This window comes from Ambystoma mexicanum, chromosome 2q, assembly GCF_040938575.1.
Source record: "Ambystoma mexicanum isolate Mex_15411 chromosome 2q, UKY_AmexF1_1, whole genome shotgun sequence".
Classification (NCBI taxonomy): Eukaryota; Metazoa; Chordata; class Amphibia; order Caudata; family Ambystomatidae; genus Ambystoma; species Ambystoma mexicanum.
In genome coordinates this window covers 1,261,647,635-1,261,719,723 of record NC_090924.1, presented here as the reverse complement: position 1 = coordinate 1,261,719,723, position 72,089 = coordinate 1,261,647,635, and positions in this window count along the sequence as shown.

Below are 72,089 nucleotides of genomic sequence, written 5' to 3'. Positions count from 1 at the left end.
ATAAAACATTTATAGTGTATTCTAAAGTTGCCTGTGATCTGTGACAGGAAGGCATTTGAGACATGAATTACTATACTAAACAAGGATAGTTCTACATAACATTCCAGTAATAACCTACTCACCTAATCTAAAAACATTTAGTTTTATCAGTACTGCAGGGAAAAACCCCTTGGCACGCCTTTTTTTTTGTCTTTGCATAAATCCTCTCTGGGATGAAATAGCCGCACATGTGGTTCTGGCATAGCTTATTATGGAACAACGTACAACAGCAAAGTCAAATTTCATCACAACAGATCTTATGGAGCCAGATTGCTCCTCGGGGCATCTCTTTTCACCCATAGTTAGTCTTTAATGGTGGCCTTACCCATTCAATAGTTGTTCCTTTCAGGAAGGAATTCCTTTTCTCCATTTGCAGATCCGCTTCCAGCGTCCTGGATATTGTGATTCCTCTGTTGATCCAAAATTGTCTTTTGAAGAACAGCAATTATGCAAATGTCAAATTTTTCAACAGAAGGGATACCATTTTAGTACCGGACAGATCAGGCAATGGTGTGGGTAGAAGAAGCATAAATCTTGTTTTTAAGCATCAACACGTCGATCCAAAACTAGCAGCCACAATATTTTCGATGCTGTCTGAGTGGTGAGCAGTGTCTGCAATGCCTTTTTTCAACTGGACTTCAGTCCTGATGCTCACAAACACCCATTCACCAGCCTGGATGCCATATCCTGTCCCCTTCCAATGATATTTTAGAACCTGATTGCAGAGAATAAACAAGTGTTTAGCTAACTCTTACGGTAGTTGGTTAACAGCGGATAGAACACATGTTTTGGTAGCTTGGCGTCCCATGGCTACCTCATGAAGAGAACATCAAACAACTGAATGCCAGCATTGAACAATGTATACATTGCTATTGCTCCATATAGTGTAAGGCAGGCCAAATAGGGGTAAATACTCTATGTATTTGTTGTTTTGTTTTTTAACAATGCTCACTAAAGTACTGTTCTATCTGGCAAATGCTTATGGTTATTTGCTAAACATACAATCACTAACATACTATTATTAGAATATTTCCCTTTCATGGGAAGGCAACTTTAATAAACTCTGACTGTAATGCTTCAAATGAAATTCAGGTAGCTAAATAATGCCTTTGTTTTCTTTTGGGCTTCCTCACTCTCACCAATGTTACAGGAAACATACTAAACAGTTCTACAATACTCAACCATGGCTGATCTTACATTTTAGTGTTACGCCCCACTTGTAGTGAGCAGCCCTAAACATTCTTTCTGCCCCTACATAAGATGGGCCCTGAGAATAGAACAATATTAAAGGTAAATACATATGTGCTAATTTCCATTTTTTTCTCATCTTGCATTTCTTAGCCAATAATCATCTACATATTTCTCCATCTGTTTCCATTCCTGAAGATCTTGCTCTGCTGCCTCAGCCTAAATAGTTTGCTCTATCTCAAGAATATTTATAAACATATTTATTCTGGTGGCATCATGTGTGTAATATACATGTGTAATGCAAGGGACTGTATGATTGACCGTTGCAATTTGGTCAATAAAAACATTACTTTTAATTCAACTTATGGGAGGGGTAGCAAGGTAACAGGATTTAGAGTATCCCAATGCTACATAGTAATATTTAAAGCTCACAACGTCAGCTCATATCTTTTCAACCTGACATTTTTTTATGTGCTCTGTGTTGTTTTATTCGATAACCTTTCAATTGCATGTGGCACAAACAATGCATTTTGGTGTCTTAATATATGGCATCTGCCTGTTTCATAGAAAGGGCTGAAGCCGGTACACCCTGTAAACAATTCGGAAGTGCTGTTGCCACTATGACCAATATAGAAGAAAAATATGCACATGGGCAATTTTTCCCCCTTGCTGTTGAGTTAGTACAGATAAGGCACAGCCTAACTTTTCATCTACAAACAACATAAATCAAGCTTGCCTAAAAACAGGTAAATTACATAAGACATATATTAAAACTTCAAAACTTTCTTGCAGAGCAGCATTCCATGGCAAGGGAACTGGGATGAGTTGCATGCAAATGTTTTGGCAAATCCACCCCCAACAAATTTAAAGCACATTTATCAGTGACAACAAGCTGAGCCATGCACAATAAAGGACTTATACTGAATTGTACAGGATCATATATTTAGAGTTTGGACCAGCCCTACACTGTGCAGTCTATTGTGCTATAGGCATCTTCATAATGATTCCTAGCTGAATATTGCTGGCCTTGCCAAGGGTGAAAATACATATGCTGTTGCATTAGTGCTCTGGTTTTTAATTGCTCAATTTTCTTCTCCTTTCACCTTTATCATTAGCATGGTAATTGGCAATGTGAGTGGACACGTTTTAAGTATCCAGTCTGTCTGGATGTACCACTGTTCTGGATTTTGTCTAATATCTGGATAATCTTTAGTAAAAGAAAGTGATTCCATACGGTTCCAAGGCATATGAACCTGGTGAGTCGAGTTCTCAGTATCAACCCCAGGCACATCTCTAATTGGAAATGCTTGGGTTACCATATACTTTGATGGGGCATGTATGATCCATCCTAAAAAAACTGTTGCAGGGCAGAATTATGTCTCAAGTCTATGAATTATGGCTCATTCTTATTAAATCGTCATGGTCTTCCTCTTCGTAATCCATAATTATTATTTTTTCATTATCAAATGCACACACGTTATCTCTTTATCTCTTTTCAGATTGTGGTTTACGTTTTTTAATCTGTGCTTCCTTCATAGATTTATGTCTAGAAAAATCTTCCCATTGCTTGTAGACTTCCCATTGTAGGGGCCTGATAGCCTTATCACCCTTAGCAGTTAACACTTCCCTTAAATGTCTTATTTTTTCTGGGTCATAAGAACCATACACTGGGAATTGCAAATCAGGGTTGTTGGCAGTGTATTCATGCCATTTTTGCAAAAACAACACTAACCCCAATCCTTTTTTAAACATTAGCTCCCATCCTGGCATTCCTTCCAGTGGAGAAGACACGTGTTTTTCTATTTCCTGTTGACTCTCTTACAACATTTTAATCCCATCTCTTTATTGCTTACCTTGTTTCCTCTTTTCTTTTTTGATCACAAAAGTTGCTTTGATAATGTCCCACTTAGTGTGGCCACAATGAATGCAGTTTACGTACTCATTTCATGAGTCCTTTATTCCATGGTTTCAAATGTGTACACAGAGTGTATTTCCCTATGGCTCATTAGCAGTATGCTTTTCACAGGGAACACAGCATGACATTTCTAAGCGCATTCTCCTATGGCTCATTAACAGTATGCTTTCCACAGGGAACACAGCATTACATTTCTAAGCACATTCCCCTATGGCTCATTAACATTATGCTTGCCACAGGGAACAGAGCATTACATTTTCATAATAACAAACCTTTAAATATAATTCTGGAATGGTCTCACCTAATTATCTGCAGTATTCTGTACCAGTGCATCACAAGGAACATAAATTCCTTTTCCTCACACTGACGGAGCTCCTCAGTTGCAGAGATCAATCGTGTCAAAGAATTCAGATGGTAAATGAAGATGTGGCTGCAAGGAAAGCAGCAGTGCACCCCACACCCGGCACCCAACTTTGCCTGTTCTCCGACCATGGAGCGTTTAGTCCAACTGGATCTTAACTGCAATGAGGTCCCATCTGATGGTGCCAAATTGTAGAGAAATACTTATTTGTATTCCCGCCAGTGTTCAGAAAATAACTTTTAAGCACAAAATGAAACACCCAGAACAGAATTGGTCTTATTCTCAGAGATACAGGTTTTATTATATAGCTGCAGCTTTCTCCACATGGTCGTACAATTTACCATGGGAACCACCCGCCCTCTCATTATATATCTGTGTCTGCTCTCCCCTATTCAAAGGAGAGCCTTTATACATTTTACCACCAGTGTAGTCTTTCAAAAGGTCTTTGAACCTGGCTAAATTTGTATCTCCGGCCAGGGTGTCAACAGCTTTCGTAGGCTATACAATATACTAAAACTTGTTCTGTAAGCACAAGTGTGCAGCTGAATCCATACATAGGCATTCACTTAAATTACAAGTTCGGGATTTCTAAAGCAAGATATGTCCGCAGTTTTATGTTTCAGAGAACCTATGTCAAAACCGGCTTCCAAAGCCTACAGTATTTAATACATAGCTCGCAACCAGCTGCCTTTTTTCTACAACTCCTGACCCTTAGCATGAGAGCGCGAAGTGTGGGTTGCAAAGTGTTTTGGTTGAGTAAAGGCACCAGCAAGCTGTGTCTCGGAGGAGTGGAGTACGAGCTGGTGAAGAGCTGTGCCTTTAATTCTCAGCTGACTTCTTTCCTACAAAACCTGACCCGTAGCGCCAGAGCGCATGTGCAAAGCGTGGGTCTCAAAGTGTTTTGATCGCAGGTTGCGGTCTTCAGGAAGCTGCCGGCTGCAGTCAATTGTCTCATCGGAAGAAATGGAGCTGAGCAAACAGAAGCTTTAAGAGCCCCGCGATCACCAGCGAATCCCGTGAATATTGCGGGTACGTTTTTCAAAACCTGAACTTTACTCAACACGACAGTCGGGTGATCCCGTGTGAGGGTGCAATACCTGGCTGCAGTGGATATGTATCCTATCGAGCATGTCGCACATATATAACTTAAGAATCGGGCCTCGGGGGATGATTTAAAGGCAGCTGAATTTTACGAGTCAGTTAACACTGGAAATTCAACGAGGAATCAGGCGAAGTGTCTCTTCAAATCTCAATTGCGAGGTTCAGCTGGAAGGGATTTTGATTGTTGACAACGGTACAACGTCCTTTCATCGCAGGATGTTTTTTCATGGGGGTTTTTTACGCAAATGTTTTATCGAAAAAAAACATTGAATTTTTGTTTGGGGGTTACAAAATTATATATGTGGGATGTGGGTTTTTGGTAATATATATAAACTGAAAGGGAATGGGGGGTTGAGTCAAATCAATGGTTTTTTTCATTACAAAATTCACTGTAAAAAACCCTGCGAAAAAACATCCCGCGATGAAATGACATGGAATCGTTGACAAAACTCCTTCAACCTCTGGGCTAAATGGGCAGGGGAAGGATGAACGACCTGTGATTATAAATCACCTAAACTCAAAAGTGGCAGATGTGAAGAACCTTGAATACACATTGACAGCCACAACAATGAAAAGAACAATAAGGGACTTCTGCCCCAAGCGGAATTGCTGTAGTTTGGGAGACACTGATCAACAGGAGGAAAGGGGGGAATGACCTTCCGGAACAGTCTGTACTGGTAAGAAGCGGCGTCTTATCTACCAAACATTCAGTCACACAAGGGGACAATGGGTCAGATAAACCCCATACTTCTCTTGAGATGTCTTTCGAACTAAATGCCATTTCATCTTCAGTAATGGATTCACGAGAGGGAGGTTTAAATGATCAATTAGTCCAACAAAAAGGAAATAATCCAACACAGGGCCCGGCAGAGACAGAACGACCGGAGGGTCGGATGAACAAAATGGAAGGAAGCGATTCAACCCTCTCTGCTATAAATGTTGTGCTTAACTCCCTGGTAAACATCTTTGAAATGCTGAAAGGGGAAGTACAATCGCACACAGGAATACTTTTGGAACTAACAAAGGAAGTATAGGGGTGTCAAAGTTCAAGGGTAGGGCTAAAATCTGTCATAAATCAATCTCTGGAGACTGAATACAAAGATATTAAGATTAAAATAAATCAACAGTCACTATTAATGACAGATCTAGTTGCTAAATGGGTGGGGACCAGACTGCAACTAGAATTGATGTATACAAATGTAACACTGCTGGCAAAGGAGGTCCAACAACAGAATAAAGAGAGGTTGATATTACAGAGTATGACCAAAGAAAATGGGGATCAAATTGTGGAGGATACACCTTTGTCAGAATCTATGTTGGAAGAATTCATACGTCTAGCCCAAATTGCATGCACAAAGCTTAGCACCCTCAGGGATGATTCAACTGCATACAAATGAGGAGTCATTAGCTCCAAGAACCTGGTTCAATGGTAACACGAAGAAAAGACAGATTAAAAAGTCAGAGGGGGCTGACAAAGAAACAGTACTCAAAGTTCAAAACAAACCAAAAACAAAACATCAGAAAAAACAAAGGATCCGAAAGGTGGACACAAATCTATTTGTGAAAGCACTAACTCTGCCATTGGTGTGTGAAACCAGAAGGTATCGCACCCGCTAGCCCCCGTGGATCTCTCTCTCAGGTGGCCAGGGCACGGCCATCGTAGTTGAATCCAGACCCTGGCGGTAGGCCAGTTACTGGTAGATCACCTGGGTGAGGGGTCTTCGGGGAGTGGGACACCGGATGGTGAGATGCGGTATCCCTCTGCCTGTAACACCTTTACCTGTTCCTACCTACGCCATCCTACCAGGTAGGATACGTGGGAACTTTACCCCCTCCCCCTTTCCGTTCACAAACACTTCCACACAGACAGCCCGCTCTGGAAGAAAACAGACTTACATCCAAGCAGTGTACCTGACATGTCCCGCTACTATGGTCAGGCGAAGTCAGGCAATTACTGACAATCACTCACACTAACTCACTCCTGAGTGAGGCAAAGCAGCCGAAGAAACAGTAGTTTCGAGTTCCAGCTGAACAAGGGGAGAAAGACGGCCAACCAAGAATGGTTCGCAATGTGGGAAATACCCTTGACCTTTTTTTTGGCAAGAAACGGTTACTTTCAAGAAACCTTCTAGTGAGAAAGTGTAGGGCCAGGAAACCAGACTGAAGAAACCTGCATTGTGTCTCGGAGATACCAGAGGCCCTCCTGTGTAACCGACCAAGGCGGGGAGTAGCAGCAGCCACTGTGGTATCGTCCTTGGCTCCAAGAACAAAGAAGCGCCAGAGAGATCAACACAGCCGGTGAGTTGGGGAGACTGATGCAAGACCAGTCTGTGTTGAAGTCAAGGTTGCAAGCGGCAACATTGTATAACGAGCACTGGAACGAACATTGTTAAACGTGTGTGACGCGAGTAAAGCTAAACTACTGATGATTGTTTGAACTTGAGATGGATAGATACGGTACCGTTGACAGAGTGGTCCGGGACCGTGAATGTGCTCAATCGAAGGTCTCATTAAGGTATCCTGCCGAAGTGGCAGACACGCAAGTAGAAGATTGATCAGAACACTGTGAAGTTAATCGAAGTGGTCCTGCGGCGGTTTAAGAAAAAAAAACATTGCACATTCGAAGGTCTTTGATTTTGATATCAAGAGGGAACTGTAGAAAGTGAGATTACATGGTCCGAGCCCGAATGAGGGAGCCCAAATGTGGGCTCCCTCATTCGGTCCAAGGGTCCAAGCCTGAAGGAGGGAGACCCATGATGAACACTAGAAGCGAGAACTTGTGAATGTAAAGATCCTGATAAGAATGGAACTTTGATATTTGTTTGTTACCACAGGCCCTCTGCAGTAAGAGATGGGGTTTGGAAAAGAGGCTTTGCAGAAGGCCCTGGTACCTATGCTTTGAACTGTATCCTTGTGGCAGAGAAGCCAGAGTGTGTGTGAAACTCGAACGTGCCGCCTTGCCCCGTGCTGAAAATGTGGGGAAGGGAATCCAACTGCCCTGACATATTATTTCTTGAACACTTTTCTTTTTTGCATACACAGTTGCCCAACACCCTTTTGTATTTAGAAGTAAGAATTGACAATAGGTTTATTTGGTATAGGCCCTTTTATTTTGACAGAGACTCGATTAGGACTGCATTATTATTATTTGATAGTTGTAGCTTGCTCCCATCCTTAGATTTAGTTTAGATAGGTATTCATCCAACCCATTGAAGTTCAATAAACACCTTTGAACTGTGATCACTTGTGTCTGCCTTCACTGTTTGATACCATGCCTTCCTTACATTGGTGACAGGAACTGAGAAATCACAAAAAGGAAAGAGAAGACCGCCAAGACGGTCAGGGAGAATGGACTGGAAACAGACTGTTTAAAAAAAAAAGCAGGGACCAAAAAGAAACCGGAGAAGGAAACAATTTGAATGATCCAATAGTAGTGGCAATAACGGTAGGAGTTGAAACAGACAATCAACAACCACCAGTAAAGTTAGTACCTATATTTCTATGGGGGGGGCAGGGGGCGGAAGGCATTAAGATACTAGGGCAAATACATGGGCCTTTCTGCTGGAAATCCTGACGCAAGTCTCTCAGAAGCTGGTGCTTCCTGGGGAGTCCCTTTAGTAAAACAAGATATTAGACTCCTTGGTTGGAACACTAGGGGTTCCAGCTCGTTTAAAAACAGGTCGACCAGAGATGAGATTTTTAACCATCATGACATAATTATGTTCCAGAAAACCTAGCTTACATCAGGCTTTAAGATTGATGGATTTGAGCTTGTTGAGCAGGATGTTGTGAGTGGGGTAAGGGGTGGCCTTTGGGGAGTCTCCCGATTGCCTGTCGCAATTTAGTTTTCAAAAATATAGAATTATAGAGTAATGGACAACAGGGCCTTTTGGCAGTAAAAACTGAGGTAAGAAGTAATTTGACAACTCAAATTATAATAATGATTGATGCATATTGGAACCCTACTGTGGCCCCCCTCAAAGACTTCTTACAGAGTCTGGCAGACCTCTTAGTGAGAATTGAGATATAATTTGGCTCGGTTGGTATAGTTCTAATGGGCAACCTGAATTCCCAGTGTATCAAAACTGTAAATCAAAATGGGAGTCAATTGAGGGAGCCATCGGAAAATGATAAGTGATGGCTCTCATTTCTTATTGAATGGAACCTATCCGTGGTAAATGGGAACACAAGGGGGATGTTCCACCAATCCCTCCTGGAAGAGAGGGGTTTGGCCCTCAACCACAGATTATTTGTTTCTTTCAAGCGATTATGTTACTATTAATAAAGTGGGGAGTAGTGATCACAATATGCGTGTAGGGGTGGTGGCGTATGAGATCAAAGGCTGTATGAGTAGTCAATAGGAACAGTTAACAGTAAATAACGGGAAAAACAGAATACAAAAATGTGTAAGAGCTGGGACAGTTCTCAATGGGAAACTTCAAATTATACTTGATGGTTTTGGTGACAACGAGATAAGAACGGTGTGTAATCCCCTCAACTTTGTAGACTTCCTGGGGGATTTAGACAAGCCTGGTACCACAGGAGGTCAAACAATGATTTCGCATAAACACTCTTTTGATGATAATACATTTGGGGAAAAAAGAGAATTGAGGAGGGCAGTTTGATCACTGAAGGCCAAGAATCTAAGTGGGGATTAGTATGGAAGTAAATTGAAAAATCTGAAAAACGAATATAAGAACTGGTCAAAAACATGTAAGTCTCCATGTATTCAAAAAGACAGAGAAATGATGTTGAGATCTGTGAGCCACCCCAACTCAAGATATTTTGGTCTATTATAAATTTGTTGATGAATTGTCAGAGTAATGTGCAGAGCAATGTTATAGGAGAAGAGGGGTGGAACAAACACTTGACAGTAGGGATATAACGGTATTACGGTATACCGTTAAAGATACCGTGAACCACTTAATAATTGAACAATAACAACCGTCACATTGTTTACACCGGTATACCGTTCATACCGCTAAGTGTGCTTTTCAATCTGATTTGGAAAGGCTGCAGTAAGCAAGTGCTGCGCAGTCTTGGTCTTGCACTGTTGGATGTGCCGTCTGCCAAGTAGTTTCAGTTGGAGCAGTTTTTAATGCCATTCCATAAACCACACGTGCCTGACACAAAATCAATATGTTAGCAATAGGAAGAATAAATACAGTGCCAAGAAGGGAAAGGGTTTACTTTGGGTTGGCGGCTTTGGGGTTTATATATTTATAATGGATAATGTTAAACATATGACAATGCGGGATTTCCCTGGTTCCATCATTGAATTTACATATAATAAGTCACACTGAGAAATGTACTCATCTCTGTGGGAATTCCCTGCTGCCATACAAAAGGGTAACATGTCTGTGATTACTGAACACCTTTTGGCCCGCAAGTAAACTAAAGGCTGTAACGTAAAGAGAGAGTGCGTGTATAACGGTATTACGGTATACCGTTAAAGATACCGTGAACCACTTAATAATTGAACAATAACAACCGTCACATTGTTTACACCGGTATACCGTTCATACCGCTAAGTGTGCTTTTCAATCTGATTTGGAAAGGCTGCAGTAAGCAAGTGCTGCGCAGTCTTGGTCTTGCACTGTTGGATGTGCCGTCTGCCAAGTAGTTTCAGTTGGAGCAGTTTTTAATGCCATTCCATAAACCACACGTGCCTGACACAAAATCAATATGTTAGCAATAGGAAGAATAAATACAGTGCCAAGAAGGGAAAGGGTTTACTTTGGGTTGGCGGCTTTGGGGTTTATATATTTATAATGGATAATGTTAAACATATGACAATGCGGGATTTCCCTGGTTCCATCATTGAATTTACATATAATAAGTCACACTGAGAAATGTACTCATCTCTGTGGGAATTCCCTGCTGCCATACAAAAGGGTAACATGTCTGTGATTACTGAACACCTTTTGGCCCGCAAGTAAACTAAAGGCTGTAACGTAAAGAGAGAGTGCGTGTGCGTGTATGTGTCTATGCGCACAAGCGTATACTACCATCAGACTCTATTGATCTGTGGCATACAGGTTATCAAGATGGCCACATGTTCATCTTCACCAGCAGCCGGTGGGGGAGCTAAAAGCCTAAATGACCACTTAAGAAAAGCTATTAAGTTTGCTTTACCAGTCGCAGCAGGGCTCTCCCCCCCCCCCAGACCCCCTCCTCCTCTCCACACGTGTGTGTGTTGTTTGGTGGAAGCAAGGCGTGGCATTTCAGTGGAAAGTATGTTGAAAAGCCCAATTCTGGCCCTAGGTGCCTGGTTTTCTTTGTGATGATAAATCTGACAATTTAGTTCACACCACCTGCTATACCGCGATAACCATGATATACCGTCATTTGGCAAGAAGGTTATTGTACCGTCATAAAACTAATACCGTGACACCCCTACTTGACAGAGCTTCATAAGAAACCGATAAACTCAGAAAGGGATACTACGAAGGAATTACATGGGTTCTAAACATCACAATAGACCTAGTAGGAGATTTAATAAAGAAATCATGGTCCACAAGGGCTTCAGGGCCAAATGGCCTAACAAATCAGATTCTAAAATCAAACATTGCCTTGTGGTCGAGAATATGTGTGGCCCTCTACAGGGAGGTGGTGAGGACTGGACATCTCCCTGCTTCATGGAGAGGGTTTATGATAATAGCAATTTACAAGAAGGGAGATCGGGAGGATCCATAAAATGATCACCCAATCTCCCTTCTTTATGTGGACAGTAAAATCTTTGCAGGGATCATTTTGGGGGAGCTGGAGAGCTGAGCCGTGACAATAGGTGTTCTGTCGAGACAACAAATAGGTTTTCAGAGGGGTATCTCCACTTCCCTCAATGTTCTGGTGCTGAGTCTAGTTAGTAGTGGTTCCTTTGTGAAGGGCGTTTCAACGCTGTTTGAAGTGTGGATTGACATTTCACAAGCTTTTGATACTGTGAATAGAGATTGGTTGTCGAGTAAGTTAAAGGCTTGCGGGTTACCTTCTTCACTGTTGCCAATTATTGTTGAATTACACGCAGGTACACAATTGCAGGTGAGGTTGTATAGGATGGGCAGACTAACGGGCCCAATAAGGACTGAAAGGGGGGTGAGATAGGGATGCATGTTAGCACCCTGCCTCTTTAATCTATACCTTTCAGATTTGGCAGAGAGTTTGGAGGGGTCCGGGTTGGCGAGTCCTAAGATTGGGAAAGAAAGACTCAACTGGATTGCCTACCAGACGACATTGTATTGTTGGACTATACACCTAAAGGGCTCTGTTTGATGTTTATGCAGGACGGAACTATCTACAGATCAATCCAGCAAAATACAAGATCTTAAAGTTTCAACCGCCCTTGAAGCGAGATCAATCCTGTACATGGCACTTAGATGGCCAAGTAATAGAGGTGGCTCAGGAAGTAACCTACTCTGGTTTCAAGCTACGGTGTTTCCCGACCGTGGGATCATTTACCTCAATTTCGGAGAGGACATTGACCCAACTGGGTGCTCTGCTGAAGTTGATCTTGCACAATTACTGCAAATTCTCAATAATGCCATTATTGAAGTATTATAATAGTAAGGTAATTCCATCACATAATCTACGGTATGGCGACACTCATTAACTGGGAAAAGCTTGAAGCCAAATTGTGGAAATATGTGTTAGATCTACCACAATCGCTGCTGATAGTGGCCCTGACATATGAATTGGGTCTTCAGTCCCTGCGATCACAGATAAACTGGAGGTTATTATCACTGTTCAGGTTAATATTGGTTCCACCTTAGAACTCTATCTATGAAGAGACAATGTTGAGAAAGAATACTAATCTGTTTTTAAAGGGTTTAAGATCAAGTGTGTTGGAAACACTCACGCTGCGTGATCGTGATCAAGGGGAATTGACTCAAAATTCAATGAATGTAAAAGAAGTCCTGAAGAGGGCGGATTGGATAAATACGGTCTCAGTAATGCGTGAATTAAACATGTCTTCGCCATTATCCAGTCTTGATAAACCCATAGCATGGTGTCCAATGTCTTTTATAAGTGGGTGTTCAATTTTGTTGTTTAGATGTAATTGAAGATGTTTTTAATTTGTCTATTTTGTTCTAACATATTGTAATGTAAAAAGCTGTAATTCGGCTATAACACAATCAAAAATAAATTGAAAAAAAAAAGAAAAGTAAGCACGCAAAGTGAGTTGGCTCTCGGCAAAGGCCTATGCCTCAATGCCAAGTATTGGGTGGCCCGGGTCGAGGGAATCCACCACCAAATAGAGACAAACGCTCCTTGGCTTGGTGTCAACCTGGTAGGGTGGAGCCTTTTATTGTTACTGTAACAGCACGTTTGCAGACCCGGCGATGCTATGCTGAAAAAGAGATTTCCTCAAATATGCACATCATAATAAAACAACTTGACAAACACGTAGATCCTTTTAGAAATGGGTTATTTTAAAAAAGTATTAATGTATTTTTATTTTCTCCATATTTGTATTTGTTTTTTATTTGCATTTATAAAGCGCTATATGCCAAAGTGCTGTACATAATAAAAGTGGTACACATCAAATGAAAAAGACAACTGAGACCAATTCATGCAGAAAGAAGATGATTTTTGGGACAGTTAGGAAAGATAGGGTAAGAGGAAATGGATCGACAATGGCGCAGAAGCACATTGCAATGTATGTAAAGGAGTCAAGAGAGACAATGAGCGGAAGCGGGATTGGGCAGAGGGTGGGTGAGGAACGGTTAGAAGATAGTGGTCAATAATATTGAAAGCTGCTGATGGATCCAAGAGAAAAAGAGAGAAGAATGTTTAGCACAAAGCGCTGAAAGGGCCGAGTCACAAACATAGAGTAACATGGTCTCCATGGAATGACAGGAACAGAAGCCAGATTGAAAACAAGAAAGAGAGTTGGATGTAATATGAAGAGAGACTTAAGCATAAATGATATGCTCCAAGAGTTTAGAAAGAAAAGAGAGGAGATCTATAGGTTGAAATTTAGAGGGAAGAGAGGGATCCAGCATTGTTTTTTTTAAGAATGGGGAGACTTGTAGCATGTTTAAAAGACAATGGAAAGAATGAAGACAGGAGACAGATATTGAAAAATGAAGTAAGATAGGGAAGAAGACGAGGGTAGACTTTAGGAATGAGAGAGGAGGGAAGAAAAGAAGGAATCCATGTCAGCCACAGAGTCGAAGTAAGGGCAGGATGAGGAGATGAGGGGGAGGGAATACGAGACAAAGTTTGGAAAAGTTGACGAGGTTGAGAATTGTAAGAGTCAAAGAGGTCAAAGTAGTAATTTTGTTTAGCAGAAAAAAAGAAAAAAGAGCAGCATCAAACATAGAATGGTAGACTCCGAGGGGTATTCAGCATGGTGGAGAGTGCATTGCTAGAAACCTATGTGGGGGATCAGTAAAGCGAGAAAGACAACTTCTTGTTTTTGTTTCAGAAGTGTGCATTTTATTAAAAGAAAATGGTGAAAATAAATCCTTGCTAAACCTACTCTATCGGGGGGTTCCCTACCTAGTCTAATAACTAAGGGAATCACACCTAACAGAAACAAACTGTCCCTCACACTAAACAATAATAACATAAGAAGTAATTTATAACAGCATAAATAACCAGTAATTTGGATGACCTTCACCTGTCCTGGGTAAATCCCTTCCCCAGGATTATTCAAAGTTAGTTTCTCCAAATGTTCAAACAAAAGGATAATGTCAGGATTGCGGCTGGTGGGGGCTCTAGCAGTGTGGCAGGTACCCTAATGGGGCGTAGGATTCATCCTACATTATTCCCCAGGCGTGTCCTTCATCCCTATTTCAGGAAGCAGTCTCTGGGACGAAGGACAGCCCGGGAACTACGTTTCCCAGCAGGCCGAGCGTGGCACAGGCCTGCTGGGATGAAGTCAGCCACGCCCACGCGAATGCGCATGCGCGAGCCACGCCCGAAGTCCCACGCTTGCGATTCCGGCCAACAGAGAGGAAGGACGTGCAGAGCCTGAGCTCCTGACGGCACGCCTACGCGGGGCTCCCCGCCACCTGTTAGCCACCCCAGGCCCCGCGTGACTAATCAGATAAGTGCCAAGCAAGCGCGCACGTTCCGGCAGCATTCTAGAGAGACAGTTCATTAGCGGGAGTCACGCTTGAACTTCCGAACTGGAACCGCGCCCGAGGCGGTTAGGGAATGCATGGCGCTCCGTCCAATAACCCAGCATGAGACACCATTAACACGCGATTGTGTTCCTAGATGAAGCATGCTTCCTATATGTGTTTAGACTGAAAAGACACCCGAGCAGAAGTGCAATTCTGAACTATTAATCCCTAACAGCGACTCCGCTCATATGTACGCTTTCGTTCTGACTTATGTCTTGCCTCTTGCAGTGCTTGTGAGGTACAGAACGTCATAGGGGTCTAGCAGCCCGAAAAGACCAGAAGACTACACGGCAGTGCCGAAGCTAAGTGCAATTTCCATTGTTACTGAAGGGCATGTTTAGAAACTGGGCATTGTATAATTCTGTATGATGTAATGCCGACACAGCTTCCCTCCATGAAGTAATGGGTGGATAGCGGTAGAACTTAAGGTCCAGAAACTGGTAGAGGGCTCCAGTACAAAAGCCCAACAGCATCTGGCATCTGAGTGTATTGTTGAATGTGAATTGAACATAGTAACTGGTCTGGGGCTCCAGTACAAAGGCCCATTTCGTCTGGTATGAGCAAGAGAGTGCCAGTGAATGCAAAAGCACCAGGGCGGAGAACTACAGATACTGGAGCCGGAGCTGAGGAGCATGTTACCCTGATCTTCCCCATCCCCATCCATAACTCTTCCCTCTCCCTCTTTCCGGTGTTCCCAAACAACCTCTACCTATCCAACCATCGGACCCTAACCCTCTTTCCCCCAAGGGTCAAGGCGGCCTGCGTTACTTGCTCCCAGGTACCAAGACCCGACGGGGAGGGAGGTGTTCTAGCCGGGTTTGTGCTGCCTCTGCGGATAAGTAAGAAGTCTGACAGATAAACTCTTGAACCAGTTCTTGGAAGTTCAAAAGCAAATAAAAGTTCATCAAACAAAACTCCACTCGTAACAGTTCTTCAGCTTTCAGTTGAAAATATCTGTTTCCAATTCTAGCCAGGGAAATGGCACCAATGGTAATCCTGGATGTCTTCCTTCCAAGATTATTTGCCACAGTGCAGAAAATATTTGAGCCACGTCGTCTTCTTCAGTTCTACAAGTGTTCGTTACCTCTGCAGTGTCTTTAGTATAATTGTCAGCATGCTTCTTCTTGGGTTGTTGTTCTCCTCTTGACAACCTTGACAACCACCCTTCTACTACTTTTACAATTTCTTTTTAATTTTTTTAATTTAAGCATACAGTGTAAATACATACAAACTTTTGCTTTAAGATTTCCCAGCCAGCAGAACATAGCCAAGCCACGCTAGTTTTGGGAAAGTCTAAAGTTCCCAATTTCTCACATCCAGACTCTTATGTTCTTCGTTAGGTTTCATTAATGCACTGAAACCGAGTTGCTATAGTCTTGGCTGTGGCTATAGGCCTTTGTGGACCAGATTTTCCTTAGAAAATATCTTCTAAACCAGACAGTCTTTTTATCAGCACTTCCAAAAAGATACCTAGGGCTCTTGTTATCTTCTGGATTGGGTCGTCATACACAGCTTCCCACCAAAGCTTAGCATCCAGTGCACAAGGCGGACTTAGTACCGCCTGTAATAATTTTCCTCTTTCTGTCTTTAGTTTGTGACAGCACAATGTTAAATGCTGTAATGACTCTTCATCTTGGTGGCATAGGCAGCAAATGTTGTTTTTAGTCAGCCCATATTTCATTCAGTTTTGTTTCATTCGTAAAATGTTCAATCTAAAGCGCAATAGCAATTCCCTGTGCCGTGAATTAGCACTCTTTTGAGGTATGTTAGCAAGATTCCAGGACAGTTGATTAGTTTGGTTGATAGATTATGCGTTTTAGACGAAGCTCATACAGCTTCTGATTGTGACTAATCTATTGCGAGTAGTAACGCTTTTACCCTGATTGGGTTGTTGCAGAGGGCCTCTGTGCTTGCCCCTATGTTATGGAAGATCTCAATGCATTTCATTCTCCAATCATTTAAAGGCCAAAAGGGGATTTTTTTCGCTTTCTGCCTTCATGATTTTGTATTGTGGCGGGCAGTCTGGCAGCTCTACTTTTCTGTATGTAGCGAGAGCTTCCCAGACTACATATACGTGCAGTGAGTGGAGGCCCAGTTCATGTCGAATCACACTTATTGGCACTGCATTTGGTAGTCTCAGTACTCGCCTCCAAAACCTTGCCTCCAGTCTGTTCCAGGTTTCCCACAGTATTTTCAAGCTGGTATCTCCTGCTCATGTTATTGACGGCGTTACTTTTGCATTATAGAAATCCACTAGTGGTTTCATGGTGAATTTGCAACATTTAAAATTTTTCCTAACTTTTACTATGGAAAACAGACTCCTTGATTCCACAGTATGCTACTACTGCAATTCACTTCAGTTCGACGTCTACTGACAGTATTATTCAAAACCATAGTTCTGGTACTTCTGCTTCAGCTTTATGTATGAAAATGATTAGGCATTTTATAGACAAGACACATCGACCTCTACAGGTAGGCAAGGCACTCTTCTTTCCTATATTTCAAGAAAATGGCAGCCTTTTTGCCTCTTCCGTCCGCCTTAATGACACAAGGAAAACCCGCCTCTGCTTCCAGGCGGGCTTTCTCCCCACAACAACAGTCTCAGGCTTACATATTATAGGTTCAGTCTTTTAACAAGCACCTAGCTCCCTTCCCCATCTTTGTACACACCTTCTTGGTCCCAGTAGCTACCTTGAAGTTGTGTTGCCATACGTGCAACTTCAGATAACAATGTCTCACTTGTATCAGAGGACACTTGACCTTTAACAACTTTGCCTGTTAAGTCGATTGATTTTAATACGTTTCTCTTCACTATAGAAAGGGTTCGCCTCTTGGCTTGGGTAACGCGGGTTCTTCTTTTTTCCTACTACAACTACTTCTGCGCTCAAAGAATATTTGTTCTAGGCGTTACAAGGTTCAAACTTCAAAGGAAAACAATTTCTAGGTATACGCGACCATTCTTTAGGATGGATTATCAACTTTAAATGTCTGTAAGGGTTTGTATTCCCACTGAACCACTTGCTTCTCCGGTCGGGAATCGTAATCGGTCACACGTGACCTTCCGTTGATATAAAACCTTGCATCAATTGTGAAAGTTAACTGCAGGGTTTTCCGGAGACTTTCGAAAACGTACCCCTTCTTTATTGGAGACATGTAACCACTCAGATAATGATTAAAGTTGGAAAATGGAAAACGAAAAGCTTTTCTTATACACACAAGCACTACAGCTTTTACTAAGAGTGTGCGTGATACATTTCCATTGTTCACAACAGCTTTCACAATGATGAACAACTTAAAACTCGCTTCTATTCTTATGTGAGCCACTTTAGAGTTGGTAACAGTTACCGGCAATGATTTAAGAGTGAACCTGGACACCAAGCCTCACTCAAGCGACTGTGGGCTGCTTCAACTTCCAGTCTTCTGCTTCTACGAAATCGGGCACACTTGGGACCCACACCCTTCTGCAGCACGGGTGACTCCAATCCGGCCACGTCAAATGAGAAGAGTCTCCTGCACTCCTCTGTCCCTTGGCTTGCTTCTTGCTACGTGCCTCCGGTCTCAGCGCGGTCACGTATCTGCAGTCACCAACACTAGGTGCACCTGGGAAGATCTTCACTTCCAGCATGTCTCTCTCAGTTTACCCAATGCAAGGCAGGGTTTGTGACCACAGGACCCTCTCACAACTTTCCGCTGAAATCTGCTCTCTCCTTGTCCCGCCATTCCTGAAGTGATCACACTTCCTCATGAACTGCCAGCCTTGTGCTCTTCTCCTTTTACTACTACTGCCAGCTCCTGCTCATCTCACTGATTCTCTCCTGCTGCAGCCTTTTATGCTTCTCAGGTGGGGCAGTTGATTTCAGGTGCAGACCATTGCTGCTAATTGCCTGCCCCTGTTAGGTCTAATTGCCTGCCCTCTACTCCTACATGCCTCTGCAGCCCTCTTCTTCTTCTTCTCCTCAGTCTCTAAGGGGTTCTGGGAAATATAGTGCATTTTATTAAAGTAAGATTTTTCTACTTCTGGTAACTTTTTAGGGCAGATGTAATTCCCTTGATGTTTTTAACAGAGGGGCTGTGAGTTTTAACTTTATCAGGGAAAGATGTGGTAGAAAAGGCAACACTTTCATTGTTCTTTGCAGTGTAGCTTTGATATCGAGAAAGGCCTTTGCTCGTAGGGACCAAAAGGATTCCTTCTTTTGGTGCAATAGGGCTGGGTGTTACAACCTTAAGGATTACCACCTTAGTTTTAACAGGAGGTTGAGAGATATTAAACTCATAATAGGTCATAACCTCTTCTGGCATACTGGTTAACATATCCCCTCCAGAGGAAAAATACTGGTCTCATCCCGCGGAATCTCCTCACTGCCCTGGGACCTGTCTCCACCCAGGTGATCCTCACGCAGTAGACTGTTGTGCCAATAACCACACCAGCATAGTTTCTTAAGTGGTTTATTGGCAAGTTGCAAGACATAGGTAAAAGACCCCCAACCTGCAGAGCAGCCCACATCAACTGATTAACTTTGAGCAACAACAACAGGATGGAGGTTCCAACTCCAGAACGCTCTGACATAATATGCTCAGCCTGGCACCAAGCATTCTACAAGACATGGCTTACAATATGATGAATACAACAAGAATTCACATAACACACCCCCCTCCCTTAATAAAACAAAATAACTAAACAAGATTTACAGAAGTATTTTCTGATTGATTTGAAAAATATTATGATGAAAGCTTAATGTGGAACAATACAGTACACATATACATTTCCCTTACCTTTTCACTTTTGCAACTCTAGACATGTTCCATACTTGCCCGCTCTCCAATCTTACGGCATTATCGAATAACTGAGTGACCCTTACCGGATCTGAATACAGGGGATCACCTTTCTTAGGTATCACAGCTGTCCTTATCCCAATGAGATCCCTACTTTTTTTTAGGAAACTTCTCATTCACCCTTTTTACCCATCTGTCTTTTCGGGCATCCATACTTTTTCTCACATCATCCACAATAATATCAGACTCTCTTGCCCTACCCAGCCAAGCAGGCGATAATAATGTGTTACTTCTGCGACCTCTCATAAGTTCGAAAGGACTAACTCCAGTTTCTATACACGGCACCATCCGCAAAGCATACAATCGTTCCTTCACTGCCACCTTCTTATCGCAGCCACATGCACTTGCACCTCTGATGGCGTCCATTATGGATCGATTAACTCTTTCAATCATACCATTACCTTGTGGGTAGTATAGGGCAGATCTTTTGTGCTTTATCCCACACTTTAATAGATATTTTTCAAATAATCTCCCAGCAAATTGTGGACCGTTATCCGTAAGCACACTCCTCGGTAGTCCCTCCCTCTCAAAAACACTTCACAAAAAATCCACGACATGCTGACATGTTATTTCTCTTAGTATTTTAAATTCAGTCCATCTCGAAAATGTGTCTACCAAAGCAAGAATAAATCTTCCTCGCCCCATTCCTAGGTCAACCGGTCCCAAAATATCTATTGCTATATCTTGCCACACACCCCTGGGTGGCTGAACCTTCGTCATGGGCTGAGAGACAGCCGACAAATGTTTTCCCGACTTAATACAATCAGCACAATCTCCAACCATTTTCTCAATTTCGCGATCTAGGCCTGGCCACCAGTAATCCGCTTTAATCATTTCTTTAGTTTTATACACCCCTATATGACCTTGATGTGCAATCCTTACTAGCCTTTCCCTCAAACACCGCGGAACAACCAACTTGTCCCAATGATACACTAACCCATCCTTTACAGACTGTTCGAACCTCACTTCCCATAAAGCTCTTTCTTCACCAGACAGCAACCTCTTCTCCGGCCATTCCCCCTTAACAAAATTCACTACCCGTTTTCACATTTCATCAGACTCAAACACTCATGTCCACTCATCCTTCTGTAAAATACCTTCCACAGTTGCAAATACCATATTTCCCATCTCAACATGCATCTCTCCCTCTTCACCATTATCCTCTTCCATCCTCACTCTAGATGCATGATCAGCCTGTACATTTTCTTTACCTGGAACAACTTCTATAATGAATTTGTGACATTGTAACCTGGTCGCCCAACAAGCAACCCTTCTTGACACTTTATCCAAGACCTTGGTTTCAAATATAGCCATCAGAGGTTTATGGTCAGTTCTCAGCGTAAATTCTTGTCCCCACACAAAGTTTCTAAGCTTCTCTCTACCCCAATGACATGCCAGGGCTTCTTTCTCTAGGACCGAATAGTTGAGCTCCGCACCTTTTAACATGCGTGAAGCATGTAACACAATTACTTCACTTCCATCCGCTTCCAATTGTGACATAACGACCCCTATACCTGTATCACTAGCATCCACAGCAAGAATAGTTCTCCTTCTAGTGTCAAACATAGCTAAGGGCTTTGCCATGTCTATTTTCTGTTTAATACTACAAAACTCCCGCTCACACTCTTCACTCCACACAAATTCTGCTCCTTTCTTCAAGATTGCCCTTAATATTGGTCAGACCATCAGCGTAGTTTTCTACAAAACGGTGGTAAAATTCAATTGTTCCCAAGAACGATCTCAACTCCACTTTATTCTTCGGTGGTCGCATTTTCACAATACCGTCCACCAAATTTCTTTTAGGCCTCAAACCATCCTCCGAAATTTCATGACCCAAATATTCTACCACACTGGTTGAGAAAACACATTTTTCACCTCGCAAGGTTATACCTCTTGTCTTGAAGATATTTAACACAATCTCAACTCTTTCTTTCAATTCCTCCTCACTCTTCCCGCAGATCAGAACGTCATCCTGAAAACACCATATTCCACTTACATTTTTTAATAATTTATCCATGACCTTTTGGAAAACAGAGGACGCTGAAATCAGTCCAAAGGGCATGCAGCGAAACTGGTAAATTCCCTCATATGTAATGAAAGCGGTGAGTTTTCTAGATTCCACATCCAAATGTATCTGATGATAAGAGCTCGCCATATCTAATTTGACGAAGAACTTTGCATTAGAAACAACAAATGAGTTCCCAATTTGGGAACTCCCCTCCCCTGCACACTTATGTATGTCTGGAATACCAGACCGACAATTCATAATTTTGAATAAGTCATATTTAAGAAAATTACATCTATTAGCAAAAGAACACTTTTGTAATAATGATCGTTCAGTCAATTTTGATCACAAGAATAAATCTTCGTTTTATTCATGATGGTGGAGCTGTGGAGGGCCCAACGCGTTTCGAGTGGTAACACTTCATCAGGGGCAAGAACAAATTCTGGAAAACAATATATATATACAATATTTACATTCAAAAAGTTTTACATTCAAAAACTTTTTGGGGAAAAAAACAGGTTTTATACACAACAGCCTTAAGTGAAATCCGTGTACTCTGAGATATTATCTTCAAAAAACCTCAGTTAAAGACTCAAGACCAACATCAGTGTAATGGGGAAATTCAATCCCAATAGAACGGAGTTTAGTAAATGCCAAAATGCACGACTAGTAGGGTTCGCTGTCTATTTATTGGACAACTTAAATGGTGATGGAAAAGCATTGTGAAAGGAAAAAAAATCACATTAATGGTAATACCAATAACTGCAGTGATGTGTTTATTTTGGGAATAGAGATTATAAGAATCAACTATGGAAGGTATCTAATCCGACTCTGGAAAGTAAAGTCTAAGGAAAGTGCGAAATGCTAACCTTGTGATATATCTGTGGTTCACGAAGTGTAAGAGAAATCTTGGATTTTGAATGCTAGTACTTAGCTCAACCTAGGTGTCAAGGTTGCATTTCTCTCCCCTGCACCTTAAAAATGTTCTTGCAGTAATTTACCTACTACCTAGACTTTGTTACACACTATTCTTTATCTGTTTAAATAGGGTGTGCTTCTATTGTCCTTTTTTCTCTTTTCAGAAAAACTTTGCATTACCAATATGGCTTAAGAGTTCTCCCATATTTGGAAGGGGGTGTCGATCAGCTACCACACAACGATTAGGTTCTCTCAAGTCGACACACACTCTCAAATCACCATTTGCTTTTTTCACCACTACAACTGGGGAAATCCATTCGACAGCTTTGGCAGGTTCAATTATACCTGCTTCTTCTAATTTGCACAATTGTTCACGCACCGCATTGCGCATTGATAGAGGCAAAGGCCTGAGTTTAGCTGCAACCGGCACACTTCCCTCTTTTATCACTATTTTGTGCACCATCCCTTTGAGACATCCTACACCTTTACTAAAAACTTCAGGATATTTTGCAATCATGTTATGGTCCATGAGGGCACTCTTCTCTAATACAGACATATTGGCTACATTCAAAACCTGTTCTTTACTATTGGGATCAAGTTTTATACACAACCCCCTCTGCTCTCTCCACCCAAGTAAAGTCTCACCATTTTTGGTAACATACATTTTCCCATGAGTTACCCTACCCTTGAATTTAAATTGAGCCTTACAACATCCTAGTGCCTCAATTCTACTTCCATTGTACCCTTCGGGATTCTTATCAGAAGGGATCAGATCCTCCATGCATCCCCCAATTATGTTTTCATAAACCATCTTAGACATCAAGGTGATTTTCGAACAAGAATCAGCCAACATCTTCACTCGATGTCCATTGACTTCCACCCAAGCAGAAGGGTGTTCACACTCATACCCAGAACACTGTACCATATTTACTGTAACAATTTCATTTTCTGAAATGTCTCCTTCTTCTGATGAGACTGCATCATTTTCGTCAACCAACATTGTACCTTTCCCACCACCTATGCAGTAATTCTTGCAGCAATTTTCAAAATGACCACATCTCTTGCAAATGCTGCAGTTGACACGTCTTGCGGGACAAAGGGGAGACGTGGACAAATGTCGTGAACTACCACAACGAAAACACAATCTATCATCCCTCTTGACACTTCCTTGCATACCTTCCTTCTGAGGCCGTTTATTACCCAGATCACCCCCACTACCTTTACTTTGATTATGGTTGTACTGCTTAACTGGTTTAGCTTTATGTCTCTTTTTCTCTTTCATACCATCTTTCTTTTTGTCACCCACTCTTAAAACTTCTGTGGATTGGACCGATTTAGTTACATTGACAGACAGCTTAGCAACACATTTCAAAGTATGTTCTATTCTCTTGGCCATATCAATTACTTCCTCTAAATTGGGATCATCTTTGAGCCACACCTCCTCACGAATTTTGTCATTAGAACAGTGTAGCATAAATTGGTCCCTTATGTGTTCATCTAACATCCCACCAAATTTACAATTCAGCGACAAATGTCGCAAAGCTGTGACATAATCCTCCACCGACTCGCCTTCTTGTTGATATCTCATACCAAAATGGTATCTTTCGAGTACGGTGCTTACTTTGGTTTCAAAGTGCTTATCTAACTTAGCCAGTGCCACATCAAAATCACTTACTCCATCTTCCAAATCTAGTTCTACAGCGTCAGGAAGGGTATCGTAGATTCTCTGGCCTTCATATCCAAGAAAGTGCATCAGCATAGCCAGCTTACGTTCCACGGACATACCATTCCCACATGTGGCTTTAACATAATGCAAGAATCCCTTTTTCCAGGGAGCCCACTTGATTCTAAGTGGACCTGGTGCGGGCATGAATACTTGCAGGCCAGGTACTCTTGACAGCTGCTATCTTCAACGGTAGACGGCACACACTCCTCGCCTTCTGATCGGGGGTCCTGGGGACTCAAAATGATCCCAGATGGGTGATTCTGACGTTACCATCCCATCCTCGTCGCCAATGTTGTGCCACTAACCACACCAGCATAGTTTCTTAAGTGGTTTATTGGCAAGTTGCAAGACATTGGTAAAAGACCCCCAACCTGCACAGCAGCCCACATCAACTGATTAACTTTGAGCAATAACAACAGGATGGAGGTTCCAACTCCAGAACACTCTGACATAATATGCTCAGCCTGGCACCAAGCATTCTACAAGACATAGCTTACAATATGAATACAACAAGCATTTACATAACATAGACCACCCCCAGGATTGGGATCAGGAAGTGTCTGCCCTCCCCTGGCCACCTGGGAGAAGACTTTAGGTGGGCTTTCAGTGAGGGGTCCACAGGATTTTTCACACAGAGCTGTGGCGTCATCTAGGTTTGGGGTGGTTTATGAGTAGGAGTAAAAGGAGATGCAGGGGGAAGAGGCTCTAGAGTCTCAGTTAAAGAGGAGAGAAAAGAAGCAGCAGTGTCAACGGAGAGGCAAAGGCTGATACTGAAGGGACAGAAGAAAAGCTGGTGGAAATAAAGGAACAGCACTAAAAAAGAATGAGCCGGGAGAGAGGAGGAAAGGGAAGAAGACGAGGGGGTATAATAGGGAAGGATAGAAGACAGTGATCCGAGGAATACATAGGAAGAGTACGAAAAGACACAGTTGAAGGCAGAGTGGAGACAATTAGATCTGATAAGAGCCAGAAATGTGCGAGGGATGGGTAGAAATGGGAGAGGGATCAGAAGATTCAAGAATAGAAACTAGTGGAATGGGATGAAGATAGATGGAGATTGATGTTTCCAAGGGGAATAAGGAGTGTCCAAAGAAAGGAGAGCATCAAGATCATCACAAAAGAAAGCGACAGAACCAGGTGGATGATAAATCGAAAGAAAAGCCAAAGGCGTGGATCTACAGAAGGAGGAGCATTGGTCCTCGAATGATGAAAATAGCAGGAGATTTAGGGGAGAAGGGGAGGAAATAAAAGAAGAGTGGTAGAGAATACCAACCCTCCTCAACCTGAGTGGTGAGCAGGAAGGAGGTAGAGAAGATAAGGCAGCAGGCATAACAGTTATCTGAGGAAATCCAGGTTTCTGTAAAGTGTAGAAAATGCAAGTTTAGGTGGAAAAAAGTGTTGAGTGCAGAATGGGCCTTATTGCAGAAGGAGCGTGCTTTCCGCAGAGCAAGATTGATAGGATAAGAGTGGTCCAGACAAGGAGTGTTGGGGGCTGCTCCGGATCACCGGGCAGCCCCATACTTAGGTCGGGTGGCAGCCGACCAGGCACACACGGGCAGCGCTCACGCTGCATTCACAAAAGGGTGGGGGTTCATCCCACCCGCTCCGGGGACACCGGAGCTCCGCACATGAGCCGGGTGGCAACCGGTTTACCGCGGCCCCGGCTCTGGGGGCACCCAGGCCGAGGTCAGCACCCTGGCCCGACTCACAGGGCCAGGGGAACACATGGGGACGGTGTTGCCCGGCAGGGGCACCGTCCGGACGGCGTTGCCCGGCAGGGGCACCGTCCCGAAGCTGGGCCCCGTCCTTGGGCCCAGCACACGTGGTGGGGCACCCGCATGGTGCTACCCAAGACATAGACACACGCGGAGTCAGGTTGGTCTTGACTGACGAGCCCGGAAACAGCCCGTCCTCTTTATTAACTTGGTCACGTGGTTCCCCACGTGACCAAGACAACACACAGGAAGATACCATGTCCCCTTGCAGGGGTGACATGCAACAAGGAGGATAGTTAATATTTGAAGGATTCTAAGTGGAATGATGTAGGGGGAGGATGGGAAAATAGAACGAGGGGCTAAGAAAAGACAGAATACCAAGTTGAAGAGGCAGAAAGGGAAAGAAACCAGGAGACATATGGAGGAGTGAATAAGCATTACACAGCCAGTCAGTGAAGATGGTTTGGGCGCAGAGTAAGGAGGGAGTGTGTTCAACAGATGCAGCAAGGTTGAGTAATCGTGGCGGGAGCAGCACCTGGAATAGATAATGGACAACATAATGACAGTTAAGAGAAATAGCAGGAAGCCACAGCAGATGCATAATACGGTACTACTCCCATCTGCGGAAAGCTGCAGACAACGTCAGACTTTTCCCAGACTTCCCCGGATGTGACGTAAAAGTAATACGGCGTCCGGTCGGTAAGCGAGAATCCGCTGGGATAAAGGCACGCCTGCGGGTCCGTGACCGGCAGGAGCTGGAGCTGCAGAGCAGTACTCCCACTGGACTCCAAATACCAGAATGAAAAGTAATGCACACCTAAAATATATCTTGTGAAGTTTGAAAAGGTCAATTAAAAAGTAAACATGTTTTTATGTGCGTCAAATAAACACACATCATGAAACTAAGAGACTGTAGCATCCGTGGTGGGGGAGCCAGCCAATCCAGGTACTTGGATTGTGGGCTTACAAGCAACCTGTTGGCTGCACCCCCGCCCATCTTTTCCCCAATCATCTTACCGCACTCACCTTATTCTTTTGGCGATGGCGTAACCTCTACCGCTGCTCCAGCCTCCGTGGCCGAAATGGAAGAGGGGTATCACGTGGAGCCCCATTTTCCAGCTCCACAGTGGCCATTTTAGGTATGTTTTTTGTATGAAATAACGGGATGCCGCGAGTGCGTCCCATTTATTCATACAAAATACCTTATTTACTCCCAGGGTTCTAATAGCAATAATGCCGATCAGTGGTAATGGCATCAGGGCCCATCGTTAAAAGCCCTTGGGCCCCAGGTGATTACCACTGTTATTGGTAATGTATTTTTTGTACGACTCAGTTTAATTTTCCACCAAAAAAAGCACAATGTGGGGAGCTAACATGAGATTTATTTGGGCTTTCAGAAGCAAATGCACACTTCTCTTCTATCGCCCAAGCATTAATAATACAAAGAATCCAAAATCAGGTTTGTGACACACTTTAGCCCAAACAAAAGGTTGCAAGCCACACCCCTAATTTGATAGCCGCAATTATGTGCTGAACGGCAACTTTTCCTATTGTTGAATACGCCCGTGGGGCACACAAAGCACCGGAACCATGGAGTTCATCTCTGTGCTCACCAGGGTGGGGGAATGTTGACATGGTAACAACATCAACTTCACGTGGTCTCTGCTTCAGGTTGGGTTCTGTGGTATAGAAAGGGGACTAGAATGCAAAGTATCAGTGACGAGTTCAATGTTTATAACGTAATGGTAGCAGCCATCTTTGAATGGATACAGGATCCGTTTGAAAGAGAATATCTGCAGAAAGTTAATATATGCTAATTAAACAAAACAAACCTAATAATTAATATGCAACCGGCTTTCAAAAACAAAAAAATGCAATGAAATATATATGATTGAATGCGGTCGATATAAACAGTATTTCACGCTTTGAAATAAGAAAACCTAATGAAGTGTAAGGATCGTTATGATAATGTTGTGTTTTTCAGTGGAATCGGCGTACAACCGAGAAAGGCACCGCGGGAAGCGCAACCATCACAAGATGGCTATCATCGGCGAGTTCCCTCTTCTAGGCATCTGAGCCCCTCTGGCCGCCGCGGCCGGGAAGACAGAGCATTTGGATGCTCCTGTTTTTACTCCCTGCCCTGTGAGGCTGTGTGTGATTCTGGAGTCTATGTAGAGACGAAAATGGAGAGAGAAGTGGTGCGGCCGCCGGTGTATGTGTACAGCCCGGAGTACATTCGCCTGTGCGATTCCCTGATGTCTAAAGTGTCTAAAAGGGTAAGAAAGCTGGCTGTGCATAGGGGACGAGGGACGATAAGAAAGGAAGCGAGAGCTGGAAGTAGTGCTGCGAGGTTACACTCGGGGGGAGAGAGACTGGTTGTGCGACAACGGAGGCGTGGCCTCCAGGGACTTTTATTTAGGGCCCCATGGGAATTGGAGTGCCTGAAAGACTCGGGGTCCCCAAGGGTTCAATACTGGAAATTGTATTCTTCCAATCTGAAAACACCGTTTGTTAACGGGCAAGACAGAGGCTGCTTAGAGGAAGTGTACTCTAGAGTCTAGGATAAGAAGCCAATGTATCGCCAGTCGCTGCTGGTGCGCCTTCAGACAGGTTGCGTGTAAATGCCGTATAATAAATAGATGGATTTGTGTACAAGGCTGATATGCTTCAAGCGTTGTAAGACGTCAAGACATTTCGGGGGCATACTTTTTTTGGATTTATCTTTATTCATCTACAGTTTTTTTTAATTGAGAAATTAAAGTTATGTTGAAATAGATTTAAAAAATTGCAACTTTAAATAAGTCAGTCGAAAGTTCGTGAGTAGGCGTAAAGCATGAACCTGTCCCCAGAGGGCGCCAAAGAGCTGTACATACATTGTTGCATATTGAGCTGGAAGAGACATAGCTGAATTCAGATTTTCCACACATTTGTTACAGAAAGTCATAATTCTATTAAAGACAGCAAAGCAGCAGCAAAGAAAAAACAAACTGAACAAAAGCATACAAAAAACCAAGAAAAACTACAATAACCATGAGGTTTTTCGGATTTTGTAGTCCATCCCTATGGGTCCTTAAACTGACCACGTGTTCCCAACAACCAATAAACAAATAACAGTCCTCTCAAAACCCTTGTCCTTCCTTTATTCTCCCTCTTTCTTTGCTGCTCGGCAGCGAGTTAAGTCCCCTTTTTTCTTATTACTTATGAAAACGTGTGTGTGTACTGAGAGTGTGTTTAAACAATACGTTGGTAATTATCGTGCCTGCGGGCGGAGCATATCCGCTACATTCACGGTTTACTGAAGTTGCGGCCGCGACGGTGCTGGGGCACCGGCGACTGCAACTTCGCAAACCCGTCAGAGAGGGCACTGCGGTACGGAAGAAGGAGCGCGACGTGACCGCGTAGTTCCGGCGCTCACTTCTTCCGTGCAGAGTTATATTGAGAGGAGTTAGTGTCGGTGGTCGCTCATTCAATTCTTTTCGAATCACAATTGGATTCAATATCATTACGCACCGTTCATGAGAACGTAGCGTAGCGGCCTGTGTGTCAGGAACACTATAGCGCCCCTGCAGGCAATCGGTGATACCGCAGTCATACGGGCACAGTCCCAGGTAAAACCTGTTATTGATATAACATACCTGTGTGTATATATATTATATACTCAGAACCAGGGAAGTAAATTTATTTTCTTTTGGATATATTTTTACTCTCTGTACTGAGAGAGTGATAATCCCTGGCATACAATTATAACATTATTATTACTATTTGCTTTCCCCGGGGCCTGAGAATAATGAGTTCCTCCAGTGATGAGGGGAAGGCTAGTGTTAGCCAAAAGAGGAGCCACATGGCCATGACAGACGTCCTACACAAAGCCCTGGGGGCTTCATTGGGACATGATCCTCAGCAGAAAGCGCTGATGGAGGATTGGCTCCGTTTTTCTCAGGGCCGGGAGGAGGTCAAGAGTTTGAAAGCTCGAATGGAATCCAAAGGGGGCAGTAAAGCAGCCCGTAGGGCGGAGGAAGCCCACACCCCCCCGGGCACTCCACCAGAGAAAGGTGGAAAGAGGAAAAGAAAAGGTAAAGCGGTGCCTAGCAGGGGTCAGTTTAAGGACCTATAGGGATGGACTACAAAATCCGAAAAACCTCATGGTTATTGTAGTTTTTCTTGGTTTTTTGTATGCTTTTGTTCAGGTTGTTTTTTCTTTGCTGCTGACAGTAAAGATGAAGAGTTAAGCATAATCCGAGCCTCCGGGCTTGACATAGAATCATAGTACTAGAACTGCCTACTTGTGAAAATCAAAAACCGTGAGAGTTCTTCTCTTCGCATCGTGAGGCCAACACCTGCCATTCGTATGCCGTTGTCTTACCCCAGGATTAAAAAAAGACTGTATCACGACAGTAGTCGAACAGGGTGGGCTAAGGTGTATTATTGTAATTTATTTTGCGATGCACTGCATACATCCTAAACATTAATATCAAATATCACCATTGTTGTTGCGTACACAAGGCTACAGCTGCTTTATTGGTTGAACAAGTGATCTGGTGTCAACACGGCAGTAGGACTTTAGAAAATCTGATGTCCCAGCCAATGTTCCCTCTAATTATTTTTCTCTATGTGCGGAACCAGTTGGCTGTTGTGCGCACATTATTTTCCATGTGCGCAAAGTACTAATGAGATAAACCACTTTGTGAGCTACCATTGCAGGAGAGACTTTGGAAAGGAATTTCCTCTTCCAAGCCACTGCAATTCTTAAATAATCTTACAACACTTTTTCAAGACACATAGTCTAAAATTAAATATGTCATATGTGATTATGCAGAAAACTCATCAACCAGTCCAAGACTATAATATCTGCCACAGCACCTTGCAAACACACTTCTGTGCAGAGAAAATGTCGGCCTCATTACGAGTTTGGCGGTAAGTGGTAAAGTTGCAATGGAGTTACAGCCAACTTTACCACTACGCCAAATTACGATTTCGGGCCTGGAGTGGAAGATTTGCCTCCAGGAAAACCCTGGAGGTAAATCCTCCAACTCAATGCCGAAATCGTCAGAATTTCTGCGGCGGTAATTACGCCAAAAAAGCCACATTGAGTCTAATGGACTCAATATGAATGGGGAATTACACCGCCACCACCAGTTGTAATCTGACAGAAATTCCCCCGGACCAAGTGGCGGTAACAGTAATTCATTTGGGCGATATTCTGGTGGATTTACGCCATGATACCGGCCCAACTCGTAATGATGCCCTGTATGTTTTATGCCACTGGAAAATCGCTCAATTTTATTACAAAGCACAAATATCCCTTAGTTGTGTTCCCAGATATCTCGCGCAAACAATGTTTATTCTTAAAGACATTTTTTCTTTGTATTCTGATTTTTCAAAAAAATTGAATTTTATTCTTGATGCGATAAACTCGTGGTCAGCCGACACGTTTTTCGACCCAAGGGGTCTTTATCAGGACTGGTGTGTTATTGTTCATTGACTGTTAGGTAGGTTGGCTCTTGGTGGTGGAGTGGGGTAGGTGGGTTCCTCTCCTTGAATAGGCTGGCTTGTCAGCCTGTTACTGCTGCAAACGACGTCCCTGTCATTTGTGGTGCTCAAATATCTCTTGTCATAACCGATGTGGCTGTCAAGAACGTCAGACAGAATACATTTTCCGATGGATTAATGGCAATTAAAAGCAATGTGTCAAAAACATGCTGAAAGGAGTTCAAGTGCCACTTTAATTCAAGGGCCAGGAGAACATGCTTCTAATAATTTGTGTAAGGATGATAATTGCATCAGAATAACTGCACCTTAGAATATGATGATCCAAAATTCATGTTCCTCTGCTTACTATCCACATTACGTTCTCCAGTGGGTAGTGATAACACCAGCCTTCGAGCTAAGAGACATATGCACCATGCATGTTTACTCCCTAAAAAAAGGAAAATGTGCCTTACAAAAATGAGAAACAATGAACATATCATTGTTTCAACCCACAGAGCGCCTTTGATATTTTTTTGAATTAGTGACAAGTAGTGGGATAGGAAGGAAGGAACTCTAATAATATTAATGCCTAATCTCAAAAGGAATTTTATGGGGAAAGAGCATCTTTTAATAACCAGAAAGTATCCCTATTGGCAAAGCTAATTACTTTTTACTCCCTGACAAATCGTTTGACTCCAAGTAGGGAGCAAAATCTGATTATAGCCCTGACATATTGCTGACATAGGGAGTGAAATGACATGGCACATAATAAAGTATATAGTTTTGCCCACCCTTCTGCACCACAGCCTAGATAAAATTAAACAAGAGCCTTACTGAGATTAATTGTGGAGCCCTGTTGAAGAAAATCACACATATATGCCTTTTAAGTTAATAGCATCAATTCCTCAGAGATGAAACTGATTGGGTGCCTTCTTCTGTAACTATGGATCCCTCTTCTGTAATGCTTTGTGATCAGTTAAATAAGATGCAGGAGGATGAGGATGCTAGAGACACACACACAGTGCACATGGTTATATTGAAAAGCCCTCCACAGCTGACCATAGAAAGAATAAGAAGGTGCTGTTGTCTAAACGGGTACTAGAATGTCCTATCCTTTAGCAGACATGCAACACGTTTCCTTCAGTGTACTGCCGAAATGTCTGCCTTGGTTTTTTAAATGTGCTGCTTTGTTCATCACCAGCAAGGAGTGATGCTTCCAGCCATGCCCTTCCCCGGCCCCTGTGCTTGCCTCCAATATTAGTTGATAGAGCCCTGTAAAAAGTGAGGGATTGTAGCAGTAAACACTCACTGGGCTATTTGCAGACCAACAATACTTTGCAAGCAAGGCATATTTAAATGCCTCAACATATGAAGTGCATTTTAAGAATGTCATGACTCTGCATGTACACAATTCTTTTGCAGTGCATACAAGATTGTTTGCAAAATATTCCACCCTTATATCATTTTGTAGGATTACACAAGTGCTCAGTGAAACTGTTTTTATATAGAAGCAAGTTACCATACAACGTGTGAAGGTCTATGCCCAAAGGAACTCTGAACACTTGCAAACTATGCAGATTGTGTGAAAAGCATTCTCCTATCTGAATATCCGGTGCCATGATACTACGGACAAATAATCCTAGGCATAGTCCATACCCATTATCCCTTTTAGGCTAAGTAAATGATATTACAATGTTTCTCTGTACTTATAGGGTAATGTTAGTAATGCTAAAGTAGGAGACGCTGAGCATCACATTTGTCTTTTCATAATCTTTAGAGGGCAAATTAATATTTGAGTTTTACAATGCGTTAACTTACAAGGGGGCCTCTTCAAAGCACTTGCGTGACATATGTACAAAGAAGAGGAAGTATGGGATAAGGTTACACATCCAAGTAGCCTGCTTACTTACAGTCAGTATCTGATATTTGAGCTGATAGTTCGATTATATAGTGTGGGTGACGCTTTTGGTAAGGCACAATGAGTAACAGAATTTCTGGCGTGTGAACGTTACTCATGTTACAACAAACATAAAACAAGTGGATGTAGGTAACCTTTCGCAGAGCCAAGAGAGGAAGAGTCAAAGTTGTCGGGTAGTAACTTAATGTACTCTCGGGCAGAAGTTAAAGTCATATGGTAAAAGTGTGGTAGAGTCAGGTTTAGGGGTCATGGGTGGGGAGGGAAAATGTTTGGTTAGTGTGTGCAGGCATATCTTGGTTAGATTCTCTGTTCATGGAGCCATTTTTTCATATTCGTTTTTAAACTCTGGTGTTGTATTTTTCTGTTAGGGATTTTAGGTGCATAGTAGTGTAATGCAAATTAGCAGAGTATCAAGACCAGTTGCTTATTTTAAGAGAAAGAACATTTCAGGTAATTGCTGTGGCTTGTGCCTTATTAAATCTTTTCTTTTTGAATAGGTGAGAATTATCTGTGTGCGCTGCAAAAAGTCTTCTGAGCGGCACCCAGAAGGAAGCTGGGCAAGCGCACATGCGCACAGCTTAGAAGGAACATTGGCCTCAGCTGTACCCAAGCACAAGAAATCCCTGTTCCATAAAGGTTGGGGTTCCATGCCTATTATCGATTCCCACTTTGTTTCCTTTATTGTGTCTTCTGTCTCTGCTTTGGAGCAGTTTTGTTTCTTCCTTTGCCAGTGCTTCTTTAGAGCATTTGTTTTCATTCCAAAATCCCTGTAGGAACATTCATTACCCGGAATCGTTTCTATGCCAACCTACAATGCCTCCTTACCCCAGGCTCACTCAAGGCATTTTACCCCTGAACACCCTAGCATGAATACGCTTGTGGCTGCTGAACCTTGTGGACCTGATATCCTTTTACTTCCAATGAAAGACCATGTAATGTCCCAATTACTGTCATATAGAAATGGGCTACTACCCTTTTTTTTTTTTTGTTCACAGGGTGCCTGACTCTTCAGGGTTGACTAAATGCATCTATTAGGGAAAATGAGCCGAGGCTACCTCTCCCTTCAACGCCAAGGTAGTGTTAGCACAGCCTACAGTCTGCTAAGGGATATTTCCGTTAGCCATATGTGATCACACTAACACATTTGTAACACTGTTAAAACAAAGTTTATTCTAAAATATCACAATAAAAACAGACATCTAAATACAAATGACATGGTAATTTGCTATACAAGAGCAAATGGTGCTAAATAAGTGAGGTTAGTAACAGAGGTGTTTATGAGCTGCATACACATTGTGTGCGCGTTTCAACTGTCGACACAGTTTGGAGTCTTTACAGAACAATGTTTCTAGGTAGTATAGTTTGACAATAGCTCTGAACTTTCGTCAGGACACTTGGTGCTTCCAAGCAGTGGGATGTTGGTAACAAAGACTTGTTGAGCCCCATCCAGTTTTGAATTATTGCATATATGTTATTGGTCATAGTTGCATCCTGGTCATAATTACCAGTGATCGGGATGAGGATCCCGGTGCCGTCCGCAAAATTTGTATAAATGACACTTATGGCATCCACGGCAGCAAATAACAGCTTTGTGTACGCATTGTATAGCGTGTGCGACAAGCGGGATCCTTGCGGGACTCCTAGTGGTACTGGGATGGGGACTGGGGCTTCCTTACCAATGGAAACTCGGGATGTTCGATCAGCGAGGAAGGATTTGACCCAAGAGGTGGCTTCTTGCGAGAACTGGAAATCCTTAGCTAGTGTGGCACATAATATGTCATGATAGACTAGGTCGAATGCAGCGAACAAGTCTAATAGCAGTAGAATGCATAGGCTGCCGGCGTCTCTTATGGAATCCATCTGGATTTTAAGGTCCAGAAGTGCTGTTCCGGTGCTGTGATTGGCTCGAAAACTAGATTGTCGAACTCCTAGGAGGTGGTGGTGTTCGAGGTGAGATTGAATTTGAGAATAGGCTATTTTATCGATTTATTTTCAGCGAGAAGGGGACAGTAGTTATGGGGCAATAGTTTGTAGGGACTGTGGCATCCAGCCATACTTCCTTGATGCTGGTAGGGACGGTGTTTGTGTTGAAAGAGGCATTAACACATTTGGTAATGATGGGTGTGAGTGTAGGGGTGCACAGTGATGTTATCAACCTTGCTTAACTTAACTTTTATTTGCTCCCGTTAGCTTGTTATGCACCTCTTCACATTAACACTGTTTCCATGTCTAGCAGATGCACCTTGTCTAGAATAATGTGCTCAAGTAACCTCATACTATTCCTTTCATAAACTTGCCCCTTGCACTCTTTCAGGCCTCTTCTTGAATCCCCTTTGCCTTGAGTGATGTCGCTCCCCTACAACTTTGTTGTAGTATTATTTGTGACCAAATAATCTCTGTCCCAACACCCTCCATCAGCGCACTATTGTGCCAACATCAACTAACAATGGGCTCCTGCCCTATTTTGCTAGGTTATTATTGCATGAAAGCTGGATAACCTGAATTTCTATCCAGCAGTGCTTTCTTGTTTCTTTTAATCACTTTCCCCATGGAGCTAATCCTACTACCATACGCCATGCCTTTAGTCCTTGATATAGGTGGTTTCACCTACCGACAGGTATGATCTCATAGAATTAAAGTTGTTTACTTCGTAATTGTACTGCATCGAGAGATTCCTCTGCCTCCTGATTGCTGGCTACGAGTGGGAATCTCGCCAACAGTATTCGGCATTCTCTCCTTGAAACTCTCTCCCTCCTGAGCTTCAATGTCCCCATACTCAACTGGGTTCCCTCCTACCTCACTGCTCTTACTTCTAATCTCATGTGAGTTTAGCACCACCTCCTCAAAACCCTTTCCTGTTGCTGTCCGTCAAGGATCTGCCCTATGTCACCCCCTCTTCACCCTATAACGCCCTCCCTCTGCAAACTAATTTTCTTCTTTAACTATCACCTCTTCACTGAGACTACTTGGATATTCTTCTTCATACCTGCAATCTCCCAACGCATAACCAATTGCCTAACTGCTAAGACATTTTACCCCTACCTCAAATGCGAGCCCCACTCTCCCATCTCTTTGCCATGTGATCCCACCCCAGCTTTTGTGTTTGCCGGGGGCCCTCCATCTATCTTTTCCCTCCTGAACTCCAGCCTTGGAGCAACAAAGCACTTGACACAACGTGTGCCTAGGGACACGCAGCAAATTGCACATTTAATTCCCCGGGCGCGCTGGGCTCTCTACCGTACACCCTTTGCCACCAACATCTGGAAACACAGGAGTACACCCTCAGGGGCCGTCCTTCACACGCTGGTCAGTTTGCAAGGGAGCACTGCGTAGCACCCCACCGCTGTGACATTCGGGCAGGAGAAGATGACAAAAGGTGTGGGATAGAAACAGGGAAACATGGATAAATGCTCACACTCTGTGCCCAGGGCTGAAGCTGTTCCGCCTCAGGAAGGCACAGGTCAATCGGGCCAACTGAGAGCATCGGTAGTGAACCCGCCACTGGAGATCCTCAACTCCACAGTGAAAGGCTTCAACTCTGTCAATAATAAGCTAGACGATATGATATCACAGTTAACATTGCATCCATAGGTTCACAGCTAGAGGAAGAGACGCAATGGATCAACGAAGCAGAGGGCAGAATCAGCTCATTGATGTCACTCTAACGGCTATGCTGGGCACCATAAATACCCTGGTCAAAGGTACGAAGGAAGAAAAGGTGAAGTGTGATGACCTCGAATCGCGATCAAGATGGAACAACATTCACATTATCGGGGTTCCTGAAGAAGCATTGAAGAGAAGTATGGCATCCGAGGAATTCTCCCAGAGATACCAATCCAGACATAAGTACCGTCTTTTATTACTTTTACTCACACCTCTATGGACCAATATCTGGTTTATCCCCTGATCTTCCTACTCTCTGGGGAGGCCAGCTCCATGCTCAAACATCCCTCGTCAGTAGAAGAAATTAAAAACGCGATTCGCTAGTTGCCTAATATTAAAGCACCCGGATCGGACGGTTAGGCCCCGAATTTTACAAGGATTTTCAGGACCTACTTGCCCTATACCTTTTTACAGTTGTGGGATGAGTGTCTCTTGAAAGGAATACTGCCTGGGTCATTGTGATAACCTATAATGATTCTGCTTTGAAAACCTGGTAAAAAGAATGTGTGTTCCTGCTACCCATTTATCCCTCATCAATGTGGATGTCAACATCTGCACCAAAATAATAGCAACTAGACTCCTTCCCCTCATGCCTCATCTCATACACCCAGACCAGTGGGCTTTCATTCTAGGCCACTCGACAACCATAAACCTACACAGGATATTTAATGTCATGCACTGGGTTCACCCAGAGGTGTTGGCAGGGGCCATCTCTCTAGACATGCAAAAGGCCTTTGATTCCGTGTCCTGGCCATTCCTTTTTAAAGTCCTGGAAATATGCAGTTTTGACCATAATTTTATAGCTTCGGTCGGACTGCTATACATGAAGCAGTTTACCAGAGTGCGCACAAATGGTAGACTATCCTCGGTTCTCCATTTAGCCATGGGCATAAGGCAAGGATGCCCCCTCCCCCACTAGTGTTCACACTAGTGGTGGGATGGTTTTTGACACAAAGGCATTGGGTTTGGGGGCACTCCCAAAGCAGTATTGCTTTACTGGAGTGACCTGGCCAACCTGAAATGTAAGTGCAGGGTAGCTGTGCGGAAGTGGAGGGCATCAGGCGCATCCTCAGACAAAATGGCTTGCATCCTGCTCCAAAGGCAATACAGACTCTCCATCTTCTCCAAGAAGAGGGTCCATATTCAAGCCCGCGTCTCTGCGGCCTCTAACAACACAGCTAAACTCTTTAAAATCTGCAAGGAGCTGGCCAGTCCTAAATGATTATACCATTACTGCACCCCCATCACTGTGACCTCCGAAAATGTCGATCCTTTTATTATTTTGACCCCTTTTACAACACATATATATGTGTGGTGGGGAGGTAATGGTATATAATTCAAGTAGGGGGTGTTATGGGGGTTCTCCCCCCGCATAATATGTGGTGTAAAGGGTGGTCGAATTAAAAAAGAAAATCAGCAATTTCAGGGTCGCAGTGATGGGGGTCGCAGTAATCGTAAAGATTCAATCCTACTGCAGCCTACACCTCCTGTTCCCTTCCAGGCCCTCTGCTCAGTTCTGGCTGCTCATTTCACGACTAAAACCCAATACATCCTGTCCTTTCTTTCCTCTTCCTCGCCCTCTACCTCTTGCCTCTCATTCTTTCCTCCCTCTCTCCGATAACACCTGATGATGTTTCTAAATAAGTCTGATCTATGAAAGGGTCTTCCAAACAGTTGATCCCCTGCTCTTCCAGAACTATCAAGGACCACATTGCTTCCCTCACTCCAGCACTGGCTGATTTCTGTAATCACTCTTTCGGCACTGGATCTTTTCCCCTCCCTCCTCAAGCCCTCCCTTGTGCACCCCCTTCTAAAAAAGCCTTCTGCTGATACTTTCTGCCTGGTAAACTATCACCTGATCTGCATCACTCCATTTCTGGGCAAATACCTGGAAATGCTGGCCATCTCCCAGCTATCCCCCCACTCTGAATCTTTTGGCTCCATGACCGTCAGTCTGGCTTCAGAGCAGCCAGAGGCACGGAAACTGCTCTTATGAACACCTGCGAAGATCTGCTCTATAACCTTGACTCCAGCTCTCCCTCTGTCCTCATCGTCCTTGACCTTTCCTTTGCCTTTGATACGGTCAATCACGCCATCCTGATTAATAGACTCAGCGAGAACCTGGACATCACGGATCAGGCTCTGGCATGGTTAGCCATTTTCCTCTTGGCCCGACCCTCCCAGGTCCAACTTTGGTCCTTTCTCTCTCCACTTACGGTGTCCGCAAGGGCTCTATCCACCTACCCTGGCTTTTCAACGTCTACCTGGCCCCTTTGGCCCATCTGATTTCCACCTTCTCGTCTAACTTCCAGTGTTATGTGGATGACACACAGCTCTCTTTCAGGCTTCCGTCAGCCTCCTCTCCTTCCGCGCTCATTACTGGCTGTCTATCCGCGATTCAGGACTGGTGCGCTTCCAACGATCTCTGCCTCAATGCTAGTAAGACTGAGATTCTATTATTCTAATTAGGACGCCTGCTCCTGCTTTCCCTCTCGCACTCTGGCCATCATCCTTGGAGGTTATAGGTCAAAAGTTCGAATTACAAAAGGATCGAATCAAAAGGACCGAAAACAAAAGGGTCTTTTTTATTTATAGTTTTTTTTGTAACTTTTTTTTTTTGGGGGGGTACCCCCCCACACACTTTTTTTGTGGTAAAAACCACTTTTTTCCAAAACGGAAACCAAAAAAAAGTATTTAAAACCAAAAAAAATTCAACCCTTTTGTTTAAGGTCAAATGGACTCGACCCTATGGCATTTGGATTCAAACCTTTGATCGGACACCATCCTTGGACCCTCTACCCCCGCCCTCCTGAGAGGCTAAAAACCTTGAGGTCATCTTTGACTCCACCCTTTCCTTCACTCCTCACATCACAGTCCTTGCCAAGAAGGCCCACTTCCAGCTGCAACTCCTCAGAGGTATTACCTTTTCTCACCTTCCCCCAGAAGCTCACTGTCTCCAGAGCTCTGGTTCTTTCCAGCCTGGACTACTGCAACAGCCTCTTTCTCAATTTGCCTAACTCTACTATTTGCCCCCTTCAGCTAATCCAGAGCAGGACTGCAAGACTTATCCTTGGCCTTAAGCCTAGGGACCGCATCTCTCCAGCCTTGAAATCTCTGCACTGGCTGCAAGCATCAAGTTCAAGACCCTTTGCATCGTCCACAAGGCTTTCTGGGGCCAGGGGCCACACTATATACAACTCGCTCTGCCTAAATACCTTCCCTCTAGAGCCCTTCGCTCAGCTACCTCGAACTCTCTGAGGGTCAGACGCTTTTCAAAGCAGAGAGTGGGGGTAGATCTCTTTCCTCGCAGGTGCCTCCCTCTGGAATGGCCTCCCTGCCCCTCTCAAACTTGAGCCAGACCACATTCTGGAAGCTGCTCAAGACCTTCCTTTTCTCCTCTGCCTACTCTCTCCCTCTTCTTTGCTAATCTTCCTGCGCTGACTGCTTACTGGGTATCCTCGGAGTCTCACAGGGTACCTATCCTCTCCATGACCAGTCTTCCTTTAGGGCCTCCAGGCTACCGCAGTCTTAGGGGTTTTAACTGTAACTCCTACTGCCCCCTGCCTGCCTGCACTTACCCAGGGCCGTGCTTTCCTAGCTGCACTTACTCAGAGCCATGGTTGCCTGACTGCACTTTCCCTAGCACTTCACCCCTCTTCTTTTCCCCCTTGCACTTTTGTCGTCGCACTTGCACAATCCATATGACACCAGGCCTAGTAGGATATGTATCTTGTCTTCCCATTATCTTTCCCTTCCTTGTCTTGTGGCGCCTAGAAACGCCTAGAAACACTTCTGCACAAGCACATTATAAATACCAAATTATATCATTACGCTGACGATATTCTTCTGTTCTTGTCCAAATGGTGACTGACTTCAGCAGATATATGTATTTATAGAGCCTAATCAGGAGTTTTCTCACTGATACCTGAGACTTTAAGACCTGCCAGCATTGGGGGGCCTCAAATGGTCAGACCCCCTGCTTAAATACTTGGGCATAATATTCCCATATGCGAATAATGGCATCTTTGATTGTAACTGTGGTGCACATATGACCCAATTGCGGGCCAAACTGGCGAGATGGGGCGAAGTAACGAAGTCGCTGCTGGGCAGAATCTTGCTCCTAAAAATTATCATCCTTCATATCGCAATGGCCAGGTAGAGCCTTCTTTACACAACTGGTGAGACTGTGCAGTGCTCAGATGCCTGAGGGTTCATAGCGCTATATAAATGCAAAATTATTATTATTATTACAGGTCTGGTAGGGTGGAGCGCTGAAATGGATTAGCCCTTCAGTGGTTCAAAAACAATGTAATCATCATAAATATCAACATTACATATTAAGACATGAATCAGCTAAAATTGCTTCGATACGAGTAATGCGTTCCCCGGTGTCTGCCTTTAATGCCACAATCACGTTTTTGGCCGCTGCTCCCCTAAGAAGGTGCGACAAAAGGGCATCTGCCTTGTTTGCTTTCGTGTAAAATGTTTGTCTAACAAAGAGTAGTGCCTCTTCCGCCCTCCCTTTGTTCATAGGGCCCCCAGGTGACCCATCGCCCGCCTATAATCCCTCAGGGAGGACTTGTTGGGTGTCTCCTCTGCCTTCTTCCTTGCTGCTTCTCACTCTGCCTCTAGTTGCATCTCCAACTCTCCCAGCTGCCTCTCCCTCTGAGCTTTGTCTGCTTTGAGCTCACCCCTCATTGTGGCTTTAAATGCATCCCATCTGGTATCATCCCTTGTGACCCCCCTTTTGTTGACCTCGAAAAATTCCCTCATTTTCCCTTCCATTTCCTCTCTAATTACTGGGTCCCTCAAGAGAATCCCTGGATATTTCCATCCCCACACCCCCTTCTTTTATCCCCTAAGTCCAGTGTATAGTAATGATTTTATGGTCCGCTATTCCGATGGGCCCACTTTTACCTCCCTGACCCTTCCCAGGAGGGCTGCCGTCACCCATATGTAATCTCTCCTAGATTACATGCCATGCACAGTCGAGAGGAATGTATAGCTTTCTTTGTCGCCCTTCATTTTTCGCCACACGTCTCTTAGGCCCATCAAATGCCATTCTATCCCATAGTTCTGATGTAACTACCCCTCCCCCCTACACCTTTTCTCCCCAATATATCCGTTCCCTGTGCCAAGCAATATTAAAATCTCCCATCAGAACCACTTGGCCCCTTGTGCTTTCTTCCCGTAGTCCCAAGAATCGCCTCAGCAATATTTCTTTTGCCCGGTGTTAGGTGCGTAGACAACCACTATTGTGTATGTGTGTTCCCTACAGGTTCCCTGCACTATTATGTATCTACCTTCCTTGTCTCGTAAGGTTTCGGCTTCCCTAAAGTTCACTGTGTTCCTGATGGCCAACGCCACCCCCCGGTCTTGGATGCCCCTGACGCTTGAAAATTTGGTCAAACCCACGCAGCCTTACCCTTGCCTGATCTTTGGGCAAGAGGTACGTCTCTTGTAATCCCAAAATGTCTGGTCTCTCGTTCCTCATGAACCTCTCCAACCTTTTCCTTTTTAAAGGGGAATTAAGCCCCCTAACGTTATGAGTCACCAACTTGAAGAATATGCCTTAGCACTGTGCCTTGAGCTGCTGCTATTTTGGGGACCCCTCCTCCCTCCTTGCCCCCCTTATCGCTTGCACGCTCTTGAGCCCTTCTCCAGTTTCTCCTTTGGTTTGTCTTGTTGCCCCCCCCCACACTTGTTACCCTCCCTTCCTTGTCCTGCCTCCGTTCCCCCCTCCCCCCTTTGGGAGTCTCCTCCCTTCCCCTTCTTCCACCCCCCCACCGAGTCTCTTCACCCTTACTAACTTCATGATGTTTGCTCTCCACGGCCCCCTGCCCCTGTGTTCACCTTTGTATCCACCACCCCTTTGTCATGTCACCTTTTCAGGGTTTCCCTCCATTGGCCGCCTCTCCCATTTCTGCGTTTGCATCCTTGCTTCCACCTCTTCCGAGTGGACCTCGTAGTGTAGTTCTCCTCTTCCGGCCCTCTCTGACCGTCGTCCATTCCCATGGTCTGGGTCTCGATCTGGACTTCACCTCTGATGATCTCTCCAGTCTCCCTGCTCCAAGTCTAATTGCATGAGATCAGCCCCTTCTTGCAGGGTAGTTATTCTCTTCTGCGACCCTGCCCACTCGAAAAGGAGACAGAAGGGGAAAGCCTACTTGTATCAGATCCCCCATTCCTTGAGTATTGTAAGAATTGGGCTCATTTGACGGCGTTTCACCAGGGTGCTGTTGGCTAGGTCCTGGTACAGTTCAATTTGTTGCCCTTTGTATTCTACTGGCTCTCGCTGTCTGGCGGCCTTCAGGACTGCTTCCTTCTGCCCATATCTCGTAAAATCAGCGAGTACATCCCTTGGTCTAGCGTTTTGGACCCTTATTGATACGCCTCACTCTGTCCAGTTCTACTGTGTCTGGGGTCGCTTCTCCTAGTAGTCCGGCAAAGATGTCATGTAAAGCCCCTTTCAGATCTGTCTGCTACCGTTCCGATAGTAGTTTCAGCCTAATGCTGACTCTCCTGAATCTATTTTCCATGTCATCCATCCTAAGTTCCAAGTTTCTTGTTGCTGTATCCAGTCTTTCAAACGCCTCACTGTTTGCCATCGTCTCTCTGTCCATTTTCTGCAGGCCCTTTTCCAGAAGGTCCGCCCTCTCTCCCAGCTGCCACATCTCCTGCTTCATCTCAGCCATGGCCAGGTTGATATCTGATCTAATCAGCTGAATTTTGATCCTGGAATGTCTTTGACAGGTTAGTCTGCAGTACAAACATTTCGCCATGAAGGTCCTGGCGCGACATTGGAGTGGTTGATTCCCCATCCTCACCTCCCACATTATCACCTGCAACCTAGTCCGGGGCCACACTGCAAAAAGAAATTAGAACTGGGCCTGCATGATCTGAATAGTAATTCTTCTGAGACTTGTACCAATGTATTTTATCCAACCAGTGTTTCGGACCCATTTTTGTGTGGGGTTTCCCTCCCCCACTCCCAAGCTTTTCAGAACGTTTTTTGTTGAATTTTTGCTTTTTTAAAATCTCCCCTCCTTTTTTCCCCACCCCATATTTCTGACCCTTTTTTGCATGGGGTGTTTCCCACCAACCCCAACATTTTCACATGGCTCAGATCAACTCTTTGCAAGTGGTGTTTGCCATGTTTATGCTTTTTTTGGGGTGCATTTCTACTTTTTTAAAACCGTTTGAAATGTTTCGACAGGTTCAGGCTCCTTTTCTCGATGGATCGCTTTCTAGTGCCCAAAGATGGTAGGGATCTGAAACGTAAAGCGGAAGGAGAGGTGGGAACATACACAAGAAATGCAAAAACACGGAAATATGATCACTCTTATTTGGACTTTGGGTTCACATGCATCACAGTCGCTGGGGAAGTGAAGCCGCAGTGTGTGATTTGTGGTGCTACATTAGCAAATGACAGCCTGAAGCCAACAAAATTAAGGCGGCATTTGGAAACCAAACATGCCGATTTAGCAAAAAAGACCAGGGATTTCTTCATACGGCAGCTGCAAGGCATGAAAAAGCAAAAGGAGACTGTTAAAAGTGTGGCATCTGTACCTGCAAATGCTTTGAAAGCATCTTACCACATTGCGTACTTTCTTGGCAAAAACAAGAAGCCTTTTACAGATGCTGAGAAAGTGATTCTCCCAACCATTCTCGCTGTCAACCGGGTAATGCTTGGTGAAAGTGCAGCAGAGAAATGCAAAAGTATCCCTATGTCAGACACAACAATTTGCCGCCGTATTGCTGACATGTCCTCTGATATCAGTACAGAATTGGTATTGCGCTTGAAAGACAGCCAGTTCGCCCTACAGTTGGATGAGGCCACTGACATATCAAAAGAAGCTCACTTGATTGCCTATGTGAGGTACTGCCATGGAAAGGAGATGTTGGAGGACTTCTTGTTTTGTAAGCAAATTAAGGGCAGAGCAACTGCACCCGAACTCTTTGAAATTTTAAACAACTTCCTAAATTCCAACTGCCTAAAGTGGGAGGCGTGTGTTGGTATTTGCACGGATGGTGCTCCTTCAATGTGTGGTGCTAGAGCTGGGCTAAAAGCAAAAGTATTGGCAGTAGCTCCACATATTGTGTGGACACACTGCATGATACACCGAGAAGCTTTGGCTGTGCGCAATATGGGGCATGAACTGACACAAGTTTTGACTTCTGTTGTAAAGATCGTAAATTTTATTAAGATGCACCCCACAAGAGCCCGTCTGTTTGCCACCTTATGTGCAGAAATGGGAGCTGACCATGATGCTTTGCTGTTTCACACAGAGGTCAGGTGGCTATCCAGGGGAAAGGTTTTAAATCGCATCTATGAACTCAGAAACGAAGTGAGACACTTTCTCCTGGAGTTAGACCAGACAAAAGCAGAGCCTCTGTGCGATCCACGCTGGCTTATACTGTTGGCTTACCTTGGCGACATCTTTGAAAAGCTAAATTTTCTAAACCTCTCCCTGCAAGGCACAGAAACCACATAATTTGCCATGAATGCAAAAATATCGGCATTCAAGAAGAAGCTGGAGCTTTGGAGGAGGAGGGTTGATATTGGCATAGCCGATGCGTTCCCATTATTAGAAGATGCTCTTGAGGAGACGGAGTATGATCTCTCATGTGTTTCTGAAGTAATTGGAAACCATTTAAATGCTCTCAGAACCAGTCTCGAAAAGTACTTTCCTGACGACAATTGCAACATGAATAACTGGGTGGTTCAGCCTTTCCTAGCTGACGTAGGAGCCCATCTCCCAATACAACTCCAGGAGGAACTAATGGAGCTCCAAAGTGACCGCCTAGTAGAGAGCCAATTCAGAAAATTGTCTTTGGGTGCATTTTGGCAACATGTGTCTGCAGAGTATCCAACTTTATCGAAATGTGCAGTCAATGTACTTTTACCTTTCAGCACCTCATACCTGTGCGAAATTGGGTTCTCTGCACTTGCAGCCCTAAAGACAAAATATCGGTCAAAGCTGGAGGTGGAAGAAAGCCTGCGGTTGGCTATTGGAAAAATTGAACCCAATATTGACAGGCTGGCTGGTGAAAGGCAGGCCCACCCTTCACACTAGTTCTCCAGTATGCCACTGTCCAACTTGCAAGTGACAGCATTGACAGTACGTTGTTGTACTTCAGAAACAAATTGTTACAGCACTTGCATAGCAAATGTTACTACAGGACAGCAATATTGGGTGTTTTCGTTTGTGTGAAATAAATACCCAACACTATTTTTAGTCGAGTCCTCTGTATTATAGCAAAATAATCGGAATGCTTTGTTCACAAATATTTGTCCTCATCTGATTTGAATCATTGCAAGCAATGATTTTGAAACAACGTGGTGTGTGGCATGCACTCCTTCGTTGGGGGCACCATTATACTCCAGCGCGCGATAACCGTTCACAACCGAGTAACATTTTGGAGTACATGTGTATAGGGGGGGCCTGGGCCGGAGAAAGTTTTCTTAGGGGGGGCTCGGGGTCAAAAAGTATGAAGACCACTGCTCTGGGGAGTTGCGACCTGCCATCCCTTCTTGGGAGTACTTTTGGGCCTTTGTTAGCTTCTCTGGGCTGCCACATTATTGGGAGTGTTCCGGGGTTATCCCCCTGTGCCTGCCCACCTTTGTTCAGTCTGCTTTTATTTTTGGTTGCCATGGTTGGGACGCCTCAGTGCTTTGTGTATCGCTGCTCTACCCTGCTTCGGGTACCTGGGCCCTGCCCTCTTGTGTTCCGGTGGGGCGCTCTTATGGGAGCTGGGTGGGGACTCCACTTCTCCGTGCCTCTTTCAAGCCGGACTTGGAGCATCCTACCCCGGCGGTCTCTCTCCCCTCCTTTGCCGCGTCTCGGCTCCTTCCTGGTTCCAGAGCCGTCCTTCACCTCCTGGGGACCTCGTCTCCTCTCTGATTGCGCTGTCTTTACGTGGCCACCAAAGCCACTCTTCCTTTCTACTGCTCCGTGGTGTGGTTCTCTCCGCTCCTGGCGGGACGCACAATCCCTGCTCCTGCATTGTGGGCCCTCCCGCGGATGTTCCGGTTGCCCTCGGCTGCGTGTGGGATGCTCCCCTTCACTGCTGTCAGCCTTGTCTTGGGGGCTGCAGCCTTTCTCGATGGGTCGCTCCTCTCCCTGAGGCGGGTTGCAGTTGATCCGCTTCTCCGCACTCTCGTGTGGTGTCCGTGTTATGGCCCTTCCACTTCTCACTCGGTTGGGCCTGCTCCTTTCCCAAACGGCACCACCGCTCTCCTTTCACGGCCCTGGCGATCCGTTTCTCAGAACCTGTTCATTCCGGGTCCCAGGCTGGCCTCGCTCCTTCTCGCACCGTCTCCAGTGGGTGCTCTCCACCCTTTACGTTCTTTCTCCCGCTTCAGAGGGAGTATCCGCTCCTGGCCTGGTGCTTCTCTCTGCAGGCTGCCCCGTCCTCTGGTTGGGCTGCTTCTTTCGCTGTGTGGGGTAACCAGCAAGTGGGGCGCCTCCCGTCTCTGCTCCGGTCTCTCAATCTCCGCAATCCTGGTGGGGTGTTGCTGTTACTTTCCTGCCCGTGTCTCTTGCTTTCCCTCTGGGCTCTGCCGTTCTTCTTGGCCGGGTCCGCAGCTTGCCATGCTGTATCCCGCCTTCCTGGGTCTCCGGCCAGTAACGCTCCTTCTCCTGCTGTGACCATAGTGTGCTCTCTGGATATTCCATTTAATCTTTCTCCGCTGGGGGTGTCTACATGCCTTTTCTCTCCTCCGCAGCTCCTGTGCAGCTCTCGCGGGGTGGTGGATCCGCTTACAACTGTTGAGAGGCTCGGGAGCGCCGTCGACACGTTTGTCTCGTGTTGGAGGCCATCTTGAAGTCTCAATAGAAAATATTTTAAACAAAATATATATTGTGCGTTCCCGGCATATGTTCTGTGAGGGTGCAGAAGGAGTGACAAGGTCATTTTTGTGGCTACAAACCTTTATCGTGTGACATAAGAAAACCTATCCGTCCCTACTTCTAAGGGGGTTGCCCTGCTTCAATCTAGGAAATCTTTAGTTAGCTGTCAGAATGTCCGTCCAAATTAAATATACCCCATCCTCTGTCAGTAACCAACTAACCTAACACTCTAAGTAAAGTTTGTGTTTCCTTCACTATGAGAATGAATCCCTTCTCCTGGTGTCTCGCTTCAGTCTTGTAGTAGCAGTAATTCTTCAGTATGTTTTGCATTTGGCGCAGTCATGGATTTACAATAATGCATGGTTCCACTGTCAGTAGTGGCAGAAAAGGGTGACCATGAGGGTATGGGTTTATGTGATGGGGTAGTAGGTAGGCCTTTCCCCAGGTGGCTGTCCTTATCCTCAGGAGGGGAGTCCCTCCTGCATATTACCATCCCTAGGGGCCCTATTGGGTAGCAGCCTGACCTCCCTAGCCTCATAGGAAAGGACTCCCCACCTGGGGAGATGTACCGAGACCTGGTGAATCGTCATAGTACCTTCCTTTACTCTTTCACCACCCATGACAATCATTTAATCCAACAATGCTCTTATGTGAAGGCAATTGAGACCAGTACTGCCTCTGCTCTCGCCTACGTTGGGAGCCATTTGTGTTCTAAATGGCATTATATACACACAAGTACGCGCTCCTACCAGTTTCTCCACCATGTTGGGCTTGTTGGAGACAAGTGGGAAGTTTTGGCCAATACTCAGCTCCTTGGGGCCCTGCCATGCAAGGCTTCAGATTGATAGAAATGATGGATGACTTCCCAGATGGGTCCGGGCTCCCCAGCGCACCAGCACACCACCAGACCAGTGTTCGGGTGTGGACCAGGATGAGCAGCACGACCCCTAAAAGGTGCGTTGGTACATACGAAAAGCGAGGCACCCTTGGCTGTGATTATTGGCTACTTTATCTCCCTGAGCGGCATCTAGGGAAGTGCTTGCTTAAAGTTTTATTTTGTTGCAGCAAGTTAAAAAACTGAAAAAATGCAGCGATGGACAATAAAGGGTCAAAGCATTTGTACACTTGCGTCAGCAGCTAGCCTCACAGCTTGGTTGCCACAGGGATTTGAATGTATGCTCAGAGCTACTGGCGGTCCATCTCGAGGAATAGTGCCGTTTGGTGCCCTTTGATAACGATTGCTGTCCCCACGCCCCCTTTTCAAACTGTGTTGAGCTTTTTAATTACTTGAAAACGTTACAAAACATAGTGCTTTATTGAAAGGTGAGCAACTATGGACGAAGCTTTTTTTTTTAAATTTATTTTTCCCCACTGAATTTTGGGTCACTGTTGGGTTAGAGGAGAGGGTGGTATTTCTTCATGTTGTATACTATAGTTCATTCATGCCTTCCCTTTAAATAGCCTACAGTGCTCGTCATGGGGACAGCAGAAGGGGGTAGAAAAGTAAGTTGTCAATCAGCACCACCCGGCGGGAAGCAATTCTCAGACTATATATAATTGTATGTGTATGGTGTAATGCAGTTTGTAGGCTTGACTTAGTAAAATGAGCAGCCTTTGTACTGGGGTGCCCCACAGATACGTGCCGCAGCGCACCATATGGCACCTATGGCCTCTTGCACCTTTTACACGAGCTTCTATCTAGGATGAAAAAGGTCTTGCATGTAACAGTAGGCACCTTATTAATATGGAGTCGTGTGTTCAACTTCTGTGAAGTGCCCAGTACTTGTGGCCTGGTACCCGCTGTCCTTTGCATAGGTGTGGAGTCAAACCTTTTCAATGGAAGATTTCTGTGGACGACGTATGCAAGTCAAGTTGAGCTTAATCATTACAGCACCAAGCTAATGCCTGTTTTTATATAGCAACTTGGAACTCCTCTCACACCTTCTGCTTGATAACCGCATCCATGATTCGTTCCCCAGGGCTCAATGTCACTTCACAGTGGTTTTATTGCCAGGTGCACTTTCTACATTTAATGCTCCCTATGTCACTCAAGAGCAAACTTCTGCCATGCAAACTTCTATCCCCTCTTCTATGATCAGGTATATGTTTGGTTATGTGCTGTGAAAACTCTATTAATAACTACAGTGCGCTATACATGAAGGTGCACAGTGACATACAATCGTTTTATTTTTCCTTTCGCAGTTCTTTGAACGCAGATGGCATTCCATCCCAAGCAATACTTACTACCCATGAAGTGCAAGACTTTTTCCATTGCCTTACAGTATAGATAAGACTCGTACTATGCGCATTGCCCTTTTGTACTTTAGATGTGCCTTGCCTTTCTGGATATGTTGCAGAATTTGGAATGGCTGGTGGTGGCTTGTAGCGCACGATCGTACTTATTCAGCTGGCTCCCGTAGATTTTAGATGCCCCAACACCAGTTTGCCTGCAAGCCAAACTGATTCTTTGAAGCATCACACTTATTTTACAACTGTGACTAGAAAGTGCATGATGTAGATGGAAGAATAGGGGCTTGGCCTGTTCCTTTGCTGTGCAGCTGTTCCGAAGGGTTGCATGGTGTAGATGGCAGGGTTTTGCCTCTATCGTACTGTGATTTTGGCCATGGGAGTGGTATGTACCAATGTTCGAATAAAACTATCATCAGTCCTAGCCAGCATAGTCGATGGAAATGAATCATTGGAGTTGTAATTTTTTTAACTTGTTTTTATTGGCTGAGTTATCAAAGTACAATGGTTACAGTAGTCAATGGACATCGGCCAGAGATACCTTACATTTAAACAACATCATTGCTCGTGGTGAGTGAGGCGTTACAATGACATTGATCATTGGGATGAGACAGTTATTGGAATCGCTTTTACATCTTACACAAAGTCACTGGTCTGAAGGAAGGGCTGCCAGGTAGGATCGAAACTCAGCCAAGGCATTTCTGGGGTGGGAAGTGGGAGGTAGGCGACCAAGGTAAAGTTCCTCGCAGCTCTGGGCCCAAGTTAGTGCTAACCACCAGGTTTTGGGACGGGGTGAGGGAACATGCTTCCATTTCAATAGTATGTATCTCTTGGCATTCAGACATCCCGTGTTTACAAATGAGCGGAGACCTTTGTTGGGGAGGTTGTCCTACAAGCCAAAAAAGGGGGCAGGGGGAACATTGCGCATAATGCACATGTTGTGCAACATGGCACATGACAGCACAATTTTGCCCACCTTCTCAGGGCTGTACATGAGGGATCCCCCGATCTGCTGAGGTAGCGGAACCTGGCCTTCAACAGGGCAAATGTCTGTTCAATGGTGCAGTGATTGCGTACATGGGCACGGCTCTACGCCTGTTTGTGCCTGTTGTTGGGTTGCCTGACGGGGGTCATTAGCCTTGGCATCAGGAGATACCCAGCATCACCTTTTACGGGATCAAAAGAAAGGGTACATGTCAATTTCCTGGTCATTCCATGTTGCCACAGACTGTACAGTGTTAAATTGACAGGCAGAATTAAGTTTAGATAACATAAGTTGTTATTTGTGTACCAGAAGGGAACTTTGTCAGGATGTGTGCCGGGTGTGTGTTGTGCTGTTGCATTCACATGGACCATTCACTGACAAGATTACCTCTAACAATTTACCAGCAACTGACACAAATATATGTAAATGTCATTAATGTGTCACATATGAAAATCAACTATATGTCCCAGTACAATGGTACTTTTAGCATTTCTATGGTATGCATTTGTGATTTAGTGGTAGTCCCAGTATGCAGTCTTTATTATGAAACCTTTATATAGGCATGCTTTCATATCGTAACCCATATAACGGAGGACATATTAATGGAATATATGTGTGTTGGGTAAAGGGTTAAATAATTGCTACGGGGGGTGGGATTTGGTGGTGTAAAAGGGTGGACCAGATGACGCCGGCACCTTAAAATCATATATTAGTGGTAGTGAAGTATTTTCCCAATTCGGAGGTTTTGGTCTAAAAGCATTCCATTATAAAGGTGTTACTTTTGAAGACAGGACACGGGTACTAACAGGCAGTGTACCTGTCATGATGCCTACCCCCTGAGCACCAGGCCAGGCCCAGCACCCCCGGAAGCAGGCATCATGCCTTCGGGTAAAAGCCCAGCGGCCCCTTATAGGGGCTCTTTGGACTCAGTCCTGGCGCCTTTGGCGCCAGGCTCATGTTGGACATCATTCCTGGCGCCATAGGCGCCAGGCTCATAAAGGGAGGTGTTTTGTGCACTTACCTGATGCAGACCATGCTGCACGCTTCAGGCCTCCCTGAGACCTGAAAGGGACTATTTTTTCATAGGGACTATTTTTTCACTCGGGCGTGGCCAGGGAAGGATACATACCTAGTTGGGGAAGGATACATACCTGGGACTTCTTTGGAGGCTATTTAAGCCACGCCCAGACAGCAGCTCATGCTTCGCGTTGTTCTGCTTCCTGCAGCTTAACGCTCACCGTGTCTGCTCCTGCTCCTGGACTCCAGCCACGCCAGCCTCGAACCTGGAAGACCTGCAAGGAAGGAAGAGAAGAGAAAGGTGAAAACCAAGGACTATTTCAAACTTCTTACCTGCATCCGGAATCTTCTCGCCAGCATCCCTGAAGAAAGACTTCCATTTAAAAGCATTGCGTTGCTCGCTGCAGCGCCACGCTTCACTCACCTGTCCTCAACACATCTCCCGGCTCCATCGCGGCTGTCAGCATCGGACGCCACATCTCTGCACCTAGGGGAGAGAGGAAGAAACAAAAGGTGAGCAGAAGGAACACAGAAGGAAAGCCTGATTAACAGCCATAATACTTACCGGCTTTTCTTCCACATTTCGGGTCGGCGCCGCCCCGTTGGCAGGTACCGTACCCCGGCCCCTATGGGGAAAGGACAAGAGACATTTCTGGGGAATGATAAGGACATTTAGAGGGATCGTCCTCATCACTACTCACCTCGGCAGTTTAACCCCTCGACGCATCGCCTTCCTTCTGCAACTGAAATAAAGGACAGATCACAGGTTAGAAAGACAACATAAAGGGGGCCTCACTTGAACTTTGAACTTTCATACTTACGGCGCATCGCTCAGGAAAGTCAAGTGGATTTTGCCAGCGCCATTCTGAAAACCAGTGAAGTAACTGGACGAACACGCGCCCTTGCACCAGAAGCAGGATGGAGAGTTCATCCTTCCAAACCATAAGGTGAGCTTAAACCGGGGTTTGGAGGAAGTTAGAGAGGAATGAAGGGGGAAGGGGGAAAGGGGTGAGCTAGCACACTATTCTGCAGACTGTTAATCCCCTTTCTCATCTGCAGAAGGATATTCCTACGGGCCAGGCAAGCACGATTTGGAGGTCCTGTCCAATGGGTGTTCCGGGTCCTGCGCATCATGCTAGAAGAGGCCACAGCAATCCAGACTAGACCAGCGCCCCCGTGGGAACTAGGTGAGCGTTACAGTACCTGTCAAATGTGTGTGCATGCACATGTTTTTCTGCATTGGCAGCTTCTGGTTTCTCTGGCTGAGCATCATGTGTTGTGTTTTCCTTGACTGTGTATTTGCCTATCATTGTCACTATGGTGTGGTGCATTCTGGTACATGTGGTTTTGGTTCAATGCTGGACCAAATAGATGGAGTTATGTATGCACTGTATATTTTACATGCATGGAGACACGGCTGTCAAGACCTTTCGCTCTGGCATGCTACTACTGTGTTACACCTTCAGTTGCACCTACACACTTGCACATTTCATGCCCTCACAACGCTGAGTAGGGTCATGTCCCCTTCAATGTGTGAGGTTTATTATTGTTACAATTGTGGTTAATGATGTTCCTTGCTCTTATTCCTCATCTACTTTTGCCTTTTAATGACCTATCCGGCCTCTGTGCACTTTCACAGGGATTTGGTAATTGTATCAGGAAATTGCAGGAGTTATGATGGATTAATGCATGCAGTGTGCACATCCACTGGTCATGGGTGCCATACTGGGCCATTTTTTCTACACTCCACATGGCCTTGTAGTTAGACTCACCCAGCAGCCAGGTATGCTATCCTGTTCACTGCCCCCCACCAATCCAACACTCCATGTGGCCTTGTAGTTAGACTCAGCCAGCAGCCAGGTATGCTATGTTGTTCACTGCCCCCCACCAATCCAACACTGCACATGGCCTTGTAGGTAGACTCACCCAGCAGCCAGGTTTGCTATGCTGTTCACTGCCCCCCCCCAATTCAACGCTACACATGGCCTTGTAGTTAGACTCACCCAGCAGCCAGGTTTGCTATGCTGTTCACTGACCCCCCCAATTCAACACTCCATATGGCCTTGTAGTTAGACTCACCCAGCAACCAGGTATGATGTCCAGCGTGTTGTGCCATGTACCGCGGCAGTGTGGAGTTCCGCAGCACCATGGGGTCATGTGTAGAGCCAGGGAATCTTGCACAAACTTTGTTACAGGAAAAATGTCCTTGTAAATCAGTGTCACATGCGTTATCACTGTTTATGTAACAAAGTTTGTAGACTTGTTTTGTTCAATTTATGTTTATGTATCAACCCTTGTCGCTTGTCTCATATTCATCGACAGCTGTAATAGTATTGTGTAATATGTATAACTGTATGTGCAAAGATGTGCACTTGTTTCTCTTCATGTTTTTGTGCAAATAGTTTTGCTTTACTTTATAAAGAAATGATGTTCAAATCACCAGGAATTGAGTATTCTTATCTATCAATAGAAGTACTTCACATTGAGTAGTGGTGCTTCCTTTACTGGTGAAAATTGAAAATGGAAATGAGCAGTGAGGAGCACTTAATCCTTTCATCTTGTTTATCTCGATTGAGCCCTCCTGGGCAGAATAGGGTTTTATCCAGGAGCCCTTATATATATTTGGGTCTACGATGATGCTGGCTGTAAGCTGAAAAATAGGTAAGGATGCGTTCAGGCTGCGTTCAGGCTGTGGTAGCTGGAAACAGGTAAGGATGCGTTCAAGCTGCGGTAGCTGGAAGCAGGTAAGGATGCGCTCAGGCGGTGGTGAGCGTTACGCTGCCATAAGCAGATTAACGTGAAGCACTTGCCTGTGGGTGGGGCAGGCTTAAATAGCCTGGCTCCGGCCACGCCCTTTAGTTCTGACTCATGGCCCCACCCTGCCACTCCTAAAGGATGCTGCGTGTGCAGCCCAGCTCCTTCTCAAGGCCACGCCCGAACTGGATGCACGTGGAGGCCCCTGCAGAGGAGACAAGCACCTTGCACAAAAATAAATGTGTGCATGCACACTTATTCATGAGCCTGGCACCAGTGGCCAGAGGTGCCAGGACTGGGTCCAACTGGACCCTCTATGTTGTGAGGTCTGTGGTTACAGGCAAGTGGTCATGACAGCACTCCCCCTCAACGCCCCTCTCACAGGCGTTCTTCCTCCTGATCCTGGCTTGGTGGGGTTGTTGCAATGGAATTGTCTGATTAGTCGTGAAGCATGGACGGACTCACTAGGTTCCCATGTGCGGTCTTTAGGTCCATAACCTTTCCAGTCTATAAGGTAGTACAATTTAGATTGCACTATCTTGGAATCCAGAATAGCCTTGACCTCGTATTCCGGTTCTCCTTCTATGATCTCGGGCTTGGTGGTGCCTCAATCCGAGTACCTGGTTTCATTGGTTTCATAAGAGAAACATGGAATACCGGATGGATCCGCATATTAGTTGGTAAATCGAATTTCTCTTCAGTGTCGATCTGCACATTTTTTCTGTTGTTCTTTGGCTCTGGTCAGATTTCCGGCTTCTTTTTTAAGGATTTGCATGATGGTTTTATGCAATGTTGTAACTGCTGGCATTTCCAATTCGTCAAGTGAATCAAAAATCAAAAATGGACATTCGAGGATGTCAACCAAGCACTGTGTAGAATGGGGTCTGTCCGGTGCTGGTGTGGATGGAATTGTTGTAGGCGAATTCGGTCAACCAAAGGATGTTTTTCCAGGTCTCCTCAGTTTGTTGCAACATACACCTCAGGTATTGCTCCAAGGTATGGTTGGTCCGTTCGGTTTGGCCATCAGTTTGAAGATGATGACTAGTGGATAACCAGAGGTCAATTTTGGCTATTTTGCAGCACCTCCTCCAGAGTGCTGAGACAAATTGTGTTCCGCGATCTGAGATTAGTACTGATGGGAATCCGTGTAACCGGACAATCTGTTCCAAAAACACAGTGGCAAGGGCAGAAGCAGTGGGAAGTCCCTTTAATGGAATAAGATGGGCCATTTTGGAGAATAAATCCGCAATAACTAGGATGGTGTTAAATCCATTGCAGGGGGAAAGATTGGTGATAAAGTCCATTGAGAATGTATGCCACGGTGCTGGTGGTACAGTCAAGGGACGCAGTAACCCGGCTGGGCTTAACTTATGAGATTTATGTTGCGCGCAGACACCACAGGTCGCAATTAATTGGGCAATGTCTTTTCTCCAGGTTGGCCACCAATAGCCCTTTTGTATTTTAGCTTGAGTCTTGGCAATCCCTAGATGTCCTTCCACTAGTGAATCATGATAGTTTGCTATTATCTGGTCTTGTCATTTCTTGTCCTGAATGTACAGTCTCCCTTGAAAATAAGGTAGATAATTTTCAATGGTGTATTGGTTTCGTCTGGCTAGCCACTCCTGTTGTGTTGCTTGGTTCATCCGAGATTGGGGATCGGTTTTCAAGTCATCCAAACAGGTGGTTGCGGCAATTTGGTTCTGGATTCGTTCTTTAGGAATGATGGCCACAGGCTAAGACGTGGTGAAAGCTTCTTTGTCCTCACTCATGCGTGACAGAGAGTCTGCCTTCCCATTGCGTACTCTCGGTCTGTAAGTGATGATAAAATTGTATTCTGCAAAGAAGAGAGCCCAGCGAAGCTGGCGTGAGGATTGGGCCTTGGTAGTCTTCAAGTATTGTAGATTGCGGTGATCCGTGATGACTGTGACCGTGTGTCTTTCCCCCAGAAGATAGTGTCTCCATGTTTTAAAGACTCCCTTAATCGCTAGCAGTTCTTTGTCAGTGATTGCATAATTCAACTCTGGTGCAGAAAACTTATGGGACCAAAATGCTATGGGATGTAATTGTCCTGTGTCGGGGTCCTTCTGTGATAATACCGCTCCCATGGCTACGCTGGAGGCATCTGTTTCGACCACGTATGGCAGATCTGGTGCTGTGGTGAAAGCAAGTTTCAACTCCTGGAAGGTGTTCTCCGTTTCAGGGGACCAGAAGAATTTCTTGTTTTTTCTCAGCAGGTAATTGGGTGAACTATCTGCGAAAACTTTGGAATAAACCGATGATAGAAATTGGCGAATCCGAGCACACTTTGTACTCCTTTTGTGGATGTTGGTGATGGCCATTGAAGGATAGCATCCACCTTGCGTGTGTCCATGTGTACTCCTCCTGGTGTGAGCATGAAGCCCAAGAATTAAAATTCTGTTACATGGAAGAAACACTTTTCTAATTTGGCAAACAGCCGATGCTGTCAAAGTTTTTCCAAAACTGCTCTTACATGGCTGACGTGGTCCTCCTTGGAAGCCGAGTAAATAAGAATGTCATCTATGTAGACAAGTGCGCAAATGTCCAATAATTCATGAAGCACATGGTTCATAAAGAATTGAAATGCCGCCGGGGCATTACATAATCCAAAAGGCATGACCTGGTACTCGAAAAGCTCATATTTGGTTCGGAATGCGGTCTTCGACTCGTCCCCCTTTGTAACTCTTCCAAGGTGATAGGCTCCTCGTAGGTCCAGTTTTGTGTAAATTTAAGCATTCTTTACCTGATCTAGTAGCTCCGAGATAAGCGGCAAGGGGTATCTGTTTTTTACCGTGATTTGGTTAAGCGCTCTACAGTCAATACAAGTTCTTAAATCGCCTTCTTTTTTTGTTACGAAGAAAAGAGCCGAAGAGGCAGGGGACTTAGACGGGTGGATAAACCCGTTGGCTAGATACTGATCCAGGTAAGATTTTAAATGCTGGTTTTCCTGCTCCGTTAGAGCGTAAATTCGACTGCAGGGAATTTGGGCTCTGGACACCAGATCGATTTGACAATCGTAAGGCCTGTGTGGAGGCAAAGTGTTTGCTTGCTCCTTCTGGTAATCCAGATATTCAGGGGGTAGGGAACAATAGAGTCCCAGAATAGTTTTTGTCTTGGGTTTCAGGTTACTCACATTTTTGTTGTAGCAGATGTTAGCACACTCTTGAGGGAAGGTCAGAACTAGTTTTCGCCAGTCGATCCTAGGATTATGGGTTTCCAGCCAAGGCTAATATCATCTGGAACTGAGGAGCACCTATGAGATCGAAGGAGATGTCTTCTTGATGACCATCCTGACACATCAGCATGACTTTCCCGGTATGCTGCGTCACTTGGCCGGATGACAACTGAGAACCATCCACTGCTGTGACGTTTTCCGATTTCAGCTTTTGTCGGAGAGGAAGGCCCAGCCGTGCAGCCAGATCTTGATCAATATAATTTCCCACCGCTCCGCTGTCAATGTATGCCTCCAAGGCATGTACCTTTGATGGTTGTTGGTGGTTGACCAAAAGTACCGGGATAACCAGATATGAGGTCTGTACAGATTCCTACTTTTCGCTCGACAAGTGGACCCCTACGCTTGTCAGGCGTTGGAGTTTTCCAGATTTTGTTCCTTTTCATCGTTGCCATTGTCCGTTGTGCCAACTCATTTCTTGGGTGGTTTTACCAGGCATTCTCAGAGGAAATGTCCTGCTCTCCAGCAGTATAAACAGAGCTGTTGTTGTCTTCTTTTCTCTCTTTCTGGCTTGGTGATAGAACTCCATAATCCACCGATCTGCATTGGTTCAGTTTGGTCGTGGGTTTTGGTTTGGTTCTCCCGGGGTCGCATATAGACCGACCTCCCTTCAGTTCTTGTGCAATCCATTTTTCGATTCTACAATCTATGGTCAAGCTTCACAGTCAGGTTGATGTATTTTGCACAACCCTCAGGGGGATTGACCACTTGGGCTAGAACATCCTTAAGTTCCCCACGCAACCCTCGATAAAAGAGTGTGGTCCTCTTTTCTTCTGGCCAATTTGTCTGTGCTATGAGACGATTAAAAGTTGCGATGTAGGTCAGAAGGTCTTGGTTTACCTGCCTGAGAGACAATAGTTAATTGTCCAAAGCTTGTCCTTGAGTATGCCTAGCAAACAATTTCTCCATCTCTGTAACGCTCACCTGATTCTCGCAGAGGCGCCGGTCTTGACTGGGCGACTACCGTATCTTCAAAGGTGATGTGCAGCACCCGGTTGGCTCTTTGGGCTGGACCTCTGTGCCCTGTATGCCTGACGTGCAGAGTAAGATGTCTGCAGATAGAAAATACGGGGTTAATGAACTGGGGTTATTGGGGTGTCCCTATCTCTTTCCTCTTCTCCTCTCCTGTAGACCCCCACAGGTTAACGCTCTCACCTTAGGTAAGTGAATGCCGAGCTCTCCATCTGCCTCGGGGCAGGGTGCTGTAACCAGTTTCTTCACTGGATAGGTAGCGCAGGCCTCTTGACTCCAGAGGACTGCTGTCCGTCGTTTACTGCACGAACGGTAAGTTTCGAGTAACTCAAATGTCTTTAAAGTCTTTAATAATGATGTCTCTTGCTTTGCAGCGTTCCGGCGATGGCGGATGACGGGCTGAAGTGAGTTGAAGATGGAGCCCGTGTGATGAATAGAAGCGCCTGGAAGCACGTAAGTAAGCGCTTGTTGCCAGCTTCACGATGCGCTCTAACTGTCTTTTTATTTTGCAGGTACAAGTTCGGAGCGGCTGCAGGGTGCCGGGATACCCACTGGGTTAGATGTGGAAAGGAGTAATGGCACGTGAGTATTAAAGTTCCCCAATGTCTTTAAACGCACCTTGTTTTGTCTTTCAGATGCGGGATGCAGCGCCGACGGCCTCCGGAGCGTGCAAAGAGTTGGTAAGCTTTTGTCTTTCAGATGCCGGAATGCAGTGTGAAGACCTCCGGAGCGCACGAAGAGTAGGTAAGCCTTTGCCTTTCAGATGCCGGAATGCTAACCTGTTCTTTCTTGTCTTTATAGGTGTTGCTGAAGACTGGATTCAGGATGGTAAGCCTTTTTCCTTAGGCCCAGGACCGGATGCAGAAGACACGATGAGCGTTCTGCTGCAGAGGGTGCAGAATAACGCAAAGCAAGATTCATCCACCGGGTGTGGTTTAAATAGCCTCCTGTAGTGCTTAGATGTCTCCTTCCACAGCCACGCCTAAGTAAGAAAAGAGTTCCTGGTAAGAAAAGAGTTCCTACCTTCCAGAAGAGTTCCAGTGTTCTGAATCTAGGGAGTGGCTCCCGCCCCACCCAACAGGAAAAGTAGTTCCAAACAGAAGAGGATCAGAGGCTCAACTGGCAGGCAAGTAAGCAGCATGGTCTGCTGCAGGTAAGTCCACCCAAGCATTATGAGCCCGGCGCTTCCAGCGCTGGGACTGGGCATATTTATGAGCCTGGTGCCACTGGCGCCAGGACTGGGTCCAAAAGGTCCCAATTGGGACTGGTTGGCACTCGGAACCTGGGTTATGGATCTGCTTCCAAGGGAGTTGGGAAAACCCTGACCTTTTGGAAGCAGAGATCATGACAGTACCCCCCCACAAGGCCCCTCCCAAACCGGGCTTCTCCGGGGGTTTTGGCTTGTCAGGAAATGTTCGATGAAATCTTTTGATTAGGCGAGGAGCGTGGACATATTCAGCAGGTTCCCAGGATCTCTCTTGGGGGCCGTAGCCTTTCCAGTCAATTAGGTAGAATAGTTTAGATTTGGAGATCTTGGAGTCCAGAATGCTTTTGACTTCAAACTCGAGTTCTCCATCAACTAGGATAGGTTTTGGAGATTTGGTTAGTCGGGTTTGAGGTTGCACGGGTTTTAATAGAGAGACGTGGAAGACCGGATGTATCTTCATGTGCGGGGGCAAGTCCAACTTGACCGCTACTGGGTTTACTATGGTAGTGATGGAATAGGGACCAAGGTATCTTGGGTTGAATGTGCGTGGCCCTTTTAGAGATAGATATTTGGTGGATAACCAGACTTGATCCCCTACTTGATAGTGAGGGGCTTCCTTCCGATGTTGATCTGCTCCTTTCTTGTATTGTTCTTTAGCCCTTTGAAGGTGATAAACAGCTTCCTTAAAGGCTTGGGTGATTGTAGAATGCAGGTAGTCTACTGCTGGTGTTTCAAGATCTTGGAGGGGATCCAACTCCGAGGTTCGAGGGTGACTGCCGTACAAAAGAAAAAACGGGGTTTTCCCAGTTCCCGAATGGACAGAGTTATTGTAGGCATACTCGGCTATCCAAAGGATATCTTTCCAAGTTTTTTCAGTTTGTTGCAGCATGCAGCGTAAATACTGTTCCAGAGTTTGATTGGTCCTCTCGGTTTGTCCGTCGGTCTGAGGGTGGTGACTGGTCGATAGCCTCACATCAATTTGAGCCGACCGACAGCAACTTCGCCAAAAATGAGAAATAAATTGACTACCTCGATCCGAAATTAGAACCGAAGGAAAACCGTGCAGTCGGACGATGTTTTCGAGAAATTCTCGGGCCAGAGTTGCTGCTGTTGGCAAGCCTTTGAGCGGAATGAAATGCGCCATCTTGGAGAATAAGTCCACGATTACTAGAATCGTATTGTATCCGGAGCATGGAGGTAGATCGGTGATGAAGTCCATAGAAAGCGTATGCCAAGGGCGAGGTGGGATGTCAATAGGGCGTAAGAGGCCTGCTGGTCTTTCCTTTTGACTGTTGTTTTGGGCGCATACTCCACAGGACATTATAAAGTCTCTGATATCTTTTTTCCAAGACGGCCACCAGAAGTAGCGCTTGATCTTTTCTGAGGTCTTGGCTATACCGGGATGACCTTCCATTAAAGAGTCGTGATAACAAGAGATTACTTTTTTCTGTAAATCTGTGCTGGGTAGGTATAATCGTTCTTGGAAATACAATAAGTTGTCCTTTACTGCAAAGTCCTTTCCCTGCAGATGCCAATTCTGTATGTCTGCTGGAGTTACAAGTTGCCTGGCTTTATCCTTAACTTCCTCTATGGATTCTGTGGCGATTACACCCAGAATTCTTTGTTCGGGAATGATTGGTACAGGTTTAGGGTTGATCAAGTGTTCTTCCACTCCCATCCGAGAAAGGGCATCGGCTTTACCGTTCTTTGTACCAGGTCGATAGGTAATTATGAAGTCAAACTCGGCAAAGAATAATGCCCAACGGAGTTGTCTAGAGGATTGGGCTTTTGCGGTTTTCAAATATTGCAGGTTTCGGTGATCCGTAATCACAGTAACGGTGTGTCGGGCCCCCAGCAGATAATGCCGCCAAGCCTTAAAGGCAGACTTGATAGCCAGAAGTTCCTTGTCAGTAATCGTGTAATTGACTTCAGGAGGCGAGAATTTGCGGGACCAAAATGCCACGGGATGCAACTGATTGGTTACCGGGTCCTTTTGTGATAGAACTGCCCCCATGGCAAGGCTTGAAGCATCAGTTTCCACGATGTAGGGGAGTTCGGGGCGAGGGTGTTTTAAGATTGGTGCAGAGATAAATTTAGTCTTCAAATCCTGGAAAGCTTGTTCCGCCTCGGTAGACCATTCAAAACGTTTGTTTTTCTTTAACAAGGCAGTGATGGGCTGGACTATTTGAGAGAACTCGGGGATAAACCTGCGGTAAAAGTTAGCGAAGCCTAACATGCTTTGCACACCTTTTACGGAGGATGGTGATGGCCATTTGAGAACTGCATCGACCTTCTTTGAATCCATACGCACTCCGCCAGGTGATAATATGAATCCCAAGAATTCAACTTCAGTCACGTTGTAAACACATTTTTCCAACTTAGCGAAAAGTTTGTGTTGACGCAATCTTTCGAGGACCATTTTCACGTGTTTCCGATGTTCAGATTCCGATGAAGAATAAACGAGAATGTCGTCGATGTAAACAACAACACACACATCTATGAGCTCTCTGAGGACATCGTTCATAAAATATTGAAAGGCGGCCGGGGCATTGCAAAGTCCGAAGGGCATGACCTGATATTCAAATAGCCCATACTTGGTGCGGAAGGCCGTCTTCCATTCATCGCCCTCTTTTACTCGTACCAAGTGGTAAGCTCCTCTAAGATCCAACTTTGTGTATATGCATGCTTTTCTGACTTGGTCCAGGAGTTCAGGGATCAAAGGTAATGGATATCTATTCTTAACGGTGATCTGGTTCAGGGAGCGATAATCGATACAAGTCCTAAGGTCTCCTTCCTTTTTTGGAACGAAGAACAAAGCTGAAGAGGCAGGGGACTTGGAAGGACGAATAAACCCATTTGCCAGGTATTGATCCAGGTATTGTCGAAGGTGAAGGTTCTCAGGCTCGGCGAGGGCATAAATTCTACTACAAGGAGGAGTAGATCCAGGTATCAGGTCTATCTGGCAGTCATAAGACCTATGAGGAGGTAGAGAGTTAGCCTGCTCCTTCCGGAAAACATCTTGGTATTCTAGGTATTCGGGAGGTAACTGGGGAGTCTCTGAAGAAATTGCTGCCAGTGCAACACCAGGTGGAGGGTGACATGTAGAGACACATTCTGGAAACTGGACCGTTCTTGCTCGCCAATCGATCAGAGGATTGTGTTTCTCTAACCAAGGTATTCCTAGAATAATCTGGAACTGAGGGGCCTTGATCACATCGAACACGATCTTCTCATGGTGTCCATCTTGACTTACTAGCTTCACTTCTTGAGTGGTATGCGTTACTGGCCCGGAGGCTATCTCCGTACCATCCACTGTAGTAATGACGTCCTTTACAGCCTTGGGACAGAGAGTTAGATTCATCCTCAAAACCATTTCATGATCCACATAATTGCCGATGGCACCGCTGTCGACGTAAGCTTCAATTGCATGTAATCGATCCGGATTATCAGGGCTAATGAGGACCATAGGTATCACGAAATGCGAGGTCACGGAACTGGTTTTCACGCTCGGCAAGAGGACCTCTATTCTTGTCGGGCGAGGTTGTTTCCCTGCTCAGAGTTTGTAACTGTGGTAACTGCAGCTCCTACTGCCTTCTTGGCAGGTTTCACCGGACAGTCTCGAAGAAAGTGCCCTGAGTTTCCGCAATATAGGCATAATTGCAACTGTTTTCTCCTTTCCCGCTCCCTTTGTGTTAGAGGACCTTTCAGACCCCCTATTTGCATGGGTTCCCCGGAGTCTACTCCTTTGGAAGGAGTTGGCGGTTTGGAAAATACTCGGGCATCAAACTTGGAACGATCGGCCTTCCTTTTCTGCAGTCTGTGATCTATTTGAACGACCAAGTCTATATAATCCGAACAGTCTTGTGGGGGATTCACTACTTGGGCTAAAACGTCTTTGAGCTCTCCACGTAGACCTCTATAAAACAGCGTAATCCTTTTGTCCTCAGGCCATTGAGTTTCCACTATTAGTCTATTGAAAGATGCAATATAAGCCAAAAGGTCTTGATTACCCTGTCGCAACGAAAGAAGCTCATTGTCCAAGGCCTGCCCCTGTGCATGTCTTGCGAACAGTTTTTCCATACTAAGCTGAAAGGCTTGAAAATCATGGAGAACCGGATCATCTTGATTAACTAGAGGGATCGACCAGTCTGCCGCATTGCCACTAAGGTACGAAAGTACAAAAGCTACTTTAGCTTGATCAGTTGGAAAGGCTGCTGGCCGGCATAAGAAGTGCAACCGGCACTGATTGATAAATACCGCAAACCTCTTTGGGTCACCAGAAAATCGTTCGGGCGGAGCCAGAGGTACATTCCCAGGTAGGTTGATCTGCACTGGATTCATAGAGGATGTTGAAGGAAGATTTGCCCCTGATGCGGGTAGCGGGGTCTGTCCGGCTTGTGACTGTAGCAATTGTCTAGCAAGATCATCTGTTCTCTCCTTGGAAATAATTAGTTCCCTTCTTAGAGCGTTCGTTTCCTGACGAGCTACATGCACTTCTGCCCTTAGTTCCCCAAGTAACCGGGCTAGGTGGTCAGTATCCGAGGTTTCCATAGCGCCTGGGCGAGAGTTTTGCGGTAGGCTTTGCGTTCTGTAACGCTCACCTGATTCTCGCAGAGGCGCCGGTCTTGACTGGGCGACTACCGTATCTTCAAAGGTGATGTGCAGCACCCGGTTGGCTCTTTGGGCTGGACCTCTGTGCCCTGTATGCCTGACGTGCAGAGTAAGATGTCTGCAGATAGAAAATACGGGGTTAATGAACTGGGGTTATTGGGGTGTCCCTATCTCTTTCCTCTTCTCCTCTCCTGTAGACCCCCACAGATTAACGCTCTCACCTTAGGTAAGTGAATGCCGAGCTCTCCATCTGCCTCGGGGCAGGGTGCTGTAACCAGTTTCTTCACTGGATAGGTAGCGCAGGTCTCTTGACTCCAGAGGACTGCTGTCCGTCGTTTACTGCACGAACGGTAAGTTTCGAGTAACTCATATGTCTTTAAAGTCTTTAATAATGATGTCTCTTGCTTTGCAGGGTTCCGGCGATGGCAGATGACGGGCTGAAGTGAGTTGAAGATGGAGCCCGTGTGATGAATAGAAGCGCCTGGAAGCACGTAAGTAAGCGCTTGTTGCCAGCTTCACGATGCGCTCTAACTGTCTTTTTATTTTGCAGGTACAAGTTCGGAGTGGCTGCAGGGTGCCGGGATACCCACTGGGTTAGATGTGGAAAGGAGTAATGGCACGTGAGTATTAAAGTTCCCCAATGTCTTTAAACGCACCTTGTTTTGTCTTTCAGATGCGGGATGCAGCGCCGACGGCCTCCGGAGCGTGCGAAGAGTTGGTAAGCTTTTGTCTTTCAGATGCCGGAATGCAGTGTGAAGACCTCCGGAGCGCATGAAGAGTAGGTAAGCCTTTGCCTTTCAGATGCCGGAATGCTAACCTGTTCTTTCTTGTCTTTATAGGTGTTGCTGAAGACTGGATTCAGGATGGTAAGCCTTTTTCCTTAGGCCCAGGACCGGATGCAGAAGACACGATGAGCGTTCTGCTGCAGAGGGTGCAGAATAACGCAAAGCAAGATTCATCCACCGGGTGTGGTTTAAATAGCCTCCTGTAGTGCTTAGGTGTCTCCTTCCACAGCCACGCCTAAGTAAGAAAAGAGTTCCTGGTAAGAAAAGAGTTCCTGCCTTCCAGAAGAGTTCCAGTGTTCTGAATCTAGGGAGTGGCTCCAGCCCCACCCAACAGGAAAAGTAGTTCCAAACAGAAGAGGATCAGAGGCTCAACTGGCAGGCAAGTAAGCAGCATGGTCTGCTGCAGGTAAGTCCACCCAAGCATTATGAGCCCGGCGCTTCCAGCGCTGGGACTGGGCATATTTATGAGCCTGGTGCCACTGGCGCCAGGACTGGGTCCAAAAGGTCCCAATTGGGACTGGTTGGCACTCGGAACCTGGGTTATGGATCTGCTTCCAAGGGAGTTGGGAAAACCCTGACCTTTTGGAAGCAGAGATCATGACAATCTCCCGCTGAAATTCCCCAAAGTCTCGAAGTAGTGGATCATCCTGTTTTACTAATGGTATCGACCAGTGCGCTGCGCTACCTCCTAAATATGACAGTACAAAGGCGACTCTGGCCTGATCGAAAAGCCCCAGGCCGGCACAAAAAAATGGAAGCGACATTGGTTCATGAATATAGCATACTTATTGGGGTCGCCGGTAAAGCGTTCGGGCGGGGCCAGTGGCACTGCACCTGAACCACTTGAACTGGTGGTGATGGCTGCGGCATGGGAGGTTGGGCAAGCCCAGGTAATGGAACCTGACCCACATGGGTCTGAACCATTTGTCTTACCAGGTCGTCAGTTCGTTCTCGAGCTACAATAAGGTCCCTCCTTAAAGCATTGGTTTCTTGTCTGGAGGCATGGACTTCAGACCGTAATTCCCCAGTAGCTGGGCCAACTGGTCTGTTTCCAAGGTTTTCATAATGCCCAGGCAGAGAGTTGTAGTGGCTTCACATTCTGTTACGCTCACCTGGTCTCTGCGGAGGCGTTGGGGCACGGTTGCAGTCCTCCCAGGAATTAGATCTCCCCCTTCAGGTATCTCCCCCTGTAGATAAACTGTGGCGGCGACAATTGGTGGCACTGAACCTGCGTGGATATTGTTGTGGCTAAGCCCGTGCCGCCTCACTCGCACGCACACACGCACTCATATATGGAGACACAGAGACATGTCTGCTGCTCGTGAGGTCCCAGCGGCAACTGCCGTACGGAACGTCTTTATTCCTAAAGCGCATGCGCGGCTGGGAACGTAGCTCGCACATGCGTGCATTTACTTTACAACGTAACATCCCTCCTTTTCTTTAAACAGAAACAACATAAAACAAAACAACTTTGAACTGACCCAACGTGAGTCACTGATCTGGGCAGGCTGTCGGCTCAGTCTCCTGAGTCCAGGACATAGTCCTTAAAACGCACGGGTGGTTGGCGGCCTTGTCTCGCCGGGTACCGGCTGCTACTCCCTGGGGTCACCAGCAGTGTCACTTCAAGGGGTGGTATGTCCTCTGGCCTGTCAGCTTTGGGGGTCTCTGCCCTTTCCTCTGGTCTGGGGGTGTCCTCCTGCCCTCCTTCCCGGTGGCGTACCTCTACTTTCTTGAAGAAAGACTTGTTGCGAGTTACTGTCCCTCTTTCGCTGGCTGCTGTTACCATTGTCCCTTTTACGTGGGTGACTGTCCAGGGTTGCTGCTCATACCTGAATGACAATTTGCCCTCCGGTCGGTGATTCGTGACGAGTACAGAGTCCCCTACTGCTACCTCCTTTTCCAGTAGGCCCCTCCTCACGCTCTCCTTCTCATTTCGGGCTGCTCTCTCCTGTCGAACCCTGTCGTCGTCAATCACACCTGGCTCGCAGCCCTCTATTTCCGGTATGAGCCCCCTGGGGCAGCGTCCAAACATGGCCTCAGCCGGGTCGACCCCTGTCGACTGGTGGGGAGTCGTTCTATATTCTCGTAGGAACTCAAACATGTTCTTCTTCAGCTCGCCTCCTCCATTTGCCGAGATGCGGAATACTTTATTCAATGTTCTCATTAATCTTTCTGCTTCCCCATTGGCCCGGGGCCAGAGTGGCGTCACCTTTCTATGCTGTATCCCCCTCTCCTTCATGTATTGTGCAAACTGGTTCCCCGTGAATGGTGGCCCATTGTCGGAGCACAGAACCCTTGGGAATCCATGAGTTGCGAACATCTTTTCAAGTGCTAAAATGGTGTGGTCACTTGCCATTGAGTCCACTAGCTCGACTTCAGGGTACCTTGACCACAGGTCAACTACGGTCAAGAAATACATACCCCTCCCAGTCGAACAAAAGTCTGCATGAACAGTGCCCCAGGGACTTTCACTCTCTTCCATTGAGTTTATGGGCAGAGCCCTCTCCGCTGGGCTTGCTGCTTGACACGGCAGGCATCTCCGCACATGTCCCTCCACCTGGCTTTCTATTTTGGGAAACCACACCTTTGGTCTCAGCCGTGCTTTCGTTCTGGCGACACCCTGATGACCGGGGTGCGCTAGCTCCAGGACCCGGGATATTAGCAAGTGCGGGATAACAATCTGTCGCCCTCGCAGCAGCAGGCCGTCATCAGAGATCGAAAGTTCATCTCGTACCTTCCACAGAGCTTGTAGATCTCTCTGTGCTCTGTCCTCTCACCTGGTGTTGTTGTTGAGCACCTCTTTCCATTCTCCGCTCCGTATGACAGACTGTATGATCTTGAAGACTTCGTCATTGGTGGATTCTTTGGCTACGACCTCCCTCGACAGTGCCACTGGCATGGCTCCTTCGACAATATTGTGAATGTACTCCTGACACTCCAGCAGTTCTCCCGGACCTTGCCCCCTTTCACTGTTCGGGTGGCGGGACAGGTATTCAGCCGGATTGTTTGTACCGGGCCTGTACACCAGTTTCACTCCATTCTCCATGAGAGCAAGCATCAACCGTTCGATGCGTGGTGGGGGTTTTCGACGAAACACCTGCCTGAATTGGTATCAGTGGTTTATGGTCTGTCACCACCACTAAAGGTTTCCCCAGGATATAGAGGCGAAAATGCCGGCACCCCCACAAGATCGCTAGCGCCTCCCTTTCGATTTGTGAATATCGTCTTTCAGTGTCCGTTAGGGCTTTGCTCGCATAGGCGATTGGGTGCATGTTCCCTCTGGCATCTGCTTGCATGAGTACGGCTCCCAACCCCACCGGGCTGGCGTCCACCACTATCTCTGACTCGGCAGTAGGGTCGAAATAGGCCCTGGTGTCCTGGTCTGAGAGTGCTTTCTTTATGTCTTGAAACGCCTCCTGTTCCCTTTTTTCCCATGTCCATGGTACATCGTTCTTTGTCAGGGCTCGGAGCGGCTCTGATAGTGAAGCGAGACCTTTTATAAATCGTTCACAATAATTGACTATTCCTAGGAAACTGCGCACCTCGGTAGGAGATTGGGACGCAGCGGCCTCCCAGATGTCTCAGATTTTCTCTGGGTCAGGTGATACTCCGTTTGCATGAAATATGAATCCGAAGAATCCGATGTGATCCCGAAAGAACTTGCACTTTCCATGATGTAGCGTGAGGCCTAGCTCTCTCAGCCTCTGCAGAGTCATCTCTAGCCTCTTCATGTGTTCCACCTGGGATGCTGCAAATACCAAAATGCCATCGCTCATGTTGAGCACTCCCTTTAGGCCTGCTAGTGCTCCTCTTACTTCAGCGGCAGAGGACACGCCAAAGCTAAGCTGTTTGAATTGGTAGAGCCCTTCATGAGTAGTGAATGTTGTTATGTATTGCGAGTCTGGGTGGAGTACTAGCTGATGATACCCGGACCACAGGTCAAGCTTAGAAAAAACCTTGGCCCCCTGCAGCTTGCCCACAATGTCGTCCAGCATCGGCGTGATATGGCTTTCCCGTTTAATGGCAGAGTTCGGGAGTCGCATGTCCACACAGATGCCGACGGCACCTGGTTGATTCGGTTTTGGCGCTACGACAATAGGCGAGACCCAGGGAGTTGGCCCCTCGACTCTCTCAATGATGTCCATCTCGATGAGCGACTGGAGTTCCTTCTCTGCTTGTGATCTGAGGTGAAAAGATATTCTTCGGTGTTTGAGTGCCGTGGGCCTTATTGTCTCATCACTATGTAAACGTACTGGGGCTGCCTTTAGTTTGCCCACCCCATGGAACATGCTTGAAAACCTGTCGAGAAAATGGTCAACGTCCGCTTGGTATACTGCCAGTGCAAAATGTACAATATTCAGGGCCTCCGATGCAGCGCAGCTCAGCAGCGAGTGCGGACCGACATCAGTGACGTAGAAACGTGCCTTGATTGCATTTGTCCCATGTGTCACAGGCGCGACGAATAGACCCTGAATCGGCAGTGGTGTGTCGCCCCCAAAAGTGTAAATTCTGGCCTTTGATTTATCTAACGGCGGTGGGCCCGGGATGGCCTTTTAGTGCTCTTTGGCTAACACACACACGGAGGCCCCTGTGTCAATCAGTACTCGTGTGGGGGTGCCCTGAATGTCAATGACACATGTGGGTTGCCTCCTTTTCTTGGCTCCAGTGGCCAGGTTCGAGATAAAGAAAATCTCTTCGTCGTTGTCTTCCTCTTCCACAATGTTTTGCCTCTGAGCTTCCTGTTCCAGCATAGCGACGCTTCGCTGTCTCCTTAAACCGCTTCCACTTGCTCTTGCGGGCCCTCTGTGCGTTGTCACCGCAGCGGCCGCACAACACATCCCCGGTGTGCTGCACCTCCCACAAACCCTTGTCTTCGCCAGACAGTCTTCCGAGTGTGGTAAGTCGTACCCACAGTACTGGCACACTGCTGGGGTGCCCTGTGCAGGTGATGCTTCTTGGCGCTTTTGGCTCCAGCGTGCTTTGGACGGGTCGATTTCCCTACTGCAAACGCTTCCTCTCCTTTGCACGGTCGCACTGCAGCGTCCATTTTCCGCCTCTGCTCTCTGTGAGCTCATACACCCTGCCATTGTCCAGTATCTGTGTTAATGTCATACCTGGCTCTCGCAGAATCTGTCTCCTCAGCTTGCTGGAGCTCCATCCCTGTATAACTTGGTTCCGAATCATTACCTCCTCATTGTCCCACCTGCAGGTGCTCGATATTTGTCGCAGACGTGCACAAAACTGGTCCAGGGATTCGTCATTGTGTTGTTTCTCCCCACACATTACGAATCTGTTGACGTTTGACAGTGGGATGAAGTGGTTTTGGAGCGCAGTTTTGACAGCGCATACGTCACTACCTGAAGGTTCAAAGATTCATATATCCGCAAAACTTTCGTACCTGCCGAATATAACAACGTCGCAACCTTTGCGTCATAATCGTCCTCCCCTGTCGCTCTGAAAAACATATCCAATTTCTTTATCCATAATAGCCATTTGGGGCCCAACTTGGACGGTGGGCCGGAGGTGTCAAACTCTTGCATGGGTGGTAGTGATCCATGCTGTCACCAGGCCACTCTTGCTGGTGCGGGTGCCTCGCCATCGCTGTTGCCCATACTTGCAGGTCGCACAGGCACCTCCCTTCAAGATGGAGGCCGCAAACCTGATCTTCCCGAGTGCAGACATACCTGGGCGTGTAGACGTTGATAATGTGGTGGACCCCACCTTCAGTATAGTCTACTGGCTGTGTGTCTGGGCCTGGCCAGCCTCTCTTCCACCATGCCGTGAAGGAATGGACCCCACGGACCAGAAGCGCGGCCCTCCGGACTGGAGGACCACGAGGGTTCCAAAAATTGAGCGAGATGTATTCTCCAGCGCGTGGGCAGTGCATGAGCACCCTCGCGGGCCGCTACAGCGTCACAAGCTGAAAATCAAAGATGGCCGCAACCTATTGTGTCGGGTCCAGACTGCGTCTGACGAAAGATACGTGTTTGACACGCTCTCGCGCATCAATTAGCTTTCTCGTGGTAGCCGTTCTCGTCGCCAATGTTGTGGCTAAGCCCGTGCCTCGGGCCGCCTCACTCGCATGCACACACGCACTCATACATGGAGACACGGAGACACGTCTGCTGCTCGTGAGGTCCCGGCGGCAACTGCCGTACAGAACGTCTTTATTCCTAAAGCGCATGCACGGCCGGGAATGCGGCTCGCGCATGCGTGCATTTACTTTACAACGTAACAGATATGAGAAAACGTGACTGTGCTGATTGGTGACTGCTGTACCTCTCCAACCCTTCTACCCTGTGGGCACGTACCGGCCCATAAGGCTCACCTGGTAAGTATGGATGATGAGCTCTCCGTCCTGCTACTTCTGGCAGGGGCGCTTGTTGATGGGATCTAGTTCCTTCACTGATCCCTGGTAAGTAATAGTCCA